General features: G+C 42.2%; 2 protein-coding genes and 1 pseudogene across 5 annotated transcripts in view; all 3 read left to right on the top strand.

The window, feature by feature from the left end:
- Positions 1 to 298, top strand: part of C6H4orf36 (chromosome 6 C4orf36 homolog) — a 6,891-nt gene extending 6,593 nt beyond the window's left edge. For all 3 annotated transcript variants that reach the window (XM_027544972.1, XM_027544971.1, XM_027544970.1), the window contains exon 4: positions 149 to 298. In XM_027544972.1, the coding sequence (XP_027400773.1) occupies positions 149 to 282 (134 nt within the window). In that variant the 3' untranslated portion in view covers positions 283 to 298. The remainder of the gene's footprint in view (positions 1 to 148) is intronic.
- A 34,045-nt stretch (positions 299 to 34,343) lies between these two features.
- On the top strand, positions 34,344 to 66,078 carry SLC10A6 (solute carrier family 10 member 6). Of its 2 annotated transcripts, none has more exons than XM_027544968.1 (7): positions 34,344 to 34,773; positions 48,519 to 48,637; positions 50,192 to 50,280; positions 53,346 to 53,521; positions 62,906 to 63,063; positions 64,588 to 64,798; positions 65,052 to 66,078. In XM_027544968.1, the coding sequence occupies exons 1-7, from the start codon at positions 34,373 to 34,375 to the stop codon at positions 65,092 to 65,094; spliced, it is 1,197 nt and encodes a 398-aa protein (XP_027400769.1). In that variant the 5' UTR covers positions 34,344 to 34,372; the 3' UTR covers positions 65,095 to 66,078. The 2 variants fall into 2 exon arrangements, with proteins under 2 accessions (XP_027400769.1, XP_027400770.1); XM_027544969.1 differs by having other exon boundaries at positions 64,588 to 64,706; positions 65,052 to 65,140.
- LOC113894487 lies at positions 44,572 to 45,865 on the top strand (annotated as a pseudogene).
- Positions 66,079 to 72,089: the final 6,011 nt, after the last annotated feature.

Genomic DNA, 72,089 nt, shown 5'->3' with positions numbered 1-72,089 from the left:
TCACACCCATGCTCCCTTCTGTGTAGCTCTGTCTTCTTGTTTAGTTTGCACGAATGTGGATTTTTCTGTGTGATAAATATTCATCTTGGACTAAACTATGCCTGGTAAAAAATGTCAGTTGGATTGCTTTGTGTATTTTATTTTTCAGCCATCCAGTGTGAAAGGGAGTATGAAATGAAGCGCTTGAATAACCTGAAATGTCAGGAAAATGCAGCTAAGAAAATTCAGTTTTCCCTAAGGGAAAGGCCAGTTGGTTTGAGAAGACCTCTTCCACCTAAATGACTGTCATCTCATAGTTGAATCTGTTCTCTGTGGGTTTTGCATGCAAAGAGGATGAAGGACTGACCTTTCCCTGTGTGCAGTCGGATGCAGACATCTGAATGCCCCCTGGTGGGTGAGCCAGCTCCTGTGGGTTATCGGACAGCTCTTAGCCGACAGCTCTTAGCTGACAGCTCTCAAAGATCTGTGTTCCAGCCACCTATTTGTACCGTTATATCACAGACAACAGCACTGTAAGTAGATGAAAATGTTGCTGGCATTGAGTCACTTGTGCTATTCATTTTGATTTTTGCAAAATTGCACCAAGGTAAAGGGAAGCTTCTTGTCAGAAGCATTGCCCCCTGCCCCCAAGAGACATTATTTTGAAGAATATTTTGAATTTTCATCTTTGAGACCCCCAAGGAGGTGCCAAAAAAGGAGAGAGACAAATTATTTTTTAAATGTAAAAAATGTTATTAGAGAAAAATTGTGGGTTTCATTTTAGTAACCTAGTTTCCAGTTTTCAATGAAACATCATTTATTATTCTCATGTGGCACTTTATTTTTTAAAAAGTATTTATTGATTGTACCAGGTCTTAGTTGCAGCACGTGGGATCTTTTAGTTGTGGCATGTGGGATCTATTAATAATTCCCCGACCAGGGGTCAAACGTGGCCCCCCCTGCATTGAATGGAGCATGGAGTCCTGGCCACTGGACCACCAGGGAAGTCCCTCTCATGTGGAACTGTAAAGTGGCAAGTTTAAAGTTTTTGTTCTCTAAAAAGTCATCTTTTTCCTTTTGCCTATTTTCATACTGTCTCTCTGGGATGCCCTCTGGAGCATGTGGAACGCATGCATATGTGAAAATGACATGAAAATACAAAGACAGCATCTGTGAGGAAAACTCACTTGTACAGAGTGGTTGGAGAATGGGGAATTGACTAACTGGAAAGAATTGGATTTGCATGAACCAGTTTTCCTAGAATTTGAATCCAGTAAAGTACACTTGAATATGAAGGCTATATTTAAGCACAATTAAGTGTTTATTGTAGGCTTCTCAGGTGGCTCAGCAGTAGAGAAACTTCCTGCCAATGCAGGAGACCTTGGTTTGATCCCTGGGTTGGGTATATCACCCACTCCAGTATTCTTACCGGGAAATGGCATGGACAGAGGAGCCTGGTGGGCTACAGTTCATGGGGTTGTGAATGACTTAGACACGACTTAGCAACTCACCAACCACAAACAATGTGTGCAGTATTTAGCAACTGACTTTAGTCTAGTCACTCAGTCGTGTCCTACTCTTTGCAACCCCATGGACAGCAGCATGCCAGTCTTTCCTGTCTATCACCAACTCCCAGAGCTTGCTCAAACTCATGTCCATCAAGTCGGTGATGCCATCCAACCATCTCATCCTCTGTGGTCCCCTTCTCCTCCTGCCATCAGTCTTTCACAGCATCAGGGTCTTCCAGTGAGTCAGTTCTTCGCATCAGTGGCCAAAGTATTGGAGCTTCAACTTCAACATCAGTCCTTCCAACGAACATTCAGGACTGATTTCCTTTAGGATTGACTGGTTTGATCTCCTTGCAGTCCAAGGGACTCTCAAGAGTCTTCTCCAACATCACAGTTCAAAAGCATCAATTCTTTGGCGCTCTGCTTTCTTTATGGTCCATGTTTCATATCCATACATGACTACTGGAAAAACCATAGCTTTGAGTAGATGGACCTTTGTTGGCAAAGTAATGTCTCTGCTTTTTAATATGCTGTCTAGGTTGGTCATAGTTTTTCTTCCAAGGAGCAAGCGTCTTTTAATTTCATGGCTGCAGTCACCATCTGCAGTGATTTTGGAGCCCAAGAGAAGAAAGTCTGTCACTATTTCCACTGTTTCCCCATCTATTTGCCATGAAATGATCAGACCTGATGCCATGATCTTAGTTTTTTAAATGTTGGCTTTTAAGCCAGCTTTTTCACTCTTCTCTTTCACTTTCATCAAGAGACTCTTTAGTTCTTCTTCACTTTCTGCCATAAGGGTGGTGTCATCTGCATATCTGAGGTTATTGATATTTCTGCTGGCAATCTTGATTCCAGCTTGTGCTTCATCCAGCCCAGCATTTCTCATGGTGTACTCTGCATATAAGTTAGATAAGTAGGGTGACAATATGCAGCCTTGACGTACTCCTTTCCCAATTTGGAACCAGTGTGTTGTTCCATGTCTAGTTCTAACTGTTGCTTCTTGACCTGCATACAGATTTCTCAGGAGGCAGGTCACATGGTCTGGTATTGCCATCTCTTTAAGAATTTTTCACAGTTTGTTATGATCCACACAGTCAAAGGCTTTGGCATAGTCAGTGAAGCAGAAGTAGATGTTTTTCTATAACTCTCTTACTGTTTCTATGATCCAACAGATGTTGGCAATTTGATCTCTGGATCCTCTGCCTTTCCTAAATCCAGCTTGACCATTGGAAGTTCTTGATTCATGTACTGTTGAAGACTTGCTTGGAGAATTTTGAGCATTACTTTGCTAGCGTGTGAGATGAGTGCAATTGTGCAGTAGTTTGAACATCCTTTGGCATTGCCTTTCTTTGGGATTTGAATGAAAACTGACCTTTTCCAGTCCTGTGGCCATTGCTGAGTTTTCCAAATTTGCTGGCATGTTGAGTGCCTCACTTTCACAGCATCATCTTTTAGGATTTGAAATAGCTCAACTGGAATTCCATCACCTCCACTAGCTTTGTTTGTAGTGATGCTTCCTAAGGCCCACTTGATTTCACATTCCAGGATGTCTGGCTCTAGGTGAGTGATCACACTATCATTGTTATCTGGGTCATTGAGATCTTTTTTGTATAGTTCTGGGTATTCTTGCCACCTCTTTGTAGTATCTTCTGCTTCCGTTAGATCTGTACCATTTCTGTCCTTTATTGTGACCATCTTTGCATGAAATGTTTTCCTGGTATCTCTAATTTTCTTGAAGAGATCTCTAGTCTTTCCCAGTCTATTGTTTTTTTTTTTTCCATTTCTTTGCATTGATCACTTAGGAAGGCTTTCTTATCTCTCTCCTTGCTATTCTTTGGAACTCTGTATTCAGATGCTTATATCTTTCCTTTTCTCCTTTGCCTTTCACTTCTCATTTCTCAGCTATTTGTAAGGCCTCCTCAGACAACCATTTTGCCTTTTTCCATTTCTTTTTCTTGGGGATGGTCTTGATCACCGCCTCCTGTACAATGTCATGAACCTCTGTCCATAGTTCTTCAGGCATTCTGTCTATCAAATCTAATCCCTTGAATATATTTGTCACTTCCACTGTATAATTGTAAGGGATTTGATTTAGGTCATACCTGAATGGTCTAGTGGTTTTCATTACTTTCTTTGGTTTGAGTCTGACTTTGGCAATACGGAGTTCATGATCTGAGCCACAGTTAGCTCCCGGTCTTATTTTTGCTGACTGTATAGATCTTCTCCATCTTGGGCTGCAAAGAATATAATTAGTCTAATTTTAGTGTTGACCATCTGATGATGTTCATGTGTAGAGTTTTCTCTTGTGTTGTTGGTAGAGGGTGTTTGCTATGACCAATGAGTTCTCTTGGCAAAACTCTGTTGGCCTTTGACCTGCTTCATTTTGTACTCCAAGGTCAAACTTGCCTGTTACTCCAGGTATCTCTTGACTTCCTACTTTTGCATTCCAGTACCCTATAATGAAAAAGACATCTTTTTGGGGTGTTAGTTCTAGAAGGATTTTTAGATCTTCATAGAAGATCTAAAAGTTCAACTTCAGCTTCTTCAGCATTAGTGGTTGGGGCATAGACTTGGATTACTGTGATATTGATTTGTTTGCCTTGGAAATGAACAGGAATCATTCTGTCATTTTTGAGATTGCACCCAAGTACTGCATTTTGGACTCTTTTGTTGACTATGAGGGCTACTCCATTTCTTCTAAGGGATTCTTGCCCACAGTAGTGGATATAATGATCATCTGAATAAAATTCACCCATTGCAGTCAATTCCTAAAATGTTGATGTTCACTCTTGCCATCTCCTGTTGGACCACTTCCAATTTAGAGAGTCATGTCCAGCTCTTTAGCGACCGCATGGACTGGGCCCACCAGGCTCCTCTGTCCATGGGATTCCCAGGCAAGAATACTGGACTAGGTAGCCATTTCCTTCTCCAGTGGATCTTCCCGACTCAGGGATTAAACCTGCATCTCCTGCATTGGCAGGCAGGTTCTTTACCACTAAGCCACCTGGGAATTGCTTTTCAATGTATTTATCACTCAGTCAATCCCAAGCTCTTTGCCAGTTGTTAATGTTCTTATAACATCCCTATATAGTCTATCATTTCATCCTCCTGAGAAGTCCTCTGAGAAAGACTTGCTGTATGTAACCTGAGCTGTTCATTTGTACACTAAGAACTAGCTCTCCTATGGTTTCTACATTACCATCAGGGGGATCCATTTCATACTCTTTAGTGTAGGTGCTTTTGTTTCCTATGTCCCTCATCATCTTCTTTCTTGCTTTAATCTTTTATTATCATGGAATATGTCCTCCAGTAGTCACCTGAGAAGGGGTACATGTGGGTAAAAAATTTAAGGTCTTATTGTCCAAAATCTTTATTTTACTTAGAATTCATTGATAGATTGGCTGGGTATGGAAGTCTAGGTTGCAAATATGTTCCTGTAATATTTTAAGTGTGCTCATTTATGTCTGACTCTTCGGGATGCCATAGACTGTAGCCTGCCTGGCTCCTCTGTCCATGGAATTTCCCAGGCAAGAATACTGGAGTGGATTGCCATTTCCTCCTCCAGGGGATCTTCCCTACCTAGGGATCAAGCCCAGGTCTCTTACATTTTGAAGGCCTTGTTTAATTCTGTTTAGTATTTGATATGTTAGTGAGCATTCCTAAAGCCGGTTTTACTCCAGATCCTTTCCTTAGAACCCGCTTTTTTTCTCTCTCTCCGGCAACTATGGCATGTCCTCCTAGATCCCAGTATTCTGACAGGAATCATGGTGGAAGACTATTTATATCCAATGTCGCATAGATATTTAGAGCACTGAGTGTACAGCATGGGTCAAATGGGTTTGCATGCCAGCTCCATCACTTATTAGCTGTGTCATCTCAGACAATTTTTTTTTCTTGTTGACTACACCCCAGGGCCATGTGGGGTCTTAGCGCCCTCTTAGTTCCCTGACCAGGGATTGAACCTACATCTCCTGAATTGAAAATGTGGAGTCAGGCAAATTATTTAACTTCTCTGTCCTTTAGTGACACTTGTGACAAGTAAATGAGTTAATATGTCAGGCACTTAGACCAGTGCCTGGCATAAGAGGAAGCACTAACACTGACAGCATTAGCTCTCAATACTCTTACCAGAACTCACTGTGCTTGGCCCTCCACAGGTCTTTCCAAGCTGGAAATTCATGTCCCTCAGTTCTGGGAAATTAAACTATTTCATGGGTAGTTCCATCTTTTCATTTCCTTTTTAATTTTTTAAAGATTTTTTTTCTTTTAAAAATTTATTTTTAGTTGAAGGCTAATTGCTTTACAGTATTTTGTTGGTTTCTGTCAAATATCAAATAATTCAGTTGGTATTGGGCATATTTTCAGTTTCTAAATTTTCTTTTTCTTACTCTTTGGTCAAGACTTGCAGCATGCAGGATCTTAGTTCCCTGACCAGGGATCGAACCCACCCCCCCTGCAGTGGAAGTGTAGAGTCTTAACCACTGGACTGCCAGGGAACTCCCTATTTCTCCTCTCCTATTTCTTATTTTAGTTATTTGGGTCCTCACTTTTTTCTTCTTATTGAGCCTGGACAGAAGTTTGTTGATCAAAAAAAATTTTTTATTGAAGTAGTATATTTGATTGAAAAGTTGCCACTTTTGAAGAGTGATCAGGGGATTTGATACCAGTTGTTTCTTCTCTGTATATACTTTGACATTCGTACTTGTCATTTTTATTGGTGTGTCAATGGCTATACCAGAAACTATATATTTAAAATACAATTTGAGTTTTGACACTTGTAGGATCGTCATCACAATTAAGACAGTGAACATATCCACCTCCTCTAGAGTTTTCTCGTGTGCCTTATAATCCATTCTTTCTCACTGCTCGCTTCCCATCTCCAGTCCCAGGAAACCACTGATCTAACTGCTTTCCAGTACTATAGATTGATTTGTGTTTTTGAAAATTTCCTATACATGCAAAATACAATATGTAATATTTTTTGTCTGGCTTCTTTTGCTCAGCATAATTATTTTGAGATTCATCCATGTTGTTGTGTATATACTCCTTTTTATTGCTGAGTGGCATTCTGCTGTATGAATATACCCCTGTGTTTATCCGTGAATTCATTGATAAATGTGTGGGTTGTTTCCAGTTTTGCGTGCTTACACATGAAGCTGCTTTGAGCATTGTGTGGGCATATGTTTTAATTTCTCTTGGGTGGAAACTTCAAGGAGAGGAATGCCTGGATTGTATAGTAGGTGTATGTTTAACCTGGCATGTTTTCAAGTCCCTGTTTCAGTTCTGAAGGAATCATGGGGCTAGATGAAGGATTTGTAACTTCCCCAAAGTGACACAGCTTTTAAAGGAATGGAATTCAAAGTCCAACATCTTCCAGAAACCTATGCTGTTAAGCCACCTGCTTGGTCCAGTTTGGCCTGGATGCCTGTTTGACCTATTGAGAAATCTGAGATCAGAGAGTATGGCTGGTTTGGGGTAAGTAGGAATTTGGAACGAGACAGGAGCGAATGATCCCTGCCTCATCTTATTATGGTAGCTCTGGACCACAGCAGGCCTTCTGGATAGCAGGGTGATTTCCAATAAGTGTGCTGAGTTAAGAATACATGTTTTCTAGGATGTTAGCTTCCAAGGGGAAGAAAGAAGGAAAGAGTTGGATCACATGTATCCACTTTATCCTTCCAGACTTATCAGTTAGCTCCACTTCCCTTGAGGTGGAGTGAATGTGGGGGCAGAAAGAGGCCAGGAGTGTAATGCTGTTGGAATTCCCTTCACATGGAAGGTAACACCCAGGATAGGGGTGTTCCTTCTCAATACCTTTATATGTGATAACATACAAGACAGATAAAGTCTTCTCGAGACAGAATAGGTAAAAAGATGGTTAGTGTCAAGGTGAAGTTTAGCAGGTAAGATCCCTTGGCTTTTGTTGTGTATATTTGGAGAGTTCCCAGATGGTCTTCTATATGAAGAATATATTGAGGCCATTACTAAATCATTTGGGACTTTTAGGAGAGCCACTTACAGGAGAACTGGTAAGAACCACAGTGTTTTAGATCTCATATGACCCTGAAAGTGAAAAGTGAAAGTTTTAGTCGCTCAGTTGTGTCTGACTCTTTGCGACCCCATGGACTGTAGCCTGCCATGCTTCTCTGTCCATGGAATTCTCCAGGCAAGAGTATTGGAGTGGGTAGCCATTCTCTTCTCCAGGGGATCTTCCTGGGATCGAACCTGGGTCTCCTGCATTGGCAGGTGGATTCTTTACCGTCTGAGCCACCAGGGAAGCCCCCACATGACCTTTCTTCTAAAGGTTCTTTGAATATTTTGGTCCAGTCCTGTGTATCCTTTTGCTTTTGAACTACTCTCTTGAGAGTCCCTTGGACTGCAAGGAGATCAAACCAGTCAATCCTAAAGGAAATCAGTCCTGAATATTCATTGGAAGGCCTGATGCTAAAGCTGGAGCTCCAATACTTTGGCCACTTGATGCAAACAGTTGACTCATTAGAAAAGACCCTGATGCTGGGAAAGATTGAAGGCAGGAGAAGAAGGGAATGACAGAGGATAAGATGGTTGGATGGCATCACTGACTCAATGGACATAAGTTTTAGCAAGCTCCCAGAGATGGTGAAGGACAGGGAATCCTGCAGTACTGCAGTCCATGGGATCACAAAGAGTTGGACACAACCAAAAGACTGAACAACAAACCTGTGTATCACTCCCTGGATAATTTCTGATTGGTAATTCATTCAATTGCTGTTCATTTCAACAAGTATTTATTTGGTTCTGATAATTTGTCAGCAGTGCTTGGTACTAGGATTTAAAGATGAACAAGACCCAGTCTTGTCCATTTGTTAAGTGATAAACCTTTAACTTGTTTCCAGTTTTCATTATTACAGATAATGCTTCTGTAAACATACTTAAACAAATCTCTTTATGCAGTTGTGTGGGAATTTCAATCCAGACTCTATGCCTAGAAATGGAATTTCTACATCATAGGATGCACATTTTTGTTCTGCAAAATAACACCAAATTGCTCTCCAAATGGCTATACCAATATATACTTCTAGTGGTTTATGAGTATATTGCACATTTGCCTTTTTGTTTGTTTGTTCATTTTTGGGGCTGCCTAGAACCATAACCTCATGTCTATGGTTTTGTGAGCTAAAAAGCCAGATTCTTGCTCTGCCTGATCCCAAGAGCCTGGGCATAGGCATGTAGCCAAAATATACCAACTGAATGCTTTCTCCTGGGACATTTAATCTGGAGCAAGAGAGGCAGAGAAGCCAAGCTGGTGTGGCATTGATTTCAGTGACAGTGTCATGGCATCCAGTGTCCAGAGGCAGAGGTGGAAGTAATATTGATGGCATCAGGTTCATCTTCACAGACCCTTCCCAAGATATTATTTTAGCTGTGATTCTGGGTTTCTTGAAGTTGCTGGACTGACCTGTTTTCTAAATTTTATTCTTCAGCCTTCTTATTCATATAGTTCATACTGTGAGCTCTCCAGTAGTCTTTCAACAAATTCCAGCTCTCCTACCAGAATTGAGTGTGGTGCACTGTTTTCTAACTGTTAATCTCAATACATCAAGGCTTATGAAATCAATATAGTGGGTCTTAGCAACATTTTAAAAATGAAATACTATAGAATAGAAATATTGGTGTTCATTGACTGTGATAAGGGTAAGGATTGTGTCATGAGACATATACACATATAAACATGCACATATATGTCCTAAGTTGCTAAGTAAAATGCTTTTATTATTTTAGGTTATCATTCAGAGATTTGAAAAATAGTGACCTAGTGTTTAAAGATCATGAGCTTTGGAATTGACTTGCCAGCCATATGGCATTGGGCAAGTTACTTTAGCTCTGTACTTTACTGTCCTAATTTGTAAACTGGTAGTATTCAGAGACTGCTAGTTTTCTACAAAAATTATTTCCCCCTTTTTTCAAAGCTATGGTATTCTTTGAAAATCAGTTCAAGCTGCTGCAAGAGGATGCCAAAGACTGGGTGGCTTAAACAACAAGCGTTTGTTTCTCACAGTTCTGGAGGCTGGAAGTCCAAGATCAGGGTGCCAGCATTGTCAGATTCTTGGTGAGTGCCCATGTTCTGGTTTACAGATGGTCGCCTTTTGTTCTGTCTCACATGATAGACAAAGAGATCAGTTCTCTTGTATCTCTTAAGGGAACTAACCCTATTCATGAGTGCTCCACCATCATGACCTAAATACCACCCAAAGGCCCCACCTCCAAATAATACCATAGTGGGGAATCCCCCTTCAACATGAATTTTGGGGGACACAAACATTCAAATCCACAGTTGTGTGATAGCTGAGCACATGACTGTACAGCTAGGCCATATTTGCTAGTTGACTTACACTAAGTGTGGGGATGTAGCTAAGTTCTTGCCAATGGAATATGTTCCCTTTTCACATCTGAACCTTGAAAGGCATTGTGTATACCTCCTCCATTACCCTTTCCCTTTCTTGGTGGGTGGAACCCTGACGTGGTTGTCATCCAGCTTTGGCCATGTAGACGTAATGTAGACCAAATAGACAACAAAATGGAGGGGACCTGGGTCTTTGAGTTCACCAATGTTTGCTACTCACATCAAGATTATTGAATATGAGAGAAATGTCTTTGTTTTCTAAGCCATTGCATTTTGAGTTCTTTTTGTTGTATAAATATTGTCTTTACCCCCCTAGTACACTATCTCATGGAGCTATTGAGTATTATTTGAGCAATTCCTCATGTATAATAAGTGCTAAGTATGGTTAAAGTCAAAGTGTTAGTCGCTCAGTCATGTTTGACTCTTTGCAACCCCAGGGACTATAGCCTGCCAGCCTCCTCTGTCCATGGAATTTTCCAGGCAAGAATACTGGAGTGGGTAGCCATTCCCTTCTTCTGGGGATCTCCACAACCCAGGGATCTAACTTGGGTCTCCCACACTGCAGGCAGATTATTTTACTGTCTGAGACCCCAGTAAAGCCTCAATAATTTATAAATAAGGTATACCTGTTATTAATTTTTTTTGAAATCAAGAACTCTGATTAGTAGGATGAAGGGTGAATTTGGCTCAATGGTTCCTTATGAGGGGTGATTTTTTTCCCTCCTCCCTCTCCCCCTCAGGGAATGTTTGGCAATGCCTAGAAACATTTTTGGTTACTTTAACTGAAGGGTATTACAAAGGCCTCTAGTGGGTAGAGTTCAGTGATGCTGCTAAATATTCTACAATATACAGGACAGCACCCCTCCCCCAGCCCCCACATATAATATAGAGCTCCAAATGTTTCAAGGCTAAAACCCTGATTTGGCTGATTGGTTTAAGCTATTCTGAATACAAGAACAGAAGTTAGGGTCAAATTGTGTGACTGAGAATTACGAGGTGAGGTATTTCCGCAAAAGAAATGCCATGCTATTTTACCATGGCAGGAGGAGAATGGCAGCTGGGCAGCAGTGAATAGATGTCTCCAGTTACCTTTTTGACCACTCCCATTCATTTACACCCTTCTTTTTATATATAAACCCACTCACTTATTCCTCAAAATCATAACCAGTTCCAAGTCCAGGATTTCAGAGTGACACACAGTCGTTCTCTTTAGCATGGATCTTGTGACCAATAGCTAAGTAATATGCCATTAACTCTTAACATAATTGTAATATCATGATGGAGAGAGAACAGAATGGATACATATAAGACCATCTTTCATCCCACAGATAGACAGTCTTGGATCATAGCACTGCCATTCCTTCCTTGGTGTTTGGGGACAGATAGCAGGGAAGTTGCTGAATCTATTCAGACTTCACTGAGCCACCAATCCACCATTATGGAGCCCAAGGTGAAACTGAATTATGATTTTTCTTTTGCTTCACTTGGGAGTTAAAGGGGCAGGAAGCAAGACAACAGAGGCACTGACAGGAAGGCTTAGTGATGTTTTCATTGTCTCTCAGAACAGATATAATCTATGAAAAGAACCTAGGGACCATGGTTTATTTTATTTTTAATCATGGGCATATTCTTCCCATGTAGCTTAGTCGGTAAAGAATCTGCCTGAAATGCTGGAGACCTGGGTTCGATTCCTGGGTTGGGAAGATGCCCTGGAGAAGGAAATGGCAACCCAATCCAGTATTCTTGCCTGGAGAATCCCATGGACAGAGGAGCCTGGCAGGCTATAGTCTACGTACGGGGTTGCCAAGAGTCAGACATGACTTAGCACTGTCTTAGAGAAGGAGAAAGTTGCCAGTGTATCAGGCATCTCAGTCTGTTTTGGATTTTCTACTAATAGGCTCACTTCCTCCATTCATGTACTCCTTTCAGTTTCGATCTCTCTCTCTCCTCTTCAAGTCATCTACCTTCACTCTCCAGACTTGTTTTTCACTTTGAGACTTTCCCAGTATTGGAATGTAGGTGTAGCCGCCTTCATACACTGCAATTGTAGGTACCATTTGTCCTACATCAAATCAACTCTGTCAAAACAACTTCTTCCAAGTGCCAGAAACAAACTCCCTCTCATCATTTTAGGGATTGCTCACCAAATGGGTATTTCCGTTGGAATTTAGTCTCTTGCTCTCACCACGTATGTGGAACAGCTACGAAAAGAATAACCTGAACCCAACAAATAACCAAACACGTCCTGAGCTTCATTACCTGAACCGCCTCCTTCCCCAGGAGCTCTGTTGCGTCAAACTTTGGGTGTTCCCACGAGAGTGACTGTCAGATCTCGAGCACTGCAGTTGTTGTTCCGTTGCTATATCATGTCCAACCCTTTGTGATCCCACAGCAGCCTGACAGGCTCCTCTGTCCTCTGCTGTCTCCTGGAGTTTGTTCACATTGATGTCCATTGAGTCAGAGATGCTATCTAACCATCTAGAAAGTGCCTGAAGAACTATGGATGGAGTCATAGCATTGTACAGGAGGCAGTGACTAAAATCATCCCAAAGAAAAAGAAATGCAGGAAGGCAATGTTGGTCGTCTGATGGAGGCTTTACAGATAGCTGAGAAAAGAAAAGTAAAAGGCAAAGGAGAAAGGGAAAGATATACCCAATTGAATGCACTGCAGTTTAACAATGTCAAAATTACTTTACATACATTACATTAAAATTAAAAGTCATACATAGCTGACTTCATTTCATTCAAGAGAAAAGGTAGGTAGTTTCATAATAGTGGTCTCCTTTCATCATGGAATTACATGACTGTTGGTGGCTCAGACAGTAAAGCGTCTGTCTACAATGCAGTAGACCCGGGTTTGATCCCTGGGTTGGGAAGACCCCCTGGAGAAGGAAATGGCAATCCACTCCAGGACTATTGCCTGGAAAATCCCATGGACAGAAGAGCCTGGTAGGCTATAGTCCATGGGGTCGCAAAGAGTCGGACACGACTGAGCTAATTCACTTTTTTTAGCATTTGAAAGAAATTACTAAATTTTATTAACAAAAGTCTTTGAAAAGAAAATCCAAAAATTGTAAGCAGGAGCAAAGAACTATTTATTTTTGGTACTGACATAGTTATTTTTCTCAGTTAGATGTAACAGATGTTAGTAATAATAATAACTAATAATAATTACAACACAAAAGCTAATATTTAATGAGCACTTAAATGTCCCAGACATGGTAGCTAAAAATGGTCTGATCAAAAAACCTAGAAATTTATACCAGATGCTTGAGATTGATCCCGGGTTTTCCTACAAAATACTTGAACTCAGTGGCACTCTATATTTTTATTAAATTTGGCTACTGGACTCGGTACGTGAGCTCCTGGTTGAGCAGTTAAAGGTAGAGAAAAAATAGCCATGGCTTTAGGGCTTAAGCTCTGGTAAAAGTGTCGAAAGAAAAGGCAAATGGCCACTTTCATCATGACTGTCAAATGTCCGACTTTCCTGCTTCCACCCATTTTTGGTAGTTGATTGCTGAGTTTTGCTTATGTATTTTTTTAGGAAGACCTCTATAAAGTAACTTACAACCTACAGTGAGTGCTAGGAAATATTCTTTATATTTAAGATCATGAATGTTTGAATCATGTAATTTCTTCAAAACAAAGGAGTTATTCAGACATGTAAATTAGGACATTACCTTTCTAGTAACATTTGTATCGTTGATATCATTACCTTTTCATGAACATTTGTATCAGTTAGCAGATGTTTACTGTGCCCCTGTATTTCAGCACCTGAATTAAGGGTTTAGGAAGGTGAATAACAGCAACCAGGATGTGATTTTATTTTCTTTAAATTTTTTTCTTTTATTTTTTGGCTGCACTGGGTCTAGTTGCGGCGTGTGATCTTTTGTTGCAACACGCAGGCTTCTCTCTGGTTGTGGCAGCGGACTCCAGACTGGGCTTGCTTGGAAGTAGCTTCTGGTGCTTGGGCTTAGTTGCCCCACAGCATGTGGGGTCCTGTTTCCCGACCAGGGATTAAGTCCACGTCCCCTGCATTGGGAGGTGGATTCTTAATCACTGGACCACCAGGTAAATCCCCAGGATGTGATATGTTGTTTCAATAGCAAGAATAATGTTTTGTACAAGGGAAGTTCATGAACTTTTATTGTTTTATTTTTCGTATGTAGTCTGGACCCTGGAGTCAATTACCATCATCTTGCCTTGTCATTTATTAGCTTAGCCCATGGTAGGTTGTTTAACTTCTATAAATCTCTCTATATTCATGGGTAAATGAGACTAAAAAAAGGTACCTACATGACAGGATTGTTGAAAAGACTAAATGAGATGTATAGGGGAGGAAAAAATTATCTTTTTTCTCTCCCCATCTTGAGTTCTCCAGCTGGGACCTTGTAAATTAGACTAAGGAAAGACTAACGAGAGAAAAACAAGTTTATTAACATATGTGTCACACATACGCATGGGAGTACTCACAAATTAGTGACTCAAAGAGGTGGTTAGAACTTTGCCTTACATACCACCTTAAAGGAACAATACAGTGTTAGAGACATGACAAAGGAAAAGGAGTTTTAGCTTCTAGAGGTGGGAAGGCAAACATACGGGGAAACCAATGGTAGCTAGCTAAGGTTTGTTGGGTAGGTTCCTCTAGGCTTAAAAGGGTCTAGAGTTGTCTCCAGTGATTAGCTCCTGTCTTCCTGGTAGAGAGGGGACAGGAAACACTTTTATAACTTTATGTCCTACTTTTAGGCAAATAGGAGGAGGGTAAGGAACTCTTCTTGTATCTGCTTCTTCTTAATTGATTTCTGCTCAAAATAATCTTTATGCCAAAGTGGTATATTTGGGGGTGTCAGATTCTGTTCATCTTCATATATAAAGGACCTATCATAAGGCCTGACACTTATAGGAAGAGCTAAATGGTAGCTATTTTAACTGATATTATCATAGAAAATCAGAATCAGTCATTTGCTTTCATGGCTGACAAACTCCATTAATCGCATTTGTTACAGTTTGTGGATTTTCTTCTCATAATTCTAAGGTTTAGACTGGCTACACGAATGTATGGTTATAATCTTAACTACATCTGATTTGATGAGCTGAGACCAGAAAAGATCCTGGGAAAAGGACTGTCAGTACTATTATAAATAGCAGGGCACCAGTGCAGGGTAAACAGGTATTTCCAGTTGGTTTTGAGATGCTTCATTTTCCCTTTGGGTTATTTTATCCTGAGGGTGGAGTGGGTGCTGTTTTGGGCTAACCCCATTACCATCCTTCTCTAGGTCCTGACTCTGCCCATCAGTCCTTCTCACACCCTTGCATTCCATTTTCTGCAGGTATCTCTTCCTGGAAGCTTTGCTGTTTGTTAGGTTTTCTTATAAAAACCTATGAACAAAGACAATGGTTGAGTCATCTCAACAATCTGGCTCCTCATGGAGTCATCAACTTTTAGAAAGCTGTTTGAAATAACCACAGCTTCAGATATAGGGAACAAATTTAGGGTCACCAAGTGGGGCAGGGGAGGCGGGATGGACTGAGAGACTGGGGCTGACACGCACACACTTCTATGTGTAAGTGAAAGTTGCTCAGTCGGGTCCCGCTCTTCGAGATCCCCTGGAATAGTCCATGGGATTCTCCAGGCCAGAATATTGGAGTGGGGAGCCATTCCCTTCTCCAGGGGATCTGCCCAACCCAGTAAAATAGAAAACTAATGAGAATCTACTGTATACCACTGGGAACTCTACTCAATGATCTGTGGTGATCTAAATGGGAAGGAAACCCAAAAAAAGAGGGGATATGTGTATATGTATAGTGGGCTGCTGTCTGTGGGGTCACACAGTCGGACACGACTGCAGCGACTTAGCAGCAGCAGCAGCAGCATAGTCGATTCACTTTATTGTACAGCAGAAACAGACACAGCATGGTAAAGCAACTCTACTCCAATACAAAGTTTTTTAAAAGGGGGGAGGTGGGGAGAGGGTTGGATTGGGAGTTTTGGATTTGCAGATGCAGACTGGTATATATAGAATGGATAAACAGCAAAGTCCTACTGTAGAGCACAGGAGACTATATTCAGTAGTCTGTGATAAACACAATGGAAAAGAATATGCAGAAGAATGTATACATATGTATAATTGAGACACTGTTATGCAGCAGTACTTAACACAATGTGGTGAACTTTATGTTGATAAAAAGTAAATTAAAAAAAAAAGAAAATCATATTACTCCTTCCCTCTCATATAATAGATTTTCTGGAATTTTTTACACAGGGACTGATTAGATTAATTGTTGATTAAAATAATCTCCATGTAAACATCTACGTGTGCCATTCTAAATTCTCTGTAATTCACCTACCTGCTCTGTTTATAAAACAAAGAATGTCTTCTTAAAAAAGAAAGAACCACAACTTACTCTTCTTTTACTCCGTTTAGTTCCCTTTCTCTTGATTATGCAAATAGTAATTCATAGTTATTTCAAAGATGTTAGATAGTAGAAAAATAAAGAAGAAAGATCTTCCATATAGAAGGAATCACTGTGAAGATGTTAGAGCCTTTCCATTTGGTCTCTTTTGGTGCTGTTTAACGTGGCTGGGAGCATTCGATCTATGTCACTTGATCTAGATTTGTTTTGCTTAACCTCCTAACATAAACGTTTCTCACTGTTAGAATGTTTATATTTTAAGAACTCCATCCTATCTCATTGTACTGTAAACTTACTTAAATTAGACTCACTTTGGGCATTTAAGTTGTTCTCAGTTTTCAGCTTTTATAAATAAGAATGCTATTATAAATAAGAATGTATTTATAAATAATAGTGCTATTATAAACAGGAACGTTTATAATAATAATAAATTTTTGCCAGTATTTCAGCTTATTTATTACAACACCTGCTTTTGTTTGTTGGAAGACTTTTAATCACAGTTTCGATTTCATTATTTGTGATTGGTCTATTCCTAGTTCCCGTTTCTTCCTAGGTCAGTCTTGGAAGCTTGTACCTTTCTAAGAATTTGTCCACTTCTTCCAAGTAGTCCATTTTATTGGCATATAGTTGTTTGTAGTAGTCGCTTATGATCCTTTGTATTTTTGCAGTGTTGTCACTTCTCCTGTTTCATTTCTATTTTTATTGATTTGAGTCCTCTCCCTTTGTTTCCTTGATGAATCTGACTAAAAGTTTATCAATTTTGTCAGTCTTCTCAAAGAAACAGCATTAAGTTTCATTGATCTTTGCTATTGTTTTCTTGGTCTCTGTTTCATTTATGATAACTCCTTAGACTGACAGTGATGAGGCTGTCAGTACATTATTGCCAGACATTTTCCTGAAAGATTGTATGAGTTTTCACTCCTGTCTGCAGCATATGAGAATGTCTTTTTCACTCAACTCTTATTTACTAACAAGTGACATTCATTTTAAAATAGTTTTGTTTTTTTAGGAAACACAAAGTTATCTTTTTTTCAATTAAAAAAATTTTTTTCAGCCGAACTACATGTCATGTAGGATCTTAGTTCCCTGACCAGGGATCAAACCCATGCACCCTGCACTTCCAGCATGAAATCTTAATCACTGGACCACCAGAGAAGTCCCTACATGTTAATGTAATGTATGTAAAAAATTATTAGTGATTACTATGCTTGTTAACTCTTTTCTGAACTTTCTGTTCAAGTATTGGGTTCTTTTTTTCTGTGAGGTGCTAGTATGTTTTCCCACTGGTTTCTGCAACTTTATTGAAGAAAAATAAATCAATTACTAGCAAAGCTATTAGTTGATCACTCATCCATTGACAACTTGCATCATTTATTCTGGGCTATATTAAACAGTATGTTATTGGAAAAATAGATTAACAGCTTCAAGCGTCCTACAATTTAAATGAAAATTACAAGATGTTTGAGGTCCTATTTTGGAATACAAAGGGTATTTGACTTCCAATTTGCACTGTCTGTAGGATAAAAACAGGTCATTCCTTTATTGACATATATAAAATACATCTCACTTTCTGTTCTGCTGATGCTACCAGCTCAATACCAATTCTCCAGCCACATCTGTGATGAGCATAAAGTATATCATGTAATCTCAAATCTCTTACAGTGGAAGGCTTAAACAAGAATGGCATGGATGCTGCTGGAGTAATACTGCTTCATTTGAAGTGACAACCAAGCCTCCATTTGTCTCTCCCTCAGATGATTCTTCAGCATGTTGGAACTGTGAAGAATGGTTTTAGCCTCATAACCACATTAGAGTGAAGACTTTGGCCATATAATATGCATCTTCCATTTTTTAAAAAACTCTGACTCTTGGGCAAGTGTTCTCTTTTAACTACTTTTAACTACTTCTTAGAAAAGAGCAGTTATTGTCCAAAGCTGGAAGAACTTATAAGTCTTCTCAGATGAGTATGTGAATGAATGGAGGGAGATAAACAAAAAATAAAATTAAAAAAGACAAGGCCTGAGAGGGGAGCAGCCTGATAAGAAAATTTTTTAAAAAATGTAACAAATTTATTCCGTCTATCATGTGAGTTATTCTGACCTTAAGGCAGTATCACATGGCATACTTCTGAGTCTACTCCTGAGATACTCTGTTGTGCTTATCTCTGTGTTATAGATCCATGCAGGGATCTATAGTACTCAGGGATTCAGTTCAATTCAGTGTAGTCGCTCAGTCGTGTCCGACTCTTTGGGACCCCATGGACTGCAGCACGCCAGACCTCCCTGTCCATCACCAACTCCCGGAGTTCACCCAAACTCATGTCCACTGAGTCGGTGATGCCATCCAACCGTCTCGTCCTCTGTCGTCCCCTTCTCCTCCTGCCTTCAGTCTTTCCCAGCATCAGGGTCTTTTCAAATGAATCAGTTCTTCACATCAGGTGGCCAAAGTATTGGAGTTTCAGCTTCAGCATCAGTCCTTCCAATGAACACCCAGGACTGATTTCCTTTAGGATTGACTGGTTTGATCTCCTTGCAGTCCAAGGGACTCTCAAGAGTCTTCTCCAACACCGCAGCTCAAAAGCATCAGTTCTTTGGTGCTCAGCTTTTTTTATAGTCCAGCTCTCACATCCATACCTGACTACTGGAAAAACCATAGCTTTGACTAGATGAACCTTTGTCGGCAAAGTAATGTCTCTGCTTTTTAATATGCTGTCTAGGTTGGTCATAGTTTTTCTTCCAAGGAGCAAGAATCTTTTAATTTCATGGCTGTAATCACCATCTGCAGTGATTTTGGAGCCCAGAAAAATAAAGTCTGTCACTGTTTCCCTTGTTTCCCAATCTATTTGCCATGAAGTGATGGGACCACATGCCATGATCTTAGTTTTCTGAATGTTGAGTTTTAAGCCAACTTTTTCACTCTCCTCTTTCACTTTCATCAAGAGGCTCTTTAGTTCTTCTTCACTTTCTGCCATAAGGGTGATGTCATCTGCATATCTGAGGTTATTGATATTTCTCCTGGCAATCTTGATTCCAGCTTGTGCTTCCTCCAGCCCAGCATTTCTCATGATGTACTCTGCATAGAAGTTAAATAAACAGGGTGACAATATACAACCTTGATGTACTCCTTTCCCAATTTGGAACCAATGTGTTGTTCCATGTCCAGTTCTAACTGTTGCTTCTTGACCTGCATATAGATTTCTCAGGAGGCAGGTCAGGTGGTCTGGTATTCCCATCTCTTTCAGAATTTTCCATAGTTTTTTGTGATCCACACAGTCAAAGGCTTTTACATAATCAATAAAGCAGAAGTAGATGTTTTTCTGGAACTCTCTTGCTTTTTTGATGATAAAATGGATGTTGGCAATTTGATCTCTGTTTCCTCTGCCTTTTCCAAATCCAGCTTGAACATCTGGAAGTTCATGGTTCATGTACTGTTGAAACCTGGCTTGGAGAATTTTGAGCATTACTTTGCTAGCGTGTGGCATGAGTAGAAATGTGCAGTAGTTTGAGCATTCTTTGGCGTTGGGGATTAGTACTCAAGGTATTAGTACTCAGGGATCATCTGGGTTTCGATCTCAGAGCAGTGAACAAGTGAGTAAAAGAACTTAAGAATAGTTAAGGCAGGTGACCATTGTAATCTTAGGATTTTGAGACAAGGGCTGCCATTCCTGTTGATGTTTGGATGATAAAGTCTTTTTTTGAAAAAATATGTATTCTTTTGGCTACCTCAGTTTTATTAGTAGTTGCAGCTCTCAGGTTCCTTGCTATGTCATGTGTATCCTTTGTTGCGGTGTGCGGCTCTCTAGTTGTGGCACGCAGACTCCAGAGTGCCCAGCGTTCAGTGGTTGTGGCATGTGGGCTCTCTCGTTGGGGCTTGCGGGCTCCAGAGTACATGGACTCTGTTGCTCTATGACATGTGGGATCTTAGTTCTCTGACCAGGAATCAAACATGCATCCCCTGTTTTGCAAGGTGGATCACCAGGGAAGATCTCGATAATAAATTCTTAGGGTAAATGTAGCCTTAGGTGGTTTGAAGAGGTAGTGTTAGGAAAATGAATTGTCACAAATTCATACCACCTTGATATGGACTGTCATTAGATTAGGTCCCATAATTGTGGCTTGCCAATGAAACATCATCCCCAGCTTGACCTCAAAACATTGTGCTGGAGGGTCATGGGCCAGATCACTAAAGTGAAAGTTGCTCAGTCATGTCCTACTCTTTGTGATCCCTTGGCTGTAGCCCACCAGGCTCCAATGTCCATGTGATTCTCCAGGCAAGAATAATGGACTGGGTAGCTGTTCCCTTCTCCAGGGGAGCTTCCCAACCCAGGGATTAAATCCAAGTCTCCTTCATTGCAGGCGCATTCTTTACCACCTGAGCCACGAGGGAAGCCCCCAAATCACTAAGTTCCTTATTAATTCATCACCTTAGTCTGTGCTTTTTGTCTGGCTCCTCAGTGTCAGTGTCTGACAGTGTCTCCTCCTATCTCAGTGTCTGCCCAAAGGTCTGGCCCAAACTCTTGATTATCTGGGTGCTAGGATTGTCTCTTCATCTCACACCGGCTCAGCCAGACACAGGCACAGAGGGCCTTGGAACCTCCTCAAACTGCAGCCATGGCCTCCTCCCTGCCTGCCTGACAACTGGTGTATCCCTGGCCCTATGTACTCATACACACAACACGAGGTGATAGTATTTTTATTTTTAAGGTTTTTTTTTGGTCGTACCATGTAGCTGGTGGGATCTTAGTTCCCTGACCAGAGACTGAACCCAGGCCACAGAAGGGAGAGCCTGGAATCCTAGCCACTAGGCCACCAGGGCACTCTCTGTAGGATTATTTAGAAAATAGATTTTATCAAAGTACAGCTGATTTACAGTGTTGTATATCTCAGGATTCTTCCATGTTTGCATGCACATCTCTCAGCCAAGATGAATTTCACCGAAGAGGCCTATGGGTAGTTAGCATCATTTAGCATCACTCCTCTTTTGACCTCCAAGGAGCAGTTCTGCAAATATGTAGTCGGGGAGGTCTCCTGACTTAGAGAATGAGAAATACGTGGTCTCCCATCGGGTAGGGCACAGCCTTCTCCCTAATCATCCTATTTTCATCTTGGATTGTCTACCCTGAGGGGGCCCATCTACCTCCTGCCTCAAATCTCTGAGTGAGGTAGACCCTGAGAAATCTTTATTGGGAAGACATAAGGTCTGTTTTCTGTACCTTCTTCAGGCTGGCAAGGGGCTTTAGACCCTACCTAGTTGGGGGTTGTGGAGCTCTTTCCCTTCTCATTAAAGGGCCCCAGTGTGAATTCCATTGTTATTTTGACAAAATCTGCTCTGGGGAGTGTCTGGAGTCCCTGTATCACCATTGTCCTGTGACGCCCAAGAGAAAACAAAGTAAATAGTTAGATTAGAGAGGCAGAAGCTAAAGACTAGTAAAAGATTATTATAATCAGAGACTCAAGCAAGGGTAGAAATCTGGTTGTACAAGGTCAGCATATTTTTGATAATCTCAGGCTTAAAATTTTAGTATTTTTCTATTTCTCTAGTAATTCTCTGTTTCTAAAATGGAAGGTCTGATCCTTTTGGTCCCAGGCCTTCTTCTTGGACTGAAGGGTCTTAGTTTCAGATTTGCAACAAGTATGGAAGACAGTAGAGCACTAGGCAAAATGTAACATAAATTAGTGTATTAAAAAGCAGAGACATAACTTTGTTGACAAAGGTCCATAGAGTCAAAGCTATGGTTTTTCCAGTAGTCTTGTACAGATGTGAGAGTTGGACCGTTAAGAAGGCTGAGCACTGAAGAATTGATGCTTTCGAACTGTGGTGCTGGAGAAGAGTCTTGAGAGTTTCTTGAGCTGCAAGGAGATCAACCAGTCAATTCTAAAGGAACTCAACCCTGAATTTTCACTGGAAGGACTGATGCTGAAGCTGAAATGCCAATACTTTGGCCACCTGATGCAAAGAGCTGACTCATTTGAAAAGACTCTCATGCTAGGAAAGATTGAGGGCAGGAGGAGAAGCGGGCAACAGAGGATGAGATGGTTGGATGGCATTACTTACTTAATGGACATGAGTTTGAGCAAACTCTGGGGGACAGTGAAGAAGAGGGAAGCCTGGCTCGCTGCAGTCCATGACGTTGCAAAGAGCTGGACATGACTTAGTGAACAACAAGGCATAGAAAAGCAAGGCAATCATTAGCTTCATACTAGCACCAGTCAGGGACATATTTAAATCACCCAGCATGGACAGAGAAGCTCAGTGAATTCTAAGAGGAAGGGTCAGGGCAAAGTGAAAGTGAAAGTGAAGTTGCTCAGTCGTGTCTGACTCTTTGCGACTCCATGGACTGCAGCCTGCCAGGCTCCTCTGTCCATGGGCTTTTCCAGGCAAGAGTACTGGAGTGGGCTGCCATTTCCTTCTCCAGGGGATCTTCCCAACCCAGGGATCAAACCCAGGTCTCCCGCATTGTAGGCAGATGCTTTTACCATCTGAGCCACCAGTGAAGGGTCAGAGCAAAAAAGAGAATAATTATCTAAATCTACCAGACCGTGTCAAATATTCTGTAACTGGATTGAAGTACTGGGAGGCAAAAGGAAGATAGTAGCTATGGACACTTAGCCTAGGGTCTTAAGGGTTTTTTTTCATTTTTTCTTTTGTCCTTTTTAAATAGTAGTTTCAGATCATGCACTGGAATTTTCAGGTTCTGGGTCCTCTGGATCCTGGAGAAAGGGGTGGATATCTATATCAACTATATCACAGAGATAGTTGGAATGTGGGTCTTCAGGGTCCTGTAATATATCAGTGGAGAACAGGTTTAATCCTGGACAGATGAGCCCGGCTGGAAACCCCTGGAGTTTGACTGTCATAGGCGCGCACAACAGGGCTTGGTAAGGACCTTTCCATTTTGGGAGTAGCTAGTCTCTGGGGGACTCATTTTTCCTGGTCTGTAAGAGTACCCAGTCTCCAGGTTTTACAACAGGGTAACTCAGATGGTCATCTGCAGCAGGCTGTACTCGCTTGCCATATTCTTGTGTGGCCTTCTGGACCTGGTCCAGATTTATAATGTGTTAATATTTAAGATGAGCCTGGGTTTCTTGATCAGTTAGCATGTCCAGAGTAAGGAATGGCCTTCTGTCGGTCATTTTGAAAGGGCTTAACTTGGTGGTGGTTCTAGGAGCTGCCCTGATCCTTAAGTGGGCTGTTGGCAGCAGGTGATACCACAACTCTGACATATCTTGACAGGGTTTGCCCAAAGTTTTCTTTAGTGTATGATTAACCTATTCCACTTTTCCTGAGGACTGAGGTCTCCAGGATAAATGGAGGTGGTATTTAATTCCTAAAGCCTGTGAAAGCTCTTGCGTGACTTTTGTTACAAATGAAGGCTCATTGTCATTCTGAAGGTGACGAGGCAACCCGACTCTAGGAATAATTTCCTTTAGGAGCAACTTAGCAACTTCAGTTGCCTTCTCTGCTCTAATGGAGACAGCCTCTATCCATCCAGTAAAGGCATCCATAAAGACTAGTTAAGTATATAAAGCCCTGAAAAGAGGGCATCTGAGTGAAATCTAATTGCCTGTCCTCTCCTGGATGAGTCCCTCATCACTGGACTGGGCTAGCAAGAAGGGGAGGCTTGAGGGTACTTCCTAGATTATGGGTGGCACAAAGGGCACAGGCTCGAGTAACTCTTACGTTGTCACCAGGAGCCCTTTCCCTGTAAAACATCAGAAAACAATCATAGACCTTGCATCTCCCCCAGATGGAGAGAATCATGTAGCCCTTTACTAATTTTCCATTGGTCAGAGAGAGGTATGAACGATTTCTGATCTATGTGCCGCCAGCCATCTGTTTCTGGTTCCTTTTCTAAGGCCTGGGTGAACAAGTGTGGGCTGTCCTGAAACCCCTGAAGCAATACTGTCCAGGTATATTGTGGTATTTGACCTGAGTTGGGGTTAGTCCACTTGAAGGCAAACAGATAGTATGATGAGGAAAGAACTGGGATGCAAAAGAAGGCATCCTTAAGGTCGAGTATAATAAACCATTTAGCATCCTTAGGGATTTGTGTTAATATGATGAAAGTGAAAGAGGAGAGTGAAAAAGTTTGCTTAAAGCTCAACATTCAGAAAACTAAGATCATGGCATCCGGTCCCATCACTTCATGGGGAATAGATGGGGAAACAGTGGAAACAGTGTCAGACTTTATTTTGGCGGGCTCCAAAATCACTGCAGATGGTGATTGCAGCCAGGAAATTAAAAGACGCTTACTCCTTGGAAGGAAAGTTATGACCAACCTAGATAGCATATTCAAAAGCAGAGACATTACTTTACCAACAAAGGTCTGTCTAGTTAAGGCTGTGGTTTTTCCAGTGGTCATGTATGGATATGAAAGTTGGACTGTGAAGAAAGCTGAGTGCTGAAGAATTGATGCTTTTGAAATGTGTTGGAGAAGATTCTTGAGAGTCCCTTGGACTGCAAGGAGATCCAACCAGTCCATCCTAAAGGAGATCAGTCCTGGGTGTTCATTGGAAGGACTGATGCTGAAGCTGAAACTCCAATATTTTGGCCACCTGATGCAAGGAGCTGACTCATTTGAAAAGAGCCTGATGCTGGGAGGGATTGGGGGCAGGAGGAAAAGGGGACGACAGAGGATGAGATGGCTGGATGGCATCACTGACTCGATGGACGTGAGTTTGGGTGAACTCCAGGAGTTGGCGATGGACAGGGAGGCCTGGTGTGCTGTGATTCATGGGGTCGCAAAGAGTCGGACACGACTGAGTGACTGAACTGAACTGGAGGATTGGCCATTAGGGATGTATAGGGCCCACCACTTGGTTTACTGCTCTCAGGTCTTGTACCATCCTGTATTCCCCATTTGGCTTAACAACTGGTAGAGTAGGAGTGTTGTACAGAGACGGCAGAGCAGCAAGAGGCCGTGCCTTAGGAATTTATCTATGAGGGGTTGTAAACCCTTCTTCATTTCCAGCTTTATAGGATATTGTCTGTTGTTAGGATAGGCAGTTTCTGGCCTAAGGCTAATTCTTACAGGTTGGGTGTTTACGGCCCTTCCAGAGGTTCCTTTGTCCCATACTGAAGCGTCTACTGCCTATAGTATATGGCTGGAAGTAGAATCTTGCTCTTGTGGCTGGTGTGTCTTAGAGTCAAGATAAGGGGCTTCTTAGGACCTTTTAACCAGAGAGTGACCCCGAGGGAGCTCAGAAGGTCCTTTCCCAGGAGTGGGGTAGGACACTGAGGCACAACTGGAAGGTCACACAAAATCAACCGCTGCTCAGATTGGCAAGTGAGAGGCCCAGTAAAGTCATAAGCGCCCGGCTTTCTGTCGACACCGGTCACAGTACAGCTTTTGGAGCAAAGAGGTCCAGTGTGAGAAATTAAGACAGAGTAAGTGGCTTCCATATCAGTTAGGAAATCGATTTTTGTATCTGTCATGTCAAGGACTACCCCGGGCTCCTCAGTGGATATAGATGTCTTGTTGGGGGGAACTACCAGAATCCCCAGGCCACCTCAGTCCTATAGCATGGCCATCTCGGGATCGGGAGCACCCTGCTTCCCCTTCAGGACTGGGGGCACTCCCTCTTCCAGTGATCTGTTTGTTTGCATGTTGGCTGTGGCCCCGGGGGTTCTTTCTGGCAATCTCAGCGGCCTATTGCCTTGCATTTTAGCATACTCTCTTGTTGGTCTTATCTCCAGATGGATAGTTGGACTTTCCTAGCCCCCTTGGGTTGTTCTGAGGTCACAAGGCATGACTGACAGCAACAACTATCAATTTTGCATGAACCCTGGCCTGTCTTTCTTCAAGTTGGGTTCTATCCTTCTCTGAGCTTGATCTTGATTATTAGAAACCCAAAGGTCACATCTAAGAGCTGGGGGATGGGCGTTTGTGGGCCAAACTGTAACTTTTGGAGCTTCTGCCTAGTATCAGGGGTGGCCTGGCTCAGCAAGGACTGACCTTCAGCAGAGGAGGGGGTCTGTGTTAGTATATTTCCTTAAATGGCTCCGCAAGCCACCCATGAAAGAGGGCTGGATTTTCTCTTTTTTCTTAGGTCACTTCTTTAACCTTTTCATAGTTAATTGACTTTTTGATACGCTTTCCCATCCTTTCTAATACACACTGGATCATGTACTTCCTGGTTTCTATTCCCTCCTGGGAATTATAATTCCAAGAGAGGCTTTTCAGGGTTACCCAGACAGGGATCTATACAGCCTTGTTCTGGATTCCCTCGTAACTTAAAAGGGAAACATTCACCGTGTCCAGAACCCTTGATGTCCTGTGAATAGAGGACCAGGGTGTCCCTCAAATTCCTTGCAGCAGGAAGCCCCTTAGGTGGCACCAACCTTGACTTCCTCAGCCTGCCACTGAAGACTGGATTGCATCTCCCAGTGCTGAGGCCACTGCACGGGTAGGAAGAACCACTGAGTGATCTTAAGCTGTTCTTATACGAACTCGTAAAATGAATTTGGCTGATGGAAAATAAACAGTTTCTGGAAAAAAAAAAAATTCCAAGAGGGTTCCTGATTTGAGACTGCTTCTCCACCCATAGTATAATGTTCGGGTTGGTCTTTGGCAAGCTGGTCAGCCTACCCCTGGGCTGCTTCCAGATTCCCCATTTTCCCTCATGGGTACAATCAGGTAGATAGGACTACCCGAACATCCTCCCAAGTTAAATCATAGACCAGCCTTAGGACATGAAACCCTTCAAGAAACTTACTAGGGTCTTCAGTTTCTGTGTGCATTGGACTAAGTCAGTTAAAGAGAAAGGCACATGTAATCTGATTGGCCCTTTGCCATTCGCCACTTCTCTAAGAGGGGCACATGTCCCCTTATCCTGGGCGATAGGAAGCTCCACTGCGAGTTACCCCAGAGGGCCTAGTCTCTCTTTCTTGGGGTAACAGTGTATGGTGGGACATTGGGAAGGTGGAGTTTGGGTCAGTCAGAGGGACCAGGAGAAGTAGGTGGCTCCAGAGATGCAGAGATACTGTCAGAAGTAGGAGGAGCTCAGTTTTCCCCCTGAAAGATAAAGAGAGCTGAGAAGAGGATCATCTAAAATGTCAAGAGAGTCTTCTGCTGGTTCCCAGGCTTTGAATTACAAGAGTTGTATAGGGCAGGGTTTGGGTAAAGGATCATGAAAACCTTTATAGAGAACCTGACCTCACCCCATTTTCCCATCCTGTGGCAAAGATCCAGTTGCAGAATGGTATTGTAATCGAGAGACCAAGTTTCAGGCCATTTTTCTACATTTCCCAACTTAAACAAGGCCAAGCCCTGTTACAGTAGAATTTTAAGTTTTTCCTTTTTTTGGCCCATCCATTAAAATATTTCCAATTCTTAAGGATATACTGCAGAGGTGTCTCTTCTGGCTTGGAGGGGGATTCTCCCATGTTGAGAAACCTCCAGCAAAGAATGAGACAGCGCTCTGAGAATGGAATCCAGTGTCCCAGGAACAGTTAACAGGAGGCTTTAACCTGAAGGAGTTCCGGGTGTCCCTGAAATTCCCTTTGAACTTGTTGGGGGTCTAGGCATCCTCTATTCGCCCACTGATTGCCGACCAGACGTGTCTGGCCTTCCTTGTGACTTTGTGCGAAGCTCCTCCTCCAGCACAGCCAGAGAAGGGCTTTTGAACCAGTTCAGACTGGTTGCCTGGACTTTCCTTAGGAAGGATCCATTATCTATAGAGTTGATGTCCTGTGATAAGTCTTCCTGTGCTGGGGTGTATTCCTCGTGACTGACTGAGCATCTATGATGTTTATGATTTGGGATTCTGGGTAGCAGCCAGTCTGATAGGCTGTCCATAATAGGATATATAGACTGCCAAGGCCTGGAGTGAAGAGACCTGATAGATGCAAAGAAGAACCCTTGAGGAAATTGGAGTTGGGCACAATGGAAGATGACACGGGGTTCAAGCTTGAGGGCTGAAAGGCAGAGAAATTCTCAAAGTAGATTTCTGGGCATTGAGTGAGGTGAGGGACTAGACAACAGAAGAACCCCAAATCATTTTCTCTGTCTTCCTGGCAGCTGAGATACAATTAAGAATCATCTATCGATTTTGTCTGACCTAGACAGCACCAATTGTGACTGTGGCAGGGATGCAGTTAAGGAATGATATCTAGGAAATCCTTCCCTAGAAGAGCACAGCAATAAGGAGTGAGAAAGAGACTTTGTTGTGGGAGTAAAGTGGAAAAGAAAACTGTAGTGGAGGGTTCCATATAGGACAGTGAGAGAGACCCCTCAGGCTCCCGCACTGTTGGAAATCACAAATAATTTGTGATGGTTTCATGGTGGAAATCACATGGTTTCCACCAAGTCTCAGAGGACAGCATCAGCTATCACCCAAGCATTGTTTGAATCAGCATGGCCTGGGGAAATTAGCCTGCCACCCCCATGTTGGGGGGTACCCGTAATGCTGTGAACGGGCAGAGATTATGCCCTTGGGTCTTGAAAGCAAAGTGAAGAGTGAGAATCAGAAAGCAAGAGCAAAAGTTGGGGGCCTCAAGCCACAGCTCAGCAACGCCTGTGATTTACTTTGACTTTCTAAATTCCCAGATTTTGGTACCAAATGTGATCTCAGGTGGTCTTGTCCTGCAGCAGCCTGAAGCCGGGATGGGTTTCTCTGCCAGAGACTGAGGCTGGGTCGCAGCAGTGAGAGCACCAGGTCCTGGCCACTAGATCAGTGGTCAGAGACAAGGCCCTGACTCCTTGCTTTCAGTTCAGTTCAGTTGCTCGGTCATGTCTGACTCTTTGCAAACCCATGGACTGCAGCATGCCAGGCTTCCCTGTCCCTCACCAACTCCCGGAGCTTTCTCAGACTCATGTCCATCAAGTCGGTGATGCCATCCTAACATCTCATCCTCTGTCCCTTTCTCCTCCCGCTTTCAGTCTTGCCCAGCATCAGGGTAGTTTCCAATGAGTCAGTTCTTCGCATCAGGTGGCCAAAGAATTGGAGTTTCAGCTTCAGCATCAGTCCTTCCAATGAATATTCAGGATTGACTTCCTTTAGGATGAACTGGTTGGGTCTCCTTGTGGTCCAAGGGACTCTCAAGAGTCTTCTCCAACACCACAGTTCAAAAGCATCAGTTCTTCAGCACTCAGCTTTTTTATAGTCCAACTTTTACATCCACACATGATTACTGGAAAAACCATAGCTTTGACTAGATGGATCTTTGTTGGCAAAGTAATGTCTCTGCTTTTTAATATGCTGTCTAGGTTGGTCGTAACGTTTCTTCCAAGGAGCAACGTCTTTTGATTTCATGGCTGCAGTCACCATCTGCAGTTATTTTGGAGCCAAAGAAAATAAAGTCTGTCCCTGTTTTCATTGTTTCCCCATCTATTTGCCATGAAGTGATGGGACCACATGCCATGATCTTAGTTTTCTGAATGTTGAGTTTTAAACCAACTTTTTCACTCTCCTCTTTCACTTTCATCAAGAGGCTCTTTAGTTCTTCTTCACTTTCTGCCATAAGGGTGATGTCATCTGCTTATCTGAGGTTATTGATATTCCTTCTGGCAATCTTGATTCCAGCTTGTGCTTCATCCAGCCTGGCATTTCTCATGATGTACTCTGCATATAAGTTAAATAAGTAGGGTGACAGTATACAGCCTTGACATACTCCTTTCCAGATTTGGAACCAGTGTGTTGTTCCATGTCCAGTTCTAACTGTTGCTTCTTGACCTGCATACAGAGTTCTCATGAGGCAGGTCAGGTGGTCTGGTATTCCCATCTCTTTAAGAGTTTTCCAGTTTGTTGTGATCCACACAGTCAAAGGCTTTGGCATAGTCAATAAAGCAGAAGTAGATGTTTTTCTGGGACTCACTTGCTTTTTTGGTGATCCAGCAGATGTTGGCAATTTGATCTCTGGTTCCTCTGCCTTTTATAAATCCAGCTTGAACATCTGGAAGTTCATGGATCACATACTGTTGAAGTCTGGCTTGGAGAATTTTGAGCATTAATTTGCTAGCATGTGAGATGAGTACAATTGTACAGTAGTTTGAACATTCTTTGGCATTGCCTTTATTTGGGATTGGAATGAAAACTGACCTTTTCCAGTCCTGTGGCCAGTGCTGAGTTTTCCAAATTTGCTGGCATATTGAGTTCAGCACTTTCACAGCGTCATCTTTCAGGATTTGAAATAGCTCAATTGGAATTCCATCACCTCCACTAGCTTTGTTTGTAGTGACACTTCGTAAGGCCCACTTGACTTCACATTCCAGGATGTCTGGCTCTAGTTGAGTGATCACACCATCGTGGTTATCTGGGTCATGAAGATCTTTTTTGTACAGTTCTTCTGTGTATTCTTGCCACCTCTTCTTAATATCTTCTGCTTATGTTAGGTCCATACCATTTCTGTCTTTTATTGAGCCCATCTTTGCATGAAATGTTGCCTTGGTATCTCTAATTTTCTTGAAGAGATCTTTAGTCTTTCCCATTCTATTGTTTTTCTCTATTGCTTTGCATTGATCACTGAGGAAGGCTTTCTTATCTCTCCTTGCTGTTCTTTGGAACTCTGCATTCAAATGGGTATATCTTTCCTTTTCTCCTTGGCTTTGCAGAAAAGAATTCCCACAAAGACAGAAGTAGTGAAACCAGAAAAGTGTTTATTTAGGAGGAAAAAGAGTATAGTACCTGTAGATAGACTTGGGTGGACTCAGAGAGAGAGTTGAGCCCTTGTGGTAGTTTGAATCACTTTTATGGGGCGTTTCTTCTGACTTTTTCTTTGGCCAGTCGCTTTGATTTGCCTGGGTCAGAGTTCATATTTGGTGTATCTCAGGATCTTCACATATCTCTTGGCCAAGATGGATTCCACCAAAGAGGCCTACGCATAGTTAGCATCACTTAGCATCAGTCCCCTTTTGACCTCCAAGGAGTCTTTCTGCGCATGTGTAGACAGGGAGGTCTCCTGACTTTGAGAAGGAGAAATATGTGGTCTCTTATCTTCTGTCTGGGCAGGGCTCAGCCTCCTCCCTGATTGTCCTGCTATTTTCATCTTGGCCCATCTACTTCCTGCCTCAGGATGTTTTGAATAAGTTGGTTCTACCAAGGCCAGTGGGTCCTCTCTCACTGCCGCCTTGCACACATCATTGTGGTGCCCAAGCTTGGCCTCTCAAGGCTACTTCTTTTCCAGCTGCATCCATGTACTCACTCACCGTGTCCTTTATCACCCTGTGACATCTCTCCCAAGACAACTGGGTCCAGAGGAACTTGTCACCAGTCCAGACATCCCTTTCTTGGTGTGTAATTAGACTTTAATAAATATTCCTGTCAATGGACCTCCGTTGGAATCATCCAACTGAATTACATTTGAGAAATTCTGATAACACTATATTTTAAAAGGCAAGTGGCCAAGGTTACCTTCGCCTTTGGAGACTACTTAAGTTTACTTTGCAAATTTAGCCCCCTCCTCAGGGCTTCCCTGTGGCTGAGACGGTAAAGATTCTGCCTACAATTCAGGAGACTCGGGTTCATTCAATCCCTGGGTCAAGAAGGGAATGGCAACGCACGCCAGTATTCTTGCCTGGAGAATTCCATGGGCAGAGGAGCCTGGCAGGCTACAGCCCAAGGGGTGGCAAAGAGTCAGATACAACTGAGCAACTCACATTTCACTTCATTTTCCAGCTAGTAGAGCTGAGTAGCAAAACCAATCACTATTGGGTATGGCTTACTAAACTTAAATTTGTATAACTAAGAAGAGTTGTTCAAGTGATTCTTTCAGTAAGAAAGGTCTACCAAGGGACTTTTTAACATTATCCAAACAGAAATAATCTGATACTTTCTTACTCAGATGGTAAAGCATCTGCCTGCAGTGCGGGAGACCCGGGTTCGATCCCTGTGTTGGGAAGATCTCCTGGAGAAGGAAATGGCAACCCACTCCAGTACTCTTGCCTGGAGAATCCATGGATGGAGGAGCCTGGTAGGCTACAGTCCATGGGGTCTCAAAGAGTTGGACACGACTGAGTGGCTTCACTTTCACTTTCTTACTAAATAAAGTTTAAAAATGTTTTGCTTCACCAGACACAGCCACATAAGTGCAAATAACCTAGCATGTCTCTGTCACTTTATTGTTGAGTCGCTCAGTTGTGTCCGACTCTTTGGTGACCCCATGGACTGCAGCCCACCAGGCTCCTCTGTCCTTGGGGTTTCCCAGGCAAGAATACTGGAGTGGGTTTCCATTTCCTCTTCCAGGGGATCTTCCTGACCCAGGGATTGAACTTGCATTTCCTGCTTGGCAGGTGGATTCTTTCCATTGAGCCACCTGGGAAACCCCCTGTCACTTAGTCGGTCCTCAAAAAAATGTTAATTCTTTCCTTCCTCCATTCCGCTTCAGCTTGACCACACCTTAACATCTTTCAGCTGAGAACACCAGCTTTCCAGAGACCTAACCCACTCCTAAATATCCATTTCTCTGCTTGTGAGTGAAAGTCACTCAGTCGTGTCCAACTCTTTGCTATCCCATGGACTATACAGTCCATGGAATTCTCCAGGCCAGAATGATGGAGTGGGCAGCCTTTCCCTTTTCCAGGGGATCTTCCCAACCCAGGGATCAAACCCAGGTCTCCCTCATTGCAGGCAGATTCTTTACCAGCTGAGCCACAAGGGAAGCCCATTTCTTTGCTTGACTCTGAATAAACACAATGCAGATGGTTCTGGATTGTCTCCTGACAAGCTCACCAAGCTTGCTGTAGATGTTAGCTTGTTCTTGGGCATAAAACAAGACCTGTGAATGGCCTCCAGCAGGGTTCTCCCTTCAGAGCTGCTTTTGGGGTGTAGGTTGCCTGAGTGAGTTTATACTTCCTGCAAATAGATTTCATTTCACGTTTGTATTCAGCTTGTTTTTGTATACAGCAAGCATGCCCAGAACATTTTGTCATGGAAAGTAATTTGCTAATCTAGAAATAAACAATGCAGAGCTAGTGTCACTCTGAAGACACGTGGGACCATTTATAAAGTGTTCCCTGTCCTCAGCCTCTGTGCCACAAATATACTTCCTGCTTTCAGTGAGAAAGGGTGTGGTGTCTGCTGTTTTGGAGCCTTAGTTTCATGGGACCGTTCTTTTCTCGCCTGGTTTTGCCAACAAAACATGTGATTGTGTGGTTAAGACACACAGAGAGGCCCCAGGCCATTGCGGTCACAGGCTGACCTCGGACTCTTGTCTCGAGCCTTCCCCAGACAAGCTCTTTATCACATTTCATTGCTGAATTCCCAGACCTCACCTCAAGACCCAGGGGTGGGGCTTCTCAAAGCCGACTCTATTCTCCGAAGGAGAGTGACATTTCCCTTGAATTATTTTGGGTTCAGATCAGAAATGAGTTTCCACATGTTTCACGAGACCCACCGGGTGCTTAACACCGTATTACTCTCAGCGGCGTTTAACCATTGGTTTTAGACACGCATTCTAGTAGAAACAGAAAGAAGAAAAAGTGACTAATTCCAAAGCTCTCTTGAAATGATCCTTATTCCCTCCTGACATTTCTTAAACTGGCCTTCTTTTGTTTTAATTTCTTCAACAGCAAGTGAAAGTGTTAGTCACTCTGTTGTGTCCGCCTCTTTGTGACTCCATGGACTGTAGCCCGCCAGGCTCCTCTATGCTCCTCATAGAATTCTCTAGGCTGAAGTATTTTGCTCATGCTACGAGGTGTGGCTTTGGCTTAGCTGCCTTTGTTTTTTTTTTTCTTTTCCCCCAGAGTTAGCCTTTCTCTCTGCAAAACATTGCATCCTGGCTCTTGGAACTCCCCGCTGAATCTGGAGGAATTATGTCTTGCCAACCAGCCTGCTTTCCTGGAACCCAGTGTGATTGTTGACAGCACACCGGTTGCTCCACTTGACAGTCAGTTTGCTTGTCTCATTTCACGTGAATGTTCACTGGTAAGTATCCGTAAATGTGGAAAGCCTTCCTTTCCACAGTTTATTATGTTTCTTGGCCATGATAATTACTTTTATAATACCACTTGTGAATAAATTGACCAAATTAGGATGAATCACCTGGCTGGCCCTTGGCTCCTGGAATGATCCTCCACGTGTGACTTGGTGACATTATTAAAAATACAGCAGGATAGACCTGCCCAGGCATTACAGCAGGAGGTTCATTTGTGATGCTGCCTTACGGAGATAAGGAGATGAGAGCAAATTGTTCCAGCGGCTTGGCCTGCCCGGCCAACAGTTCGGAGGAGGAGCTGCCGGAGGGGCTGAAGGCGTTCGGGAACCTGGACCTTGTATTCACAGTGGTGTCGGCCCTGATGATCAGCCTGCTGATGTTCTCCTTGGGATGCTCTGTGGAGGTCCAGAAGCTCTGGGGACACATCAGGAGACCCTGGGGCATCGCTGTGGGAATGCTCTGCCAGTTTGGGCTCATGCCTCTCATCGCCTACCTCCTGATCATCAGCTTCTCCCTGAAGCCACTCCAAGCTATAGCTGTCCTCATCATGGGGTGTTGCCCAGGGGGAACTGTCTCAAACATTTTCACCTTCTGGGTGGATGGAGATATGGATCTCAGGTAAGTTACATGAGGGAAGCTCAGCTGTCTTCCCCTGCCTGGGGTGGGTGTTGGAGGCTTGCACGGTTGTGTTAAACACTCTGCCAATCTAGATAGAGTTTCCAGTGGGAAACATTTTACAGAGACTTGTTCAGTCCCAGAAGGACTTTCATCTTTTTTACCCCCTTGATTTTTGGCCACACCACACAGCATGTGGGATCTTAGTTCCCGGACCTGAGATCGAACCCATACCTCCTGCAGTGGAAGTGGGGAGTCTAAGCCCTTAAACCACCAGGGAAGTCCCCAGGACTTTCCTTTTTGAACTTAAAATTAACTTTGCTGTGACTGTCCTCTGTTTTACTGGCAACTTTTCTGAGTTATTCTTTTCAGAGTAAAGGGGCTGGGTTCATACACAGTAGTGAAGTCATGTCTCCGCCTCACCCAGTGGCCCTTCCTAGGCGTGAACTCATTCTCACCCACACTGATGGCTTTAACAACAGTCCTAATTTCACAATAGGCTCAGACTCCCAAGAAGCTAAGGATAGTTGGTTGCTATTGTAGTGGGGGTGATGGTGGTGTCCGCACAAGCAGAATGAGGGCCTCGTGACCCTAATGAGCACCTACTTTATGAGATCAGTATTTTGGGGGATTGGATAAGGGTGCTTCAGGGGTATCCTGCTTTAAGAGGCCTGTTGAGTTGACTTGCGGAGTAACACAAAGACTTTTATGACTAAAGTTTTTGTGGCTTTGCAGATGCTTAGCATTCACTACTAGAATCTCATTCCTTTCATTTTGGTCAATGACCCTGATCCCAGTTACAGTGTAGCTGAAAACCCGTGGGGAGACATCAGGCTTTATCATTCATTTACATTTTAATGAAAATGAATTAATCACATATATTTTGGAGTACTTGTTCCGATGAGGGGAAAAAAAGGGCATTTGAGGAAAGGATGGAATCACAATTATAAAAATGAAAGGGCTACAAAGCAATGGTCGTTCTAGAATCTTTGCTTACTTATGAACAAGCTGTTTCACCTTTTGCCCCGGGAAAGACCTACTTATAAATTTAAATCTTTGTTCGGTGTGTATGCCATTTAGTTGAAATTTAGTATACAATGAATGAATGAATCAGGTGGTGACTTTGCTGGGAGTTGACGTTAGTGAGTCAGCTGCAGCTATGGGTTTCTAGTTTCCTGCATGTGCTCAGTGTTTAGCATATGGAACTTATTTCACCTATAAATTTTAATGGGTTCATGCCAAGCAGACCAATAATTAATTTTCATATGGTTATGTTTTTAGTTACCCACTTATCAAAGATTTAAAATGAATCACTTGCCTCGCTCATTTAAACCCTCCCCCCTCAATGTGCACTGCTAATTGAAATTCAATAAAGCTGACATTAACATAATAATTGGAAAATGATAAATATTCTTTACACAAAGTTTATATAACAGTGATAACTTCCAGGGACTGCAAGTTTTGGGCAAGAAAAAGGACACATATTTATTAAGTACCCTGAACAGGCACAGGACTGATGCTTTCACGCATGCTCTTTCTCTTCTTTTTTTGGCCCTCAAAACAACCTTGTAAATGACCGTTTATAATTCTGAATTTTATGGCTGAGAAAATTGTGTCTCAGATTGGTTAAGTAGATTGCCAAATGCTACACATTGAATATGGCAAAATTCAGATTTAAAGTCACAGCTGTTTCTCATCAGTCTGCAATTTGGGCACTTTCTTCAATGCTGTTTATTAGCACAACTAGATCTTCTGAGTATGAGCATAAATCTTTAAAAATTTTTTTTATTGAAGTATAGTTCCTTTACAATGTTGTGTTAGTTTCTGCTGTACAGCAAAGTGAGTCAGCTATATGTTTACCTAAATCACCACTTTTTCGAATTTCCTTCCCATTTAGGCCACTTAGAGCACTTTAGGTCATTTAGAGCATTGAGTAGTGTTCCCTGTGCTCTACAGTTCATTCTCTTTAGTTATCTATTTTATACATCGTAGTGTATATTAATCCCAATCTCCCAATCCGTCCTAAACCCCCTTCTTTCCTGCTTGGTGTCTGTACCTTTGTTTGCTACATCTGTGTCTCTATGTCTGCTTTGCAAACATGTTCACCTATACTCAGAGAAGGCAGTGGCACCCCACTCCAGTACTCTTGCCTGGAAAATCCCATGGATGGAGGAGCCTGGTGGCTGCAGTCCGTGGGGTCGCAAAGCGTCGGACACGACTGAGCGACTTCCCTTTCACCTGTACTATTTTGCTAAATTCCACATATGTGTGTTAATACAGTATTTGTTTTTTCTCTTTCCAACTTACTTCACTCTGTGTGACTGTCTCTAGGTCCATCCATCTCTCTGCAAATGGCACAATTTTGTTCCTTTTTGTGGCTGAGTAGTACTCTTGCCTGGAAAATCCCATGGATGGAGGAGCCTAGTAGGCTGCAGTCCATGGGGTCGCTAAGAGTCAGACACGACTGAGCGACTTCACTTTCACTTTTCACTTTCATGCATTGGAGAAGGAAATGGCAACCCACTCCAGTGTTCTTGCCTGGAGAATCCCAGGGATGGGGGAGCCTGGTGGGCTGCCGTCTCTGGGGTCACACAGAGTCGGACACGACTGAAGTGACTTAGCAGCTTAGCAGCAGTATTCCATAGTATATATGTACCACATCTTCTTTATCCTTTCCTCTGTTGATGGACATTTAGGTAGGAGCATACATCTTTAAACAGTGTTCTTAAATACCTCTGGGAAAGAGAACATTTATCTTCATCTCTTATTAGCCAACATTATAATAAAAGCACCAATAATAGGAAGTCTGTAAAATGTAATGCTCATTTTACTTTGCTTAATTAGCTTTTAACTTCGGTCAAATTAACCTATAAGCCTCATTTGTAAAATGGGGTTAAAATTACCTATTCCCCATGAGACTGTATTTTAAGCAGGAAATATATATGCAGGGTGCCAGGGACATAGTAGGTACACAGTAAATATTAGCTACTTTCCCCTTTTTCTTATAAAATTTTGATTTCAAGCCTCACAAACAAAAAAACAAAACAAAAATCAAGTAAAAAAATTTAAATTCAAAGAAATGAAATTTTTAAATGGGGACTAAATACTAGATTTTCAAAAGCTTATAGATACAAGAGTAAGAAATCTTAATTTTCTGTAAAAATTATAAATTGGAAGCTCAGTATTATTGACTGAAACAGTATCCAAGTTCATTGCTTTTCTTACTTGACTACCAACAAAAATAACTTTTAACAAAACTCAGTAGACAATCATTGATAGGAATTCTGTTTTTCATACTGGATGAAATCTAAGAGCATTTAGTCTAGCATCTGGTAGCTCAGATGGTAAAGAATCCATCTGCAATGAAGGAGACCCAGGTTTGATCCCTCGGTTGGGAAGATCCTTTGGAGAAGAGCATGGCTACACCTTCCAGTCTTCTTGTCTGGAGAAGTCCGTGGACAGAGGAGCCTGGTGGCTGAAGTCCGGGAGGTTGCAGAGTCAGACACAACTGAGTTTCTGTATTCTGAGTGTCTGATGCTGACCGCAGTCCTCTTCCCAGTCACCTGGGCTCATCATCTTGGCAGTCCCCTGTGACTCTGTCCATGCTTCTCTTCCTCCGTTCAGTCCTGTGGCTCGTACTGTAGCCCAGCCTCTTGGTGTCACGCAGAGCTTGGCTTCCCATCTCTCCACTGTCATCACCTCTATTCAGGCCCCACAGTTCCTTTCTTGGCCAGTTGCAGCACCTTCACAATGTACTCTCTGCCTTCCATCATGGTTTTGTAGTAAGTGGTTAAGATATGTTAAGAATGTACTCATGCCTCCATCATGGTTTTGTAGTAAGTGGTTAAGATAGGCTCTGAGATTTGACTGCTTGTCTTTATATCCTGACTTGGGACCTCTTTTTTATAACTAGAAATCATAGTAGTTCCTTTGTGGTATTGTGAGGAGAAAAGGAATATATACATATAAAGGCTTTTCAACACCTGCTAAATTGAATAGAACCTAATTCAAGTCTAATGGACTTCTGTAGGTTTATTTCCCATTAACCCCTTAAGCATAGCTGGTCTGTAGTAAGAATGGACTACTAATTGTTCTTTAAACATATCCCACACATAAAAAATTTTTTTAAAATTTATTTATTTAGCTGTGCCTGGTCCTTTTGCAGCACGTGGAATCTTTAGTTGCAGCATTTGGGATCCATTTCTCCAGTTCAGTTCAGTAGCTCAGTCGTGTCTGACTCTGTGACCCCATGAACCGCAGGACTCCAGGCCTCCCTGTCCATCACCAACTCCCAGAGTTTACCCAAACTCTGGGTAAACTCAATGTCCATTGAGTCGGTGATGCCATCCAACCAGCTCATCCTCTGTCGTCCCCTTCTCCTCCTGCCCTCAATCTTTCCCAGCATCAGGGTCTTTTCAAATGAGTCAGCTCTTTGCATCAGGTGGCCAAAGAACTGGAGTTTCAGCTTCAACATCAGTCCTACCAATGAACACCCAGGACTGATCTCCATTAGGATGGACTGGTTGGATCTCCTTGCAGTCCAAGGGACTCTCAAGAGTCTTCTCCAACACCACAGTTCAAAAGCATCAATTCTTCGGCGCTCAGCTTTCTTTATAGTCCAACTCTCATATCCATACATGACCACTGGAAAACCCATAGCCTTGACTAGATGTACCTTTGTTGGCAAAGTAATGTCTCTGCTTTTTAATATGCTGTCTATGTTGGTCATAACTTTTCTTCCAGTTCTCCAACCCGGGATTGAATCTGGGCCCCCTACGTTGGGAGCTTGAAGTCCTAGTCACTTACTAACTTGGTCATCTTGGCAGGTCATGTAAATTTTGTATGCTTTAATTTCATCAGGGAAGCCCACTTCTAAAATAGGGAAAAACATAAGCTACCTCACTGGTTGTTGCCTGGATTGAATGAGGCAATACACACACACACACACACACACATATATATGTATAAATATAAAGTTATTATTATTATTATATAGGTTAGGCAAAAGAGCACTGTGTCAGAGGTCTGTGTTTTAGGTCCTGTGTCTTTGAGCAATTTGCCTTTCTGGATTGTTTCCTCATTTGTGAAAGTAATGGGTTAGACTCTCTCAGGTCCCTTTTTCTTTTCTTTTCATTGTAGTTTATTGCAGGATATTGAATATAGTTCCCTTTCTATACAGTAGAACCTTGGTGACCCATTCTATATATAATAGTTTGCATCAGCTAATCCCTAACTCCCAATCCGGCCCTTCCCTGCTGCCTCCCCCTTGGCAGCCACAGGTCTGTTCTCCGTGTCTGTGACTTGGCTTCTGTTTCGTAGGTAAATTCGTGTCATATGAGGTCCTTTTTTCCATTGTGGTAAACATAAATAACATAGCAGTTACCGTTTTAAGTGTACAGGCAGTGGCGTTAAGTACATTCAGGATATTACAGGATCTGTTCCCCAACCGGGGACTGAATCTGGCTCCTGGCATCAAGAGCCTGGGATCCTAGCCACTAGGCTACCTGGGAACTCTAGTTTGATAACTTTTGATGTAGGAAATCTGTCCTTCCCTGAGGACGTGTTTTTGTCCTTAGCAGCAAAGAAAGAATTCTGGGCACTCATGGTGGTAGAGCCTGAGAGAGTCAGCGGCCAATTTTGACTTTAAAGAAGTTCTTGATCCTTCAGCAGAGACCCTGAAAATAGGACTTCAGATTCTTCAGGTCTGCTTAACAGGGCCTGGTGGAGAACTGAAGAGGAGAGAGACAGAACTGAGACTGAATCCATGTGACTTAGTGTAAGTTTCTGTCTATAACTCTACATACTTTAGTATTTTTTTTCCTAATGAAAATAATACCCACACATAGAATTGTTTTATAGATGAAAAGAGGGAAATGTATGTAATGAAGTCTGATACTTAGCATGTGGTACTCAATAAATGCTGATTACTCTTCTTGAGGAGCAGCAGACAGGAGTAATGTTTATATTTGGGGATGAAAAACCTGGCCTGGAACCTATCTCTAGGGCCAAGTCTATTGATCTGATCTTATAGTATATTCCATGTCCATCTGGCTAGCTAGATAATTTTATGTGTTTGTTTTTTTTTTTTCAGTGGGAGAGCAAATGTATTTTTTCACAGTTTTGAGTGTCAACGTTCCAGAGTTTATTGGTTTCAAGCTAAAAACCATTGAATAATTTAAACCCATTGCAAAATAGTATACCCATGGACACTACACTTTAGTATAATGCACAGATATGTAATTTCCATGTTTTAAAGGAGGTTCAGGGTTTACCTGTTTGTCCAGACCTGTCGAGTCTGTCTCATTATTCTCTATAATGGTTTGTGGACGGTGATGCTATTCTGCTTAGTGCAAGCAGATTCTTGTTATACTGCAGTCAGATTTTGCCAACAGTTTTCCTCGGTGAGTAGCTGAGAGACCCAGTTGGCCACATCCTCTGTTTATGCTGCACTGGAATTTCATGGCAGTAAAGCAAAAGGTGTGACTGTCCATCGCATTCATGCACACTTGCTGTGTGCTTTTCCAAGCTTTGTTGGTATTTGTAATTGTTGGCAGAGCACCAGGGTCACGGATGGCCATCCATCCTTGACCATTACTGTGCGTGTGATGGGCATGAGTTGTGTAAAGGGTGGAAATCGTCACCCGTGTGATCAAGGGTACAGAATGAGTCTGATAGAATCTCACAGTTTGCTTCCCACAGTCATTAATCCTACATTTTTGGTGCGTGCGTCATGCTCAGGCTCTTCAGTCGTGTCTGACTCTGCGACCCCATGGACGGTAGCCCACCAGGCTCCTCGGTCCATGGGATTCTCCAGGCAAAAGTGCTGGAGTGGGTTGCCATTCCCTTCTCCAGGGGATCTTCCTGACCCAGGGATGGAACCTGTGTCTCCTGCCTTACAGACAGATTGTTTACCCACCACACCCCCTGGGAAACCCTACCTTTCTGGGATTTGATCCAAAGCCATACAGGTGGAAAATGCTATGCTAGTTCTCCAGAAGTTCAAGATCAAAGCGATGTAGTATCGACTTCCTTTCAGCATGTGGTGGTATGAGGAGCCAGAAATGAAGCACTGTCATAGACTAGGAATTAGGAAGTGTCCCAGACACCCTCTTCATGGATACAGAGATTTGAAAGCTCTGGAAAACTGCTTTTCTTCCTTAATTTGCTCTTCAGTTAGGAAGAATACTTTGCCCAGCTCAAACATTCATTGTTTTTGTATTTTATTTTATTAGTTTATTTAGGCTGTGCTGGGTCTTCATTGCTGCAGAGGTTTTTCTCTAGTTGCGGCAAGTGGGGCTACTCTAATTGCAGAGCACAGGCTTCTCACTGTGCTGGCTTGTTGTGGCAAACGGGCCCTAGGGCAAAGATCCCGAGGGCTGTGACTAAGACCCAGCACAGCCAAGTAAATAAAAGAAGACAATAGATCAGTTTCATACCTTATACAATATAAAATATAAATTTTAGATGAGCTGAAAACATAAATGTAAAATATAAACCTATGAAAAAGTAAAAAGTGGGGGCAATATTTGAAAAACCTCAGGAGAAGGGGGGATCTCTAATAAAACAGGGAACTCAGAAGCCGGGGGGGAAAATGGACAGATTTGACTACCTCTGTGTTCATTATTTATTGTGGCAAAAGTCATAAGCATAGTTAAAATATACGCTTGGAAAAATGTTTGTATTACATTTGATGATATGAAATCAACTCTGAATATTCATTGGAAAGACTGATGCGGAAGCTGAAGCTCCAGTACTTTGGCCACCTGATGCAAAGAGCCGACTCATTGAAAGAGTTATGCTGGGAAAGATTGAAGGCAAAAGGAGAAGAGGGCAGCAGAGGATGAGATGGTTAGACAGCATCGCTGACTCAGTGGACATGAATCTGGGCAAACTCAGGGAAATAGAGTAGGACCAGGAAGCCTGATGTACTGCAGTCCATGGGGTCACAAAGAGTCGAACATGGCTTAGTGACTGAACACCAACAACCCTACTTTTAAAATAGCTCCTGCAAGTTGAGAAAAGAAAAATCAGACAAACAAGGCTGTTGTGAGGGCGTTTCCAAGAGGCTAGTAAACATTGGAAAGCACAACCTCGTACAGAATCAGATGTATAACAAAAGAAGAGTGAGATGCATTATTCAGTGTTCTCATGGGAAGTAAAAGGGATCACCTCCAGTGTAGGGAAGATAGTGAAATATAATAAAATTTTTTGAAAGTAATCTGGTAGTATCTATTAAAATGAAAAACAGGCTTTTGACATAGCGATTCAACTTTGGAGAATCTATTCTACAGAAGGAAAAGAATTATTCAAGTGAAATATGTGTAAGAATGCTTATTATAACATTGTTTATAACAGAAGAAAACTCAAAGCAATTTTTCATCATTAATGGAGTAATTGAGGAAATTTTGGCATATTTATGTTGAAGTTCTTTTGAAAAAAAAAATGAGTTTCTTATATCTATTGTCCTGAAAATGACTGTGATATTAAGTGGAAAAGAACGCAAAAGCAACCAAGCTACAGAGTAAGTTGTATTGTGTGATTGCTCTAAAAAGAAAAAAGAATAAACCTTTATTCAATGAACAAGCAACCATGAAACAGGAATGTTTAAATATAAACAGAGAGGAGAAGGATGATATATACAAATACTTGTGAATTACCTAACTCTAGTTTTCTTAAAGGGTCATCAGTGAGCCAAATATTTGATGGTGCATCTTTGGGTTAGATTCCCAGGTGGGGGATTGTTGAATCAAAGGGTAAACACATGTGTAATTTTGCTTGCTGTTGTTATTCAGTTGCTAAGTTGTATCCAACTCTTTGCAACCCCAGAACTACAGCATGCCAGGCTTCTCTGTGCTTCACTATTTCCCGGAGTTTGTTTAAACTCATTTCCGTTGAGTCAGTGATGCCATCCAACCATCTCATCCTCTGTCCCCTTCTCCTCTTGCCCTCAATCTTTCCCAGCATCAGGGTCTTTTCCAATGAGTCAGCTCTTTGCAGGTGGCCAAAGTTTTGCTAGATGTTGCCAAACTCCTTCCAGGTTTTGCACCATTTTGCATTTTTACTGGCAATGATTGAGAGTATAGAAGGAGTATTGTTTTCGCCATGCCTCATGGCATGTGGGATCTTAGTTCCCTGACCAGAGCTTGAACCCGGGCCCCCTGCATTAGAAGCATGGAGTCATAACCACTGAACCATCAGGAAAGTTCCCAGAAGGAGTATTTTTAATATCACTGAAGTATAATGATTGCTGCTTTTCTGGAAGTATAAGCATTCTTCTGATTGTTGTTCAGCCACCCAGTGGTGTCCAACTCTTTGTGACCCCATGGACTGCAGCACTCCAGGCCTGCCTGTCCCTCACCATCTTCTGGAGTTTGCTCAAGTTCATGTCCATTGCATCGGTGATGCCATCCAGCTATCTCATCCTCTGGTTCCCTCTTCTCCTTCTGCCTTCAATCTTTCTCAGCATCAGGGTCTTTTCCAATGGAGTTTGCAGCAGGTGACCAAAGTATTGGAGCTTCAGCATCCTTCTGATGAGTGTTCAGGGTTGATTTCCTTTAAGATGGACTGGTTTGATCTCTTTGCTCTCTCTCTCTCTCAAGAGTCTTCTCCAGCACCACGGTTCAAAAGCATCGATTCTTCGGCACTATGCCTTCTTTACCATCTGGCTCTCACAACTGTTATTTTGATAGAAAATGTCAAAGTCATCACAGGCAGATTATTTTATAGGCAGGGTACTTAATTAAATGGAAACATTGGTGATTCATAGTATGGGGAGGAATGATGGTTGACCTGCTGGCCTGATCAAGTGCTGAGGACATCTCTGTCACACTCCAGAGCAGCACCGAGTCTGCCCAGGATACCTACCTGGACAGCCAGGACCACAAGAGCGAAGTGACGAGCCAGTCTGGCCTGAGCAACTCCTCGGACAGCCTGGACAGCAGTACCCGCCCACCCAGCGTGACACGGGGCGGTGTTACCCCAGCCCCCGAGGCCCCCGAGCCACCCACAAAACATGCAGCTCTGAAGAGCGAACAAGGGACGCTGACCAGCTCTGAATCCCACCCCGAGGCCATCCCCAAAAGGAAACTGTCATCTATAGGAATACAAGTTGACTGCATTCAGTCAGTCAACACATTTGCCAGTGCCAAACGAGGAGCCCAGTCCCGCTACCAAATTCCGGTCCATCGGGGTTCAGGTAGAGGACGACTGGCGAAGCAGTGCCCCCTCTCACAGCATGTCCTCCCGACGGGACACCGACTCGGATACCCAGGATGCCAATGACTCAAGCTGTAAGTCCTCTGAGAAGAGCCTCCCAGACTGCACCCCGCACCCCAACTCCATCAGCATCGATGCCGGCCCCCGGCAGGCCCCCAAGATTGCCCAGATCAAGCGCAACCTCTCCTATGGAGACAACATCGACCCTGCCTTGGAGGCGTCCTCGCTGCCCCCGCCCGACCCCTGGCTGGAGACCTCCTCCAGCTCCCCGGCAGAGCCCGCGCAGCCCGGGGCCTGCCGCCGGGACGGCTACTGGTTCCTGAAGCTGCTCCAGGCAGAAACGGAACGGCTGGAGGGCTGGTGCTGCCAGATGGACAAGGAGACCAAAAACAACCTCTCTGAAGAAGATCTGCCAGCCCACCATCGACATTGTTTCCCAGGTGTGCAGACGTATCAGATCATCTCATGATCTCCTGTTTTCTCCCAGCACCCTCTGTCCCCGGCTGTGGTCTGGCCAAGTTGCTATCTAGGCCTGCTACCTAGCTGCTGTCCGGAGACTTCCCTTTTCATCACCTGAGACTGCCCGTAGCTACTTTCCTGCTTTTTGGATCATGTGGTCTTCTGCTTTCCTGGGTTTAGTCCTTCACTTTACTGGAACACACCTTCAGTTGGAGATAAATTTTTGGAAACCACCATGTCTTTTTTCGGACCTCATATAGTTTGGCTGAGTGTAAAGTTGAAAATAATAAATACCCATTATTTTTATATAAATGTAGATATATATATATAATATTAAATAAAATTGAAAATAATTTTCCCTTAGAACCTTAAAGAGGCTGTATTATACTTAGCTTCCATTACTTGTGCTTAAAAAAAAAAATAAAGTGTGGATTTCCCTGGTAAAAAAAAAAAAAAGAAAATGTTAAAGTCATCACAGGCAGATTATTTTATAGGCAGGGTACTTAATTAAATGGAAACATTGGTGATTCATAGTATGGGGAGGAATGATGGTTGACTTGCTGGCCTGATCAAGTGCTGAGGACCCTTGCTTTCTCTGCAGCTGACCTTAGCCATGCAAAGGGTCTCCTCTCCTTCTCCTTGGTGGGGTGGGAGGTAAAGTAAGCCTCAGTCTCTCAGCCATCTGTACCACAGGTTAGGCATGTACTACATGCGAGGCAGGTTGCTCTGAGAACCTAAATAGTGAATATTAAAACATTCTCTGACTTTCGAGGGCTAGTGTTAAAGTGAACAAACTCTTGCTTTATCCCTGGTTTGTGTTGTATGATGTTTCCTGTGCCTCAATTAATCAGTAGAGCAGCCAGTATTCATGTCTATAGACAGTTTGTACATTCGTAAACAGATTGTATAATTTTCCTAGCAATTTTAAAGATAAAGTATTTTGTTGACCTGAAGGATATCTCATTTCCATTTACCTTGCATCCATCCCAAGGCGCTTCAGTCGTGGCCAACTCTTTGCAACCTTACGGAATGTAGCCCATCAGGTTCCTCTGTCTGTGGGATTCTCCAAGGCAAGAATACTGGAGTGGGTTGCCATGCCCTCCTGCAGGGGATCTTCCCTACCCAGGAGTCAAACCCATGTCTCTGACGACTCCTGCATTGGCAGGCAGTTTCTTTTACCATAGGTGCCACCTGGGAGGCCCTGCCATTTGTCTTATTTCCCCTGACTTTGAGCTTCCCAGGTGATGCTGGTGGTAAGGAATCTGCCTGCCAGTGCAGGAGATGTAAGAGACATGGGTTCTATCCCTGAGTTGGGAAGATCCCCTGGAGGAGGGCATGGCAACCCACTCTAGTATTCTTGCCTGGAGAATCCCACAATCAGCCTGGCAGGCTACAGTCCATAGGGTCTCAAAGAGTCGGACGTGACTTAGCACAGTTCAGTTCAGTTCAGTTCAGTAGCTCAGTCGTGTCCCACTCTTTGTGACCCCATGAATTGCAGCACGCCAGGCCTCCCTGTCCATCACCAACTCCTGGAGTTCACTCAAACTCACATCCATCGAGTCAGTGATGCCACCCAGCCATCTCATCTTCTGTCTTCCCTTCTCCTCCTGCCCCCAATCCCTCCCAGCATCAGAGTCTTTTCCAATGAGTCAACTCTTTGCATGAGGTGGCCAAAGTATTGGAGTTTCAGCTTTAGCATCAGTCCTTCCAAAGAACACCCAGGACTGATCTCCTTTAGAATGGACTGGTTGGATCTCCTTGCAGTCCAAGGGACTCTCCAACACCACAGTTCAAAAGCATCAATTCTTCGGCACTCAGCCTTCTTCACAGTCCAACTCTCACATCCATACATGACTACTGGAAAAACCATAGCCTTGACTAGACGGACCTTTGTTGGTATGGTAATGTCTCTGCTTTTGAATATGCTATCTAGGTTGGTCATAACTTTCCTTCCAAGGAGTAAGCGTCTTTTAATTTCATGGCTGCAGTCACCATCTGCAGTGATTTTGGAGCCCCCCAAAATAAAGTCTGACACTGTTTCCACTGTTTCCCCATTTATTTGCCATGAAGTGATGGGACCGGATGCCATGATCTTCGTTTTCTGAATGTTGAGCTTTAAGCCAACTTTTTCACTCTCCTCTTTCACTTTCAAGAGGCTTTTTAGTTCCTCTTCACTTTCTGCCACACACCTCTAATTTTACTGATTCATTTTCTTGTTGATTTTATCACCCAGATAGGGACAAAATCCTATAGACAGAAACAGTAAGCCGGTGAGAAGACCATTGGTTAGAAGGAATAAGCAATCTCGAATATAGCCTGGCATCTTTTGGCTCCGTCCCTGTTTTTTGAAACATTATAAGACTTTAGGACCCAGATAAGACTTCTTGGCTCCCTCTCTGAATTGATATAAAAGTGGGAAAATTTGGACATCTTAAACCATAGATTAGAAAGTAGATTCCTGGTTGTCAGGGATGGAGGAAGAAAGGAATGGGGAGGGACTGCTAATAGGGTAGAGTTTCTTTTGGAGGTGATGAAAATATTCTGGAAATAGAATAGCATAGTCACATTTACTAAAAATACGTTTTTATTTTAATTGGCTATATTGGGTCTTAGTTGCGGCATGTGGGATCTATAGTTGTGACATGTGGGAACTGGTTCCTTGTCCAGGGATCAAACGTGGGGCCCGTGCATTGGGAGCTCAGTCTTAGCCGGTGGACCACCAGAGAATTCCCCACTATGGATACTTTAAAATGAAATCTTATTGCCTATGGGTTATGTATCAATAAAGAACTGTATAAGGAAAAAAATGAATCCTTACAGTGACTATCAGAACATTTAGGACAAGAAAATGTTCATAAAAAATGAACTAATTGATAGGTGATAAGAACTGCCGGAAATGTTTTTCTAGACCACAAATCTGCCATCATTTGTTGAATAATAAGACAGGAGGGAGTTTCAAGTAAATTACCTTACATCAAGTGTAAGAAGTTGTGCCCCAGAAGTTGTTTTGGTTAAGGATTAAATCCTTTATTTCAAAACCTCCCTTGTAAGCATGACTTTAATTTTACTTTCAGCATCAGTATGACAACCTGTTCCACAATGGCTGCCCTGGGAATGATGCCACTCTGCCTTTATCTCTACACCTTGTCCTGGAACCTCGAGCAGAATCTCACGATTCCATATCAGAACATAGGTCTGTATTGGGCTTGTGACGTGAAATAGTAATAGTGATGGTAATAATAGCAGCTGTTGTTTGGTATGTGTCTGCTTTATACAGGGGATTCTACATATGTCTAATTTAATTCTCCACATAACCCAACAGTATAGATTATATTACCAGTTCCATATCTTGTATTTTCAGAAATAGGTGAACTCACTTGACCAAGGTTGTGTACTGCTAAGTGCAGAACTTGATTTCTGACTCTGGAATCTGACTGCAAAGTCCCAGTTCTTAAGGCCTACAAGTGTTCAGTTTTGAAAATAAAGTCAGAAAACTCACTTATTAAAAACAAACAAACTCTCCTTATATAATCCACTGGAAAGTAGTTTGACTGCATCTCAGTGCCTCTTACGAGACCTTGGTTCCCCAGTTTCATCTGTCACGTGGCCTGTGAGCCTCGACTTCTTTACTGATCAACACAAACGATTCTTATGAACTGTTAAAGCATATCCACACATCACAACCACACCCACATCTCCTTCATCAGCTCCTTAAACTCTGTCCTTTTTTTAGAGAGCTCTGTGAACTTACTCAGCTTAGAGGAAAAACTTGGTGAGATGATATGTCTATCCTGGTTTGATCAGAGTCTTTGAAGAATTGTTAGAAACTGGTTATTGAACTCCAAAGTGTCAATCTGAAGTTTCAAGTTATCTCTTGGAGGGTGTACAACCCATGGCCCATAGTTCAAAACTATGAACAGAGCCACATCCGGGTAACAGCTGAAGCCCATTGAATTTGTAAAATTTGAGTGAAATCTTAACTTAGAAATCATAATTTTATATGCAACTTCTTCATGTTACTAAGAGATTTAATATATTCTGTTTTGATAATATATAATAATAGGCACTTGTATACAATTTAAGCCCCAAATATTATAAGCAACTTATATGGCTTTGGCTAGTATTTCAAGTGAGCAGATTTGGAATGTGGCACTGGAAAATGTCAGGGTATGGCTCCTGTTGGGCAAGTAGACCTCTGCTGTATGGAGCCTGCCTTCAATGTCTTCATTTACTTGTGTTCACTAAACGATGTATTGATGTGTTTCTCTACCTGCCTATGGGTTACCTGGTTACAAGTGAAAGTATGAGAACTTGCTTTGGTTTCTAAAACAGATGGTGTGTTTGTTTTGCAATAAGGATTCTTTGCAAAGCAAATCACTCATTGGCTTCAAATAGAGAAATAATAGCTGTAGTTGTAGAGTGGTGACCCCATACGTAGCAACCAAAGAATCTTGAAGACACAAAAGGGTCCATCTGTTTTCTAATCTTTACATTTTCAGTTGTCTCTAAAATCCCATGTGCTTGTTGAAGGATTCTGAGGGAAATATATGATGGCATTCAGTGCTATCATATACCCTTCAAAGACTGTCTTTCAAAGATTAAAATATTTTTTGGAGGTGGATGCAGAAATAAAATGTTGCTTTAATTAAAGTTTTTATCTAAGTGAAACAGACATAAATTGTTGAGGCCTGGGAGATAAGGGTAGAGAAAGGATACCTACGGTCTGACAGATGTTTCTTCTTTTCAGGAATCACCCTTGTGTGCCTGATCATTCCTGTGGCCTTTGGTATCTATGTGAATTATAGGTGGCCAAAACAATCCAAAATTATTCTTAAGGTAAGGAATTCCATGGGACATTTCAGACACTGAGACTTGACAAACGGATGTAGGCAATGACCAGAACAAACAGACCAGTAGAATACAGCCCACACCCAGCAATTTTCTTTACATGCCCTGCATTTTTGTATCCAGTCGCTCTATTTCCTCCAGTCTAAGGCTTGCCTTTTCACTTCCGTGAGCCCCTACGTTGAGGCTTATGACATCCTGCAAAGCATGGAACTTATGCTCCAAGGGCAGAAAAGCTTAGGCCTGCGTGTGGACAGAGAGCGCCCATTCGCTCACAAGGTTTCACATGGTGCCCTCCAGCGAAGGCTGCTCAGGGCTGCGTGCAGTGGGGCCCAGTGTTTAGGATGTGGCTGGTTTCCTGGAAGAGCAGGGAGCAGCGCTGTCTTTCAGAAGCATTCCTGGGGGAGCCTCTAAAGATGGAGTCGGTACACACAAGCAAGGACTTCTGACCACCCAAATCACTGTCAGAATGAAATCATCCAGAACGTGTTGAGGAATGATGGGAACTGGGACCTCTTGCCTCCTCTTGACTTTCCAGGGTTGTCTTTTTTTGTTGTAATTGAAGTATAGTTGATGTACAATGTTGTGTTAATTTCTGGTGTACAGCAGAATGACTCGGTTTTACATATATATATATTCATTTTTGTATTCTTTTTCATTATGGATTATTCAAGGACATTAAATATAGTTCCTTAGGGTTGTTTTTAGTTTATTGGAGAAACAAACAAATGTCCTCGTTAAATGGCTTTTAAAAATTATCTGGCTTGAAAGAAGGCATTCTCAACAATGGTGTCCCTCCCCTAGGATTCCAAGTATGTATTGTTTTAGAAGATATATGCTTTTACCCTTTTAATATATGCTGCTTTCATGAAGATTTAAAAAATGTTTTAGTTATTTTTTGTATTTATAAAGAAAGAAACATTCAGAGCTAATTGGAATTTCGGCAAATGAAATCTCAGCTCCTTTTAGTTTGAGGATTATACCTTGGTTCAGCTTAAGCTTGGTGTTTGGCTGTACCTGGCAGAACATGCCACTCCATTCGCCTGCATGGATGCTGCTTCTCCACTTTGGTGTGAGACTGAACCACTCCCACCCTTCCTCCAGGCGGGTGGAGAATGAGAGAAGAGAGGTTGGGAGGCAGACAAATCAATTCCCAGGGAACTGGAGGAAGGATGAAATGGTATGTGTGTGGATTGGACATGGTGACTTTACTGTTGTTTCAGTAGGAGAAAATTTCCAGGGTGGCAGTGGGTGGTTATAATTTTGTTTACGAAACAACAGGAACGAGTCTGATCACGGGAACCTCTTCCTGTTTGTTTATTCTTGGTGGTGGCACGTGGGTTGCTCTCTAGTTGTGGCACACAGGCTCAGCAGTTGCCCTGTGGAATGCAGGATCTTAGTTCCCTGACAAGGGGGTCAAACCTGTGTCCCCTGCATTGGAAGGCAGATTCTTAGCCAATGGACCACCAGAGAAGTCCCCGGAACCTCTTACTTTTCAAGTACTTTATTTTGAATTACTTCCTTAAAAGAGTACCTACCAAAAAAAATAATGATTTTGGCATTTCCAAATCCTCTACTAGTTCATCAGTGTCATTGGAGAAATATTTCCTATATGTTTGTAAAGAGCAAATTCAAAACCCTTTGGCTATTCCGTAGGAGTTGTGGCAGAAAATATTTAACAATGTATATAACTATATTTTAGAGTATCTTCATTAAAATTAGGATACTTTAATCATCATTTTGGGATGTCTTCATTCTCTGTTCCTAGTCCTCTTTTAATTTTAGATCTGATTCATTTTCTTTTTTTTAATTTTAAATTTATTTATTTTTTAATTGAAGGATAATTACTTTATAGAATTGTGTTGGTTTCTGCCAGACATCAACATAGATCTGATTCATTTTCTGGATGAGTTGCTTTTGGTAAATTTTAAGCTCTGAGATCCCTCTCTTGGTAGAAAGTTCAGAGGCCTTAGCGTGTTGCAGCATCTTCGGTTAGGCGGAGGCCCAGTGTTTCCCTGATTTTGACCCCAGGACACACCTGAGGTACGCTGGGTTGTTTTTATTTTGCTTTGGTTCTCCACACCCCGAATCATTTGAAATCAAGGTTGATGCTGTCACTTGGTGAAGAGTTTGCTGTGTGCATGATGTGTGTGGGAACTTGCCAAGATCCTGATTTTCCGCCAATATTCTGGGTCTTGCTTCCTTTCTTGGAAAAAAATTTTGTTTAATTTTTAACTGTTGATCAACAAAAGTATGAGAGTATTCATTTGGGAGAGGATAGAGATCTCTGTCAGTACCTCTCATATTACATTAACATTAGCTCAGGTGGTCTAATGAAGCATTGGTAAATTTCATTTGGCGGAGAGAAGCACAGGAATCAATGGTGTAAGAAATCTCTGGCAGTTGAAGGGGTGGTGGGAAAACAGTGGTGGATGGTCGGCAGGGCAGATCTCAGACAACAGATTCCAGGGTGGGGTCCGAGAGGTTGTGTGCAGAGGAGCTTAGTTGTGTTATACTCTTTGTGACCCTATGGACTGTAGCCTGCCAGGCTCGTCTGTCCATGGAATTCTTCAGGCAAGAATACTGGAGTGGGTTGCCATTTCCTCCTCCAGGGGATCTTCCCAACCCAGGGATTGGGAAGACGTCTCTCATGTCTCCTGCATTGCAGGCAGATTCTTTACTGCTAGTGCCTCCAGGAAGCCCTGTGTGGAGGTGTTTGATGCTTATTAACAGATGTTCCCCTTATTTCACAAATGTGTCCTATCCATGAAAAATTTCACTACCCAATTCTTCTGGCAAAATCCTCCGCTTGAAAGGAAAAAGGTACCGGTCATAAAATAAGAAGACTTAGGTTTGTGTTGAGCTTCATCGAATTCTAGCTCCTCAGCTAAGTCACTTGACCACGTTGGACCTCTGTAAAATGACATAGGATTTGGTGGTTCTCTAAGTCCTCTCTTTTGTTCCTCTCTTCTAGGTTTCAAGGCTTTTAGAGCAGTGATGGGCTTTGCAAAAAGACCATGATGTTCACGCATACCTCTTTTATTGATTTCTCTTAGATCGGGGCCATTGCTGGTGGACTCCTCTTTTTGGTCGTCACAGGGGCTGGTATGGTGCTGATGAAAGAATTTTGGAATTCAGACATCATTCTTCTGATGATCAGTTTCATCTTTCCTTTGATTGGCCATGCCACAGGCTTTCTCCTGGCACTTCTTACCCACCAATCTTGGCAGAGGTACAGTTAAATTATCCATAAACTTTTATAAAGAGGACAAATTAGACACATTGCTGTTGGCAGACTTTGTTGCCTGTCTGTGTCTGGAAGCACAAAGAGTTTTGCCTTATAAAGTGGGTGGAACAGGACAACTCATCGTAAAGAGAGTGGAAGTGAAGTGAAGTCGCTCAGTCGTGTCCAACTTTTTGTGACCCCATGGACTGTAGCCTACAGGCTCCTCCGTCCATGGGATTTTCAAGGCATGAATACTGGAGTGGGTTGCCATTTCCTTCTCCAAAAGAGAGTGGAAAGATCATAGTAATTCTTCACATAAATGAAAAAGTGAAAGTGAAAGTCATTCAATTGTGTCCGACTCTTTGTGACCCCATGGACTATACAGTCCATGGAATTCGCCAGGCCAGAATACTGGAGTGGGTAGCCTTACCCTTCTCCAGGGGATCTTCCCAACCCAGGGATCATTCATTAATGGTGTCAATATGCCAATCCTAATTTCACAAATTATAACTTCCCATCAATTTGGCCTTGGTTTCAAACTACTTGTTGCAATCTGGACACACTTCTCTTCTTAGTCTGACAGTTTAAGAGGATGGGTGAGATGGTTTCACTAAATATAGAGATCATTCTAGAGGATGAGCAAGGATTCAAAGATTAGGCATTTATCTATTTGTGCCAAATTTTTAAAAAATGCTAATTATAAAGGGCAAGAGGAGATAGGACAAATTCAAGAAATACAATAGGAATTTATCTTAAATATTATCATTACAATGTGGGGTATATAATACCTAAATACTGTTGTTCTTGTTCAGTCACTAAGTCGTGTCTGACTCTTTGCAACCCCATAGACTGCACCAGGTCAGGCTTCCCTGTCCTCCACTATCTCCCAGAGTTTGCTCAAACTCATGTGCCATGAATCAGTGATGCCATTTAACCATCTCATCCTCTGTCATCTCCTCCTCCTGCCCTCAATCTTTCTCAGCATCAGGGTCTTTTCAAATGAGTCAGCTCTTCGCATCAGGTGTCAGGTGGCCAAAGTATTGGAGTTTCAGCTTTAACATCAGTCCTTCTAATGAATATTCAGGACTGATTTCCTTTAGGATGGACTGGTTGCATCTCCTTGCAGTTCAAGGGACTCTCAAGAGTCTTCTCCAACACCACATTTCAAAAGCATCAGTACTTTGGCACTTAGCTTTTTTTATAGTCCAGTTCTCACATCCATACATGACTAGTGGAAAAACCATAGCCTTGACTAGACAGACCTTTATTGACAAAGTAATATCTCTGCTTTTCAATATGCTGTCTAGGTTGGTCATAACATTCCTTCCAAGGAGTAAGTGTCTTTTAATTTCATGGCTGCAATCACCATCTGCAGTGATTTTGGAGCCCCCCCAAATAAAGTCTGACACTGTTTCCACTGTTTCCCCATCTATTTCCCATGAATTGATGGGACCGGATGCCATGGTCTTCGTTTTCTGAATGTTGAGCTTTAAGCCAACTTTTTCACTCTCCTCTTTCACTTTCATCAAGAGGCTCTTTAGTTCTTCTTTACTTTCTGCCATAAGGATGGTATCAGCTGCATATCTGAGGTTATTGATATTTATCCCGGCAATCTTGATTCCAGCCTGTGCTTCCTCCAGCCCAGTGTTTCTCATGATGTACTCTGCATAGAAGTTAAATAAGCAGGGTGACAATATACAGCCTTGACGTACTCCTTTTCCTATTTGGAACCAGTCTGATGTTCCATGTCCAGTTCTAACTGTTGCTTCCTGACCTGCATACAGGTTTCTCAAGAGGCAGATCAAGTGATCTGGTATTCCCATCTCTTTCAGAATTGTCCACAGTTTATTGTGATCCACACAGTCAAAGGCTTTGGCATAGTCAATAAAGCAGAAGTAGAGGTTTTTCTGGAGCTCTCTTGTTTTTTCGATGATCCAGCAGATGTTGGCAATTTGATGTCTGGTTCCTCTGCTTTTCCTAAAACCAGCTTGAACATCTGGAAGTTCACGGTTCACGTATTGCTGAAGCCTGGCTTGGAGAATTTTGAGCATTACTTTACTAGCATGTGAGATGAGTGCAATTGTGCAGTAGTTTGAGCATTCTTTGGCATTGCCTTTCTTTGGGATTGGAATGAAAACTGACCTTTTCCAGTCCTGTGGCCACTGCTGAGTTTTCCAAATTTGCTGGCATATTGAGTGCAGCACTTTCACAGCATCATCTTTCAGGATTTGAAATAGCTCAATTGGAATTCCATCACCTCCACTAGCTTTGTTCATAGTGATGCTTCCTAAGGTCCATTTGACTTCACATTTCAGGATGTCTGGCTCTAGTTGAGTGATCACACCATGGAGATTATCTGGGTCATGAAGATCTTTTTTGTACAGTTTTTCTGTGTATTCTTGCCACCTCTTCGTAATATCTTCTGCTTCTGTTAGGTCCATACCATTTCTGTCCTTTATTGAGCCCATCTTTGCATGAAATGTTCCTTTGGTATCTCTAATTTTCTTGAAGAGATCTCTAGTCTTTCCCATTCTATTATTTTCCTCTATTTCTTTGCATTGATTGCTGAGGAAGGCTTTCTTATCTCTTCTTGCTATTCTTTGGAACTCTGCATTCAGATGCTTATATCTTTCCTTTTCTCCTTTGCTTTTCGCTTCTCTTCTTTTCACGGCTATTTGTAAGGCCTCCCCAGACAACCATTTTGCTTTTTTGCATTTCTTTTCCATGGGGATGGTCTTGATCCCTGTCTCCTGTACAATGTCACGAATCTCAGTCTAGAGTTCATCAGGCACTCTATCTATCAGATCTAGTCCCTTAAATCTATTTCTCACTTCCACTGTATAGTCATAAGGCATTTGATTTAGGTCATACCTGAATGGTCTAGTGGTTTTCCCTACTTTCTTCAGTTTCAGTCTGAATTTGGCAATAAGGAGTTCACGATCTGAGCCACAGTCAGCTCCTGGTCTTGTTTTTGCTGACTGTATAGAGCTTCTCTATCTTTGGCTACAAAGAATATAATCAATCTGATTTTGGTGTTGACCATCTGGTGATGTCCATGTGTAGAGTCTTCTCTTGTGTGTTGGAAGAGGGTGTTTGTTATGACCAGTGCGTTCTCTTGGCAGAACTCTATTAGCCTTTGCCCTGCTTCATTCCATACTCCAAGGCCAAATTTGCCTGTTACTCCAGGTGTTTCTTGACTTCCTACTTTTACGTTCCAGTCCCCTATAATGAAAAGGACATCTTTTCTGGGTGTTAGTTCTAGAAGGTCTTGTAGGTCTTCAAAGAACTGTTCAACTTCAGCTTCTTCAGTGATACTGCTCGGGGCATAGACTTGGATTACCGTGATACTGAATGGTTTGCCTTGGAAACGAACAGAGATCATTCTATTGTTTTTGAGATTGCATCCAAGTACTGCATTTCAGACTCTCTTGTTGACTGTGATGGCCACTCCATTTCTTCTAAGGGATTCCTGCCCACAGTAGTAGATACAATGGTCATCTGAGTTAAATTCACCCATTCCAGCCCATCTGAGTTCGCTGATTCCTAGAATGTCGATGTTCACTCTTGTCATCTCCTGTTTGACTACTTCCAATTTGCTTTGATTCATGAACCTGACATTCCAGGTCCCTGTGCAATATTTCTCTTTACAGCATCAAATCTTGCTTCTATCACCAGTCCCATCCACAAGTGGGATGTCCTTCCAATGATTATTCAGGGTTGTTTCCTTTAGGATTGACTGGTTTGATCGCCTTGCTGTCCAAGGGACTCTCAAGGGTCTTCTCTAGCACCACAATTTGAAAGCATCAGTTCTTCGGTGCTCAATCTTCTTTATGGTCCAAATATCACATCCATACACGACTACTGGAAAAACCATAGCCTTGACTAGATGGACCTTTGTTGGCAAAGTCACGTCTCTGATTTTTAATATGCTAAGTTTGTCATCACTTTCCTTCCAAGGAGCAAACGTCTTCTAATTTCATGCCTGCAGTTACTGTCCACAGTGATTTTGGAGCCAAAGAAAAGAAAATCTGTCACTTTTTCCACTTTTCCCCCTTCTATTTGCCACGAAGTGATGGGACCAGATGCCATGCTCTTAGTGTTTTGAATGTTGAGTTTTAAGCCGGCTTTTTCACTCTCCTCTTTCACCCTCATCAAGAGATCTTAGTTCCTCTTTACTTTTTGCCATTAGAGTGGTATCATTTGCATATCTGAAGTTGTTGAAATTTCTCCTGGCAATCATGATTCCAGCTTGTGATTCATCCAGTAGGCATTTCACATGATGTACTCTGCATATAAGTTACATAAGCAGGGTGACAATATACAGGCTTGTCGTACTCCTTTCCCAACTTTGAACCATTTCATTGTTCCATATCTGGTCCTAACTGTTGCTTCTTGACCTACATACAGGTTTCTCAGGAGGCAGGTAAGGTGGTCTGGTATTCCCATCTCTTAAAGAATTTTCCAGTTGGTTGTGATCCACACAGTCAAAAATTTTAGTATAGTCAGTGAAACAGAAGTAGACGTTTTTTTCTGGAATGCTCTTGCTTTTTCTGTGATCCAGTGAATGTTGGCAAGTTGATCTCTGGCTCCTCTGCCTTTTCTGAATCCAGCTTGTACACCTGGAAGTTCTTGATTCATATACTACTGAAGCTGAGCTTGAAGGATTTTGAACATAACCTTGCCAGCATGTGAAATGAGTGCAGTTGTATGGTTTGAACATTCTTTGGCATTGTCTTTCTTTGGGATTGGAATGAAAACTGACCCAGTGGCCACTGCTGAGTTTTCCAAATTTGCTCACATAAAGTGCAGCACTTTAACAGCATCATCTTTTAGGATTTTAAATAGCTTCAACTGGAATTCCATCACCTCCATAAGCTCTGATAGTAGTAGTGCTTCCTAAGGTCCACTTGATTTGACATTCCAGGATGTCTGGTTCTAGGTGAGTGACCATACCATTGTGGTTATCTGGGTAATTAAGATTTTTTTGTGTAGTTCTTCTGTGTATTCTTGCCCCCTCTTCTCAATCTCTTTTGCTTCTGTTAGGTCCTTACCATTTCTGGCCTTTATCATGCCCATCCTTACATGAAATAAACATTATAAAATATTACAAATGATAACACTCCATACTGTTTTGCCTGTCAATGAGATAAGCATTATCATACAGTGTTGGTGGGAACATAATTTGGCACAAACTCTCTGGAAGGCTATTTAGTCATATCAACAGCCTTATAAATATTTATAGCTATTAATTCAGTGACTTTAGAAATCTGTCCTGAAGCTAGCAAATCAGATAAACAAACAAATACTGATGTACAAGGATATTAATTTCAGTGTTATGTGTGAATATAAAAAATAGAGACAGTTTAAATATCTGACAAAAGAGATATTTAATTCATAACTGTGTCTGTGAGTACTATAATTCATCCATTTTAATGCTTTTGGAAAATACTTGAAATAAGTTTAAAAGGAGCAGGAAACAGTATGCATTTTGATTCCCATTTGTAGAAGAAAATAGAAAAATTTTATGCTTAGGAAAATATTGGACGAAATATACCATAGGCTAATTGGACTTCCCGGGTTGTCCAGCAGCTAATACTCCTCACTCCCAATGCATTGGGCCTGGGTTCAATCCCTGGTCAGAGAACTAGATCCTACAAGTTGCAGCTAAAAGTTTGCATGTCACTACTAAAACTCTGTGCAGTCACATAAACAAAAATATTTTGGCTTCCTTCATGGCTTAGTCAGTAAAGAACTTGCCTACAATTCAGGAGACCGCCTGCAATGCAGGAGAAATGGGTTTTGGTCCCTGGGTTAGGAAGATCCCCTGGGGAAGGAAATGGCAACCCATTCCAGTATTCTTGCCTGGAAAATTCCACGGTCAGCTGAGCCTGGAAGGCAGGCTATAGTTCATGGGCTCTCAAAGAGTCAGACACAATTGAGTGACTAAACCACCACTATGATAAATGTTTAATTTTGAGTAGTGGGATGAAGAGTAATTTTAGTTTCTTAATATTTCCTTGATATATTATCTAAATTTTTTGATGCATAATGAATATATACTACTTTTCAAATCAGAAAAGTATTATTGAAAAATAAACTGTGCCATTAAATTCCCAAAGTGATGTTTGGGGATTTTTTTTTTTTTTTTCATGTTAACTGGTACTTTGTTTACAACCTAAACATTGTTGGGGATTTCCAGGTGATGCTAGTGGTAAAGAATCTGCCTGCCAATGCAGGAGAGGAGAGTGACATGGGTTTGATCCCCTGGGTTGGGAAGATCCCCTGGAGTAGGTAATGGCAACCCACTCCAGTATGCTTGCCTGGAGAATTCCATGGACAGAGGAGCCTGGCAGGCTACTGTCCAAGGGGTTACAAAGAGTCAGACATGACTGAAGCAACTTAGCACATCACAAACATTGTCAATTTAAGAAGAAATCCACTGTGATATGTAGATCTCCCCATTTAAATTCTAGGGTTTCTTCTTTTGATCCTTGGTAAAATTTTATCCAAGAAACAGAATAGACACATATATGTATTTAAAAACATTAAGTGGGAGACTTTTAATCAGCTTTATGTTTTTGTCTACTTGGGAAACATTCAGGATGGTACCAAATAGTTGGTGAGGCTCTGCCAAGTGGCTCAGAGGTTAAAGCGTCTGCCTGCAATGCGGGAGACCTGGGTTCGATCCCTGGGTCAGGAAGATCCCCTGGAGAAGGAAATGGCAACCCACTCCAGAATTCTTGCCTGGAGAATCCCATGGACGGAGGAGCCTGGTGGGCTACAGTCCACAGAATCGCAAGAGTCGGACACGACTGAGCAACTTCACTTCTGCCAAGTGTATCTCATTTACTTCTTGCTGCAAGTCTAAGAAGTAGATACTCTTGGTTACCCATTCTACAGATGAGCAAACCCTTTGGAGAAGTAATCTGACCAAGTTCATAGAACCAGAATGTGGTGGAGTTAAGATTTGGACCTGGGTTTTTTTTTTTTTTTTACAAGGTCAGTACAGCCATATCTGCAGGGGGCTGGTTCCAGGATCCCCTGAAGATACCAGACTCCAACTCCAAGGGTGCTCAACTTCCTTATATAAAATAACATAGTATTTGCATTTAACCTATGTACATCTTCCATAGGTCTTCCCAGGTGGCTCAATGGTAAGGGCCGCCTGCAGTACAGGAAACACAGATTCAATTCCTGGGTCGGGACTATCCCCTGGAGGAGGGCATGGCAACCCCCTCCAGTATTTTTGCCTGGGAAGTCCCATGGACAGAGGAGCCTGGTGGGTTGCAGTCCATGAGACTGCAGAAGACTTGGACACAACTTAGTGACTGAGCATGCATGCACATCTTCCATATACTTGTCTCTAGATGACTTATAATACCTAACACAATGTAAATGCTACATAAATAGTTGCCTGCGAAGCAAGTTCAAGTTTTGCTTTTAGAAACCTTGCGCAATTTTTCTTTTCCAAAATATTTTTGATCTGAGGTTGGTTGAATCCATGGGCTGACTGTCCTTAGGAACACAGACTGTTGAGGATTTGAAATATAATTGAGTCTGGAGAGAAGGATTCCTATGGCAGAGTGTAGTCAGCACTCTTGTTTTTTCCCGCACTTGATGGCTTGAGAAATATCAGGACTGAGATACTGCATTTGCTTTGTGAATGGTCCAGGTATGAGGTACAGCTGTATAGCTTAATCATGTCAAATTATGGACAAGGTTTCTGAAAGAAGTGAGAGTAATCTGCAGAAAGCATAACAAGAAACAGGATAATTAGAAATAAAATCAGGGCCACTGAATTTGCCCTGTACTAGTGATAATAGGTTTACTCCCACATTACACACCTTGTCACCTTCACATCTCAGTCCAGTTTTCGTAGCGTGCTAAGTCACTTCCATCATGTTCGATTCTTTGCAACCCCGTGGACCACAGCCCACCAGGATCCTCTGTCCATGGGATTCTCCAGACAAGAATACTTGGAGTGGGTTGCCATGCCCTTCTCCAGGGGATCTTCCAGACCCAGGGATTGAACCCTTGTCTCTAAGTCTCCTGAATTGGCAGGCAGGTTCTTTACCATGACAACCACCTGGGAAGCCAGTGTGGGTAGAGGAGCTGCCTTATCACATGCCTCTGTCCTCTCTTCTGCCATCTGTGAAAACCTCAAGATGCCCTTTGGAAACTGGAAAAGATGAAGCTGCCTAACCCAGCCTCCAAGGTCCTGCCTAGGTTTTCCTTTTTTCTCCTTCCTGCTCTTCCTTCCTTCCTCCCTTCCTCTCTTCCTTTGAAAACAAATCAAACAGAGAAAAGTATACAAAACTTATTACTAAACCCTTTCACCAAAGACTTCATTGCAGACATTTGGTTTTCACATAGGATTTTTATGTTTCTTTTTTTAAAAAATAATTTTATTTATTTATTTGGCCATGCTGGGTCTTCGTCGCCATGAGGGCTGCTCTCTGGTTGCGGTGCACAGGCTTCTCAGTGCGGTGGCTCCCTGGTTGTGGAGCACAGACTCTAGGGCGAGTGGGCTTCAGCAGTTGTGACTCCTGGGCTCTAGAGCACTGGCTCAGTAGTCGTGACTCAGAGGGTTAGTTGTCCCACACCATGTGGGATCTTCCTGACCCAGGGATCAAACCCACATCTCCTGCACTGGCAGGCAGATTCCTCACTGAGACACTGGAGAAGCCCTGTTTAAGTTGCTGTTTGGTTGCTCAGTCGTGTCCGACTCTCTGCGACCCCATAGGCTGTGGCTTGCCAAGCTCCTCTGCCCATGGGATTTTGTAGGCAAGAATACTGGAGTGGGTTGCCATTTCCTTCTCCAGGGGATCTTCCCAACCCAGGGATGGAAGCTGAGTGTCCTGCATTGGCAGGCAGATTCTTTAGTTTACACTGTTTTGTCTCTGACTCAATTTTCCATTCTCACCTCCTTGTCCTTCACTTCCCACAGGCTGGCTTAGAGCATGAGCAGTGCTTACTGACCAGGCCACACTCATGCCTGTCCCCAAACAACCATTTCCCACATTAAATGCCTCTTTCCCTGTCCATCCTTTAATCCCACCCTTCCTCTGTGAAGCCTTCTCTAAAAGTGGCATTTACGCCACTTTTCTGAATTTCTGCACCATCTCCCTGACCCGTCATCATGCTTGGTCGTGTGTTGTTTCAGTGTATCTTGTCTTTTCACCCAGATTCCTAGGGGAGTTGGTAGAGCCCCATTCAAGAGGTGCTTCTTAAGAGACCGCCTACCACGTAGGTACTCATCAAATAATTATTGAAGCATTTGTAGTAAGCACTTTTGGTAGTCTCAGCTCCTGGCTTGCACTTATTACTATACGTAAGAGAAGATTTTTGTATAATCCTTATTGCTGGTACATAAAATTTTTGTCTTGGTAGGTGCAGGACAATTTCCTTAGAAACTGGAACTCAGAATGTTCAGATGTGCTTCACCATGCTGCAGTTATCCTTCACTGCAGAGCAACTGGTCCACATATTTGGCTTCATATTGGCCTATGGACTTTTCCAGATGCTGAATGGGTTTTTCATGGTTGCTGGTACGTAAAGACCCCAGTGTGTAGGCATAACTGAAAATTGTTCACCCAGTTCACAAACTCCTTTTTCAACATGAATCTACATGGACTGCCCTTGTGATACATTTTTAGCATGACATTTCTAGGGAACATAAATGTATAAACAAGATCCTGTGCCACAAGTGGAAGTTTCACAGAAAAATATTAAAAAAAAAAAACTGTGAAAGTGAGCTTACAAACCAGTATGCTTTGCAAAGAAACAATGCACTCTCAGAACTGTCCATGAGCAATTATTTAATCTCAAAAATGACGTTATGTTTTATTAAGAAATATTCCAAATGTTATTTCACAGTACTTCTGTGACTAAGAATTGTGCTGAATGGCTGTGAAATATAATGCATACTGCTGCTGCTGCTGCTAAGTCGCTTCAGTCGTGTCCAACTCTCTGCGACCCCATAGACGGCAGGCCACTGGGTTGCCATTTCTTCCTCCGGTGCGTGAAAGTGAAAAGTGAAAGTGAAGTCGCTCAGTCGTGTCCGACTCTTAGCGACCCCATGGACTGCAGCCTACCAGGCTCCTCCGTCCATGGGATTTTCCAGGCAAGAGTACTGGAGTGGGGGTGCCATTGCCTTCTCCATAATGCATACACATACATTTTAAAAAACATACATATATATGTCCTTGGGCTTCCCTGATGGCTCAGACAGTAAAGAATCTGCCTGCAACGTGGGAAACCTGGGTTTGATCCCTGGGTTGAGAGGATCCTCTGGAGGAAGGCATGGCAACCCACTCCAATATTCTTGCCTGGAGAATCCCACGGACAGAGGAGTCTGGCAGGCTACAGTGCAGAGGTCACAGAGTCGGACATGACTGAGCAACTAAGCACAGCACAGCACATATGTGCTTACCCATCCCTATCATTATTCAGGGTCACAGAGGTTAAATTTAAAATATATAGACTGATAGATTAATCTTAGCCATTGTGAATTTATTGTCACAGAACAGATTCGACTAAGCCTCAATGATTACTCATAAAACTGATTATATACTGATTACTGACAGAACAATCAGTATAAGGAACACCAGGGTTTAATTTTCCCACAAGATATATTCTAGAAGAGTAAAACCCTGGTCTTAGATCCAAATTTTAAGACCTTCTCACGGTGAGACTGTTTCTGAAGGAATATGCTTGGTCCATTCCCAGTCACAAAAGCACCAGGGGAGCACCTGATCCGTAGTAAGCAATCCACAGGAGTTGCCGATTAACTGAATGAATGAATGACTGGATGAACGGATGGATAGATGGATGAGTTGTCAGCAATCTGATGAGTGTCTCAATCACAGAAGGTTCATTCCAGACAGAAATAGCCATCCTGATACACTGAATTATTTTGTTCTAGTTTTCTCTTCTTCCTCTCTTTCCCCGTGTGTTTATACATACGTGATCCAAAGCAAACAAACCCCCTAAGTTTTGACCCGTGTACAATGTTACCAAATTACAGTCTTTGCCAAAGTGATTTTTAAGTACTGGTGTGTTTTAACATTTAGCATATAAGATGTACAAGAGGAGATTGAAGAACAAACACGGAAACGAGAAGCCCAGTTGTCAAGAAGCCCGCCATAGGAAGAAATCCACTTCTCCTAAAGAGACCACTGCTTTCTTGGAGGTGAATGAAGAAGCCACTCTAAGTCCTGGGCCGTCGGGACCCGTGGATCCCCACGGTGCTCCCACGCCAACTGGTGACATCGCACGTGCCAAGTAGGGGCTTGTTGGTTTGACTACACCTTGCCTCCCTGAGTGGCCAGTAGAGACAGCGCAGAGCTGACGAGCGAATCTTGTTGGCGGGGCTTGTGGGAATGTGTGTGATGGTAACATATTTATATTTTTGTGTGGCTTGTGAGTTGTCATAGGATCCCCTTGGAGAATATGTTCTGCCTATTTCTGGTTCTTCCTTTGGGGGTTTACACAACATGTTTACTAGTTGCTATGTGTGTTCTTGTCTCCCGTACAGTGAAGAGCGATCCCCATCGTTACATGAAGTCGTCAAGCTGTGAATTTTAATCTCACAAGTTAAGCCTCTGGGTAGAAATGTCACCTCACACTGCAGGGCAAGGACAGAGTCTGGACCCACTTGACTTCTTGACTTTGGGCAAGTGCTTTGGGGTAGTGGGGAGAAAACATACAGCTCTTATAAAAATGGGGTCTTTTCTCAAATGATGATTGTTTTTTAAGGGCTTGAAAACCTTAGATTTATAGATGTAATATGAGCGATTACATTACATTCCCTAGAGGGAATCTAATGAACCCTTGAGGGTAATATTTTTACTCCCTAGAGACAGGCACATGTTTATTCTTCTAATATATAGATTTATGAGTTATATAATTTAAAAAGGGCATTCCATGTATACTGTTGCATAAATCACTAAATGATTAATCACTGACTCAATGGACATGAGTTTGAGCAAACTCCAGGAGATGAAGGACAGGGGAGCTGGGGTGCTGCAGTCCATGGGATTGCAGTTGGACACGACTTAGCGACTGAACAACAAAACCAACAATATGTTACAGAGCATCTTTACATGTCGGTCTGTGTTGACCTATCTCATTCTTTAGAACAGTGGCTTCATAGAAGTATTCCAGTGTGTGGAAGGATTGTAATTTATTTCACCATTTCTTCTTCAAGGACATTTAGATAGCTTTCAACTTCTTGGTATTACAGTGCTATCACAAACACCTGTGCCTCCATGCCAGTATTTCTGTAGGATCATTTTCTAGACTTGAATTGCCAGGCTGATTGCACATTAAAATGCTGGGCAGAGAGCTCTCTGGCAACGTGGTACCAGCAGTGCCTGAGAGTGTCTGGTTTCCCACAGCCATATTCATCTTAAGAACGATCGTTCTGCTTTGTGAAAATATCTCATTTAAAATTGAATTGTAAAAATCGAGTGAAGCATTTTTCATGAGTGCGTGTTCATGTCCTTTGCCCGCTTTTCTATTGTATTTTTTCCTTTTTGACTGATAAATTTGAACACATGGTGGACAGTGACTCTGCTCTGTTTTGTCAATATTTTACCGCTCTTTTGTTTCTTAGTTTTGTATAATGTCTTTTGCTGTATGGAAGTTTCACATGTTCAGCTTTATTAGTCTTTCAAAATTGTATTTTGACCTTAAGATAGATATATCAAATGTTAGAATATTTATATCTTTGTGTGGATCATGAATTGTAAAAGACCCCTTTTTCATGAATGTATGTGGCCCCTTTTCAGGGAGTTCTTTTTGGGGTCAACATATTTACTAGCTGCTGAGTATACTGTCTGGCAGTAGATAAAACCCATCCTTCTCCTCTAACATTATTAAAAATATTTCCTATATTTTCTATTACTTTGATCAACTAAATATGTACATATTTATTTTGAATTTTTCTATGCTATGTTAAAAATCTATTTAATTGTCCTAACATCATATACTGAATGAGTCCTCTTTTCTCTACTGATATGAAATGCCGCTTTATAACTTTCTATTACTGTGTTTTACTGGGCTCTGCTTGGTTCCATTTTTAAATTATTTGTAAATTGTGAAATGTGTAAAAGCATATTGTCTGAGATTAGTGCTTTACAATTTTATTTTGTAACTATACCCAAGAACTTACAAGTTTTATATATATAATGGCAATGGTTATTACGGTATTTTCCCAATTAAGGCCATCTTCATGGTAGTACAGAAAGAGACAGATTAGGGATCACAAGTATATGTATATGGAAAGGAAGTTCACACATGTGTGACACGATTGTTAATTCTCAACTGCTGCAGTTAACATAGTAGAATTGGCTGTTCAGCGATCCCCAGTTCCAAAATGAGCATTCCCATGAGTTTGAAAGGATCCTAAAGAAAGGGATTAAATCATTTGTCTACATAGGCACCTAACAGAAAATGGTAAATTCCCATGTTCCATTCTCAAAGTATTAACTGCATGATCAGTGTTTACCACCATCAGGACAGGTCTGGAGACGAGTACACCAAAAGCCATCCTTTAAGACAGAAACAACAGAAATCAACGTAAGGGTTTGAAAGTAGTCACACTGGAAGATTGCCATCTCCAGAGATGGTTGTAAACACGTCATTGAGAGGAAACAGGAACAGTCAAGTCGAGACTTCCCTGGTGGTCCAGCGGCTAAGACTGTGCTCCCAATGCAGGAGGCTGGGGGTTTGAGCTCTGGTCGGGGAACTAGATTCCACATGTTGCAGCTAAGAGCTTGCACGTGGCAACTGAAAGATCCTGCGTGCTGCAACTAAGATCGACACAGCCAAATAAATAAAATAAATACAAAAAAAAAGGTTGTCCAAGAGGTCAGGCATTATCTTTAAAATATCTAAAAAAAAAAACGTAACTAAACAAAAGCTCTAACTGAATAAACTGTATTCTAACTGATCTAAATAATCATGTGTTCATAAAAGCAGGGCCCCTATGAAGTTCAGAAGTGGGGAGTGCAGAGGAATGTTAAGCAGAATGAGTCAGCTCTGTGTCTGGAAAAGACCCAGGTGGGCAGCTGAGACAGCAGAGTGTAGTGGGAAGAACCTGGGCTTTACCAGAGCTATTTGTTGTAACACACTTAAAGAGCTAGAACGGGTTGTCGTCAGGCAGTCCTTGAATTGAATCCCAGTTGTTATTTGGACAATCTTGAGCAAGGTTCAGTCTCCCTTCTTAAAAAGGATGTTATCCTGCCCTGGGGTCTGCAGTGGGCTGCCCTGAGACCCTGACCAGTCTACCAGTGGGTTGGCACTGGCTGACCTCCTTTGGCTGTGCAGTCAACTACACTGGGACCCAATAGTGCCGACCAGTGGGCCTGAAGCCACTGCACTAGGCAGGGCCTGGCAGGAGCAGGGCCAGGACTAGCCTTGCCCAACAATGTGCCCACTGCAGTCAGCCCTGCCATTAAAAAAAATAAAAGGGGCCCATGCAGCCAACATAAGGTGAATGCCTAGAGCATACAGCTCTGGTGACCAGAGGGAGTGTACTGCTGAGGCCCATAATGTGTCTTCTACATAAGGCAGTTTTTTAAGATTGGGAAACATAACCTACCTACATAATGCAAATGAGAGAATTAAGTCAATGAAAAGACAGAAGAATATGTTCCAGATGAGGAACAAGACCAAAATCTCAGAAAAACTAAGTGGAGATAAGCAATTTACCCAACAGAGTTTAAGGTAATGATCATAAAGATGCAAAACAAATTCAAGAGAAAAATGGATGGGGACTTCCCTGGTGGTTCAGTGGCTAAGACGCCGTACTCCTGTGCTCTCAATGCAGGGGGCCTGGGTTCAATCCCTGGCCAGAGAACTGGATCCCAAATGCTGTAACTAAAGATTTCACATGCCTCAATGAATAGCAAAGACCCCACATACTGAAACTAGGACCCGGCATAGCCAAATAAATAAATATTAAAAAAAAAAAAAGAAAAATGGATGAACACGGTGATAAGTTTAACAGAGAGCTAGAAAATATAAAGAACCAAACAGAGCTGAAGACTACAATAAAAGAAATAAACATATAAACTAGAAGGAATCAATAGTAGATTAGACGATATGGAGGAATGGATCAGTGCTAGAAGACAGCAGAGGAAATCACTCAAGTTGAAAAAACAAAAATCAGTTTAAGAGACCTCCAGAACAACATCAAGCATACTAACATTTACAGTATAGGGGTCACAGAAGGAGGAGAGAGAGGAAGGGGCAGAGAACATACTTGAAGACATAATAGCTGAATATTTCCCTAATCTGGGAAAAGAAACAGACATTCAGGTCCAGGAATCACAGAGTCCCAAACAAGATAAACCTACTAAAGAGAACCACATTAAGACACATTGTGATTAAAATGGCAAAAATTAAAGATAAAGTGAGAATTTAAAAGAAGCAAGGGAAAAGCACCTAGTTATGTACAAGGACATTCCTATAAGATTATTAGCTGACTTTTTAGTAGATTGCAGGCCAGATGGGAGTAGCATGATATATTCAAAGTGACAGAAAAAAATGTACACCAAGAGTACCCTATCCAACAAGGCTATCATTCGGGTTTGAAGGAGAGAGAAAGAATTTTACAGAGAAGCAAAAGCTAAGAGAGTTCAGCACAACTAAATCAACTGTATAAGAAACGTTAAAGAGATGTCTCTAAGTGGAAGAGAAAAGGCCAACAGTAGAAGTATGAAAATCATGAAAGAAGTCGTCTCATTGGTAAAGACAAGTATACATAAAGGTAGTAGATCAAACACTTATAAAGCTAGCAGGAAAGGTAAAAGACAAAAGTAGTAAAATCATCTATATCTAAAATGATTGGTTTAAGGATACACAAAACAAAAAGACGTAAAATATGTCAAACACATGAAATGTGGGGAGAGGGAACAAAAATGCAGGGTTGTTACCAATGCAGTTGAACTTAAGAAATCAACTTAAATACACACACACAAAAGAGAAAGGAGTCCAAACACAACACTACAGATAATCATCAAATCATAAGGGAAGAGAGCAAAAGATGAAGGAACAGGACTTCCCTGGCGGGAATACGCCAGTGATTAAGACTCCACACTTTCACTGCAGGGGGACATGGTTCAGTGACTGGGGAACTAGGATTCCACATTTGCACAGTGCAGTAAAAACAAACAAACAAAATAGAGCTTCAAAACAAGCAGAAAACAATGAACAAAATGCCAATATGTATATACCTATTACTAATTACCACGAAGTGACTAAAAGGATAAAAAAAAAAAAGACACATATATGCTGCCTACCAGAGACTCACTTCAGATCTAAAGACATACACAGACTGAAAGTGAGGGGTGGAAAACAAAAGAAAGCTGGGGCACCAGTACTTATATCCAACAGGATAGACTTTAAAACAAAGATTGTAACAAGAGAAGGCATTACATAATGGTTACATAAGATATCAATCCAACATAAAGATACAACAATTGTAAATATATATGCACCCAGTATAGTGGCAGAAAGTGAAGAGGAGCTAAGAACCTCTTGAGGGTGAAAGAGAAGAGTGAAAAAGTTGGCTTAAAACTCAGCATTCTAAAAACTAAGATCATGGTAGCTGGTCCCATCACTTCATGGCAAAGAGAAGGGGAAAAAGTGGAAACAGTAACAGATCTTATTTTCTTGGGCTCCAAAATTACTACAGACAGTGACTGCAGCCATGAAATTAAGATGCTTGCTCTTTGGAAGAAAAGCTACGACAAACCTAGACAGCATATTAAAAAGCAGAGACATTACTTTGCTGACAAAGGTCTGTTTAGTCAAAGCTATGGTTTTTCTAGTAGTCATGTATGGATGTGAGAGTTGGGCCATAAAGAAGGGTGAATGCCAGAGAACTGATGCTTTCAAATTGTGGTGCTGGAGATGACTCTTCAAGAGTCCCTTGGACTGCAAGGAAATCAAACCAGACAATCCTCAAGTAGGTCAACCCTGAATATTCATTGGAAGGACTGATGCTGAAGCTGAAGCTTCAATACTTTGGCCACCTGATGTGAACAGCTGACTCTCTGGAAAAGACCCTGATGCTGGGGAAGACTGAAGGCAAAAGGGGAAAGGCAGGCAGAGGATGAGATGGGTAGATAGCATCACCAACTCAATGGACTCGAACCTGAGCAAACTCTGGGAGATAGTGAAGGATAGAGAAGTTGGATAGGCATGCTGCACTTCATGGGGTCACAAAGGGTCAGATACAACTTAGAGACTGAACAACAACAACAAATAAGACCCGAAATCATAAAGCTTCTAGAAGAAAACATAGGTGGTATGTTTTTTGACACTGGTCTTAGCAATAATGTTTTGGATATGTCTCCTCAGGCAAGGGAAACAAAACCAAAAATACACAAGTGGGACTACATCCGCCATTATCACACTGTAGAATCAAGCCCGGCAACTGTCTACTTCTGAACTTGTTTTCTTAAAGAAAGAAACCTCTAAATTGTGTAAGCCTGTTGATTTCGTTTTTGGTTGTTTGCAGTCAAGTGCAACTCCAAATTGATATATTAAAGTTTAAATTGACTTTAAAATATTATGCAGGTCAATGCATAATTTGTTACATTTATCTCAACCATAACAAAGTACCTTGAATTATGTAAAATGGAAACACATTCTTTCACTATCAAGATATCTGACTGAAGGGCAGCTTTTGTGAGTTGTTTCTTGGATGTATCACATTGCATTTAGATAACTAGACATTTTAAAACCAAGAGATCTAACAGGCAATCTGGAACCACAGATGTGAACACCTGACCTTTTCTCAATCACCATTTCTCTCCTTTTTATCTTGATACAGAAATATTTCTACTAATACATATACCAAACCTGGGGACAAAAGTGATGTATCCAGTCTTACATGCTCAGGACCATACTAAGATATATCTTTTAGAATATGCAACTTCAGTCCAGTTTTATAGATAGATTCCATCACTTCTTGTGCTTCTCCTTCTTTTGTGTAGAGTTGTCTTGTCACTGGGATCAGCTGCTTAGCCAACTCACTTCCCAGCTTCTCTGTGCTCAGGGACACTGACCAGTTCTTGCTGATAGAATGAGTGGCAGTCATGTGCTTTGCTTCCAGGCTGCCCAGCTTGAAAGATCCCCCATAGTCTTTCCCCCTTTTCTGGCTGGGGGTATGGAGATGATTCTCACGATGACCTTGGAAACTGTGTTGATTATAGAAACTCCATCAGCCCGGGCTCCTACCAACTGGAGGGAGGAGAGGCAGCCTGCCGAGCTCTTCCCCTACCCAGAACTCTTAGAGAAACTTCTGTTGTGTTTGAGTCACTCTGTTTGGCTGTGCGTGTTCTAGTACTTAGCTGTCTGACGTGCGTTAGGAGCCGAGGTGTATTTATTCACGCGTTTGCTGAGTGCCTCCTTGTGCCACCCTAGCTCTGTGGCCTCAGCATGCTTCCTACCAGTGCGGCCCTAGCCAAGGGTTCCCCGAACTCTGGTAGCGGAGCCACGTTCCGGCGGAGGGTGGGGGTGGGGGGGGTGGGCAGTAACATGTTTGCTATAATGAAATTTC

Source organism: Bos indicus x Bos taurus, chromosome 6 (genome assembly GCF_003369695.1).
Source record: "Bos indicus x Bos taurus breed Angus x Brahman F1 hybrid chromosome 6, Bos_hybrid_MaternalHap_v2.0, whole genome shotgun sequence".
NCBI lineage: Eukaryota > Metazoa > Chordata > Mammalia > Artiodactyla > Bovidae > Bos > Bos indicus x Bos taurus.
Note: the sequence above shows the minus strand (reverse complement) of the source record. Positions and strands in the feature narration are given on the sequence as shown.

Coding starts and splice junctions, on each gene's coding strand:
- SLC10A6 (XM_027544968.1), top strand. CDS start 34,373: ATGCTGCCTTACGGAGATAAGGAGATGAGAGCAAATTGTTCCAGCGGC. Junction 48,638..50,191: donor GATTCCATATCAGAACATAG/GTCTGTATTGGG, acceptor TCTTCTTTTCAG/GAATCACCCTTGTGTGCCTG. Junction 64,799..65,051: donor GGTGACATCGCACGTGCCAA/GTAGGGGCTTGT, acceptor TCTCCCGTACAG/TGAAGAGCGATCCCCATCGT.